We start from the raw sequence: 72,089 nt of genomic DNA on the forward strand, positions 1-72,089 counted from the left end.
GGTGCATCGCCGCCATGGCCGATTCATCTCGAGGTCTTCAGATAGGAGCCACAGGTTCTTTTCTCTGCTCAAAAAGAGGAAACAGTTTTGCATGGACCCCAGAATGCCAACAAGCATTGGAAGAACTAAAGCGGTACCTCTCGAGCCCGCCACAGTTTCACACTCCGAAAGTGGGCGAGCAACTCTACTTATACTTAGCGATCTCGAAAATCGCTGTAAGTGGGGTCCTAGTTTGAGAAGAGCAAGGTACGCAATTTCCTGTTTACTGTGTTAGTCGAACTTTGGGTGAGCCCAAGACCCGATACCCACACTTAGAAAAATTGGCGCTTGCCCTAATAAGCGCCTCTAGAAAATTAAAACTGTATTTTCAATGTCACCCAATTTGTGTGGTGACCACTTATCCTCTTCGTAATATTTTGCATAAGCCCGAACTCTCGGGCCGATTGGCCAAATAGGCCGTCGAAATCAGTGGGTACAATATCGAGTATCAACCCCAAACGGCCATCAAGTCCCAAATCTTAGCAGACTTCATGGTCGACTTTACGCCAACGCTCGTACCTGAGGTCGAAAAAGAACTATTATTAAAATTGTGTACAACATCGGGGGTGTGGACCCTAATCACAGACGACGCTTCGAACGTGAAGGGGTCCGGGCTAGGCATCATTTTGAAGTCCCCCACAGGTAATGCAATTAGACAATCTATAAAAACTTCTAAGTTAACTAACAACGAGGCCGAGTATGAGGCCATGATTGTAGGTCTTGAGCTAGCTAAGAGTTTGGGAGCAGTGGTCATCGAAGCCAGATGTGACTCCTTACTTGTGGTAAACCAAGTCAACAGAACCTTCGAGGTTCGAGATGATTGAATGCAGAGATACTTGGATAAATTACAGGTGACACTATATCGGTTTCAAGAATGGACCCTACAGCATATACTTCGAGAGCAAAACAGCGAAGCTGATGCCCTTGCAAATTTGGGGTCATCGATCGAAGACGATGAAATTAGCGCGGGGACTGTCATGAAACTTTCGAGGTCAGTGATCGAAGAAGGCCACGCCGAAGTAAACTCCACAAGTCTGACCTGGGATTGGAGGAATAAATATACCGAGTACCTAAAGAATGGAAGGCTTCCATCGGATCCTAAGGAATCGAGGACTCTACGTACGAAGGCCGCACGATTCACATTGGCCGAAGATGGAACACTATATAGAAGGATGTTCGATGGACCGTTGGCAATATGTTTGGGTCCCGGAGACACCGACTACGTCCTACGGGAAATTCATGAGGGAACTTGAGAAAATCATTCCGGTGTCGAATCATTGGTTCACAAAGTCATCAGAGCAAGATACTACTAGGCCAATATGGAAAAATATATGAAGGAATTCGTTCAAAAGTGCGATAAGTGTCAAAGATATGCGCCGATGATCCACCAACCCGGGGAGCAACTCCATTCGGTCTTATCCCCATGGCCGTTCATGAAATGGGGGATGGATATCGTCGGCCCTCTACCATCGGCCCCAGGTAAAGCTAAATTCATTCTATTTATGGCTGACTATTTCTCTAAATGGGTTGAAGCACAGGCTTTCAAAAACGTCAAGGAAAAAGAAGTTATCGACTTCATCTAGGACCACATTATATGTCGATTCAAAATGCCTACCGAGATCGTATGTGACAATGGAAAGCAATTCATCGGTAGCAAAGTAACAAAGTTTTTTGAAGACCACAAAATCAAAAGGATCTTGTCAACGCCATATCACCCCAGTGGGAACGGACAGGCAGAATCAACGAACAAAACCATCATTCAAAATCTAAAGAAAAGGTTGAACGATGCTAAGGGAAAATGGAGAGAAATGTTGCCCGGGGTCCTTTGGGCGTATCAAACAACGTCAAAATCCAAAATGGGGTCGACACCGTTCTATTTTGTATATGGCGTCGAAGCTCTGATCCCGGTCAAAGTCGGGGAACCTAGCGTCAGGTACTACAACTGAAGAGCCAATTTTCCACATTTTAGAATCGGGGACTTAGTACTGAGAAAAGTCACCCTCAATACTCGAGACCCAAACGAAGGAAAACTCGGCCCAAATTAGGAGGGACTATATCAGATCCTCGATATCGTTGGAAAAGTATCTTACAAACTCGGCACGATGAACGGCGAACAATTGTTAAATAATTGGAACGTGTCACTCCTCAAACGATATTATTGCTAAGTTATGACTTTCGCCGTTTTCATTAAAAATTTATGCTAACCAATTATAGGCGTTATATCGGAGGACCGGAGCATTATTCAACATAAAGCCCTTAGGTCTGAAAGCACGTGTTGTACTCTTTTTTCCTTCGACCGGTTTTTATCCCAAATGGGTTTTTCCGGCGAGGTTTTTAATGAGGCAGCCATTGTTCGTGCTAACTTAGAGCAATTCAACAGTATCCGGGGCTCATTTACAATGAACCTCTAATACTAGGGGCATCACCCTCGGATAGTTACAAGGAAAATACTTCGTGTCGATATGGTCTTGATAGGTAAATTTTGTAGAGGACCAAACGGTCAAATGAACCGTGTCCATGTATATTACTCGAGCCCTAATGGCAAAACATGTACTCATGTATAATCTATTGGAAGAAGTATTTCTTCTTACCATATGCTCCATGCTTTAGAAAAATTTATACTTTACAATTTCATACTTATGATCTATGGTGGAAACTGGCTTAAGGGCCGATCACAACTGAAGTTCAAACAATTTACCCGATACTCGGGGACTGCCGTCCAAATAATTGACACGATCGAATTACAAAACCTCGAAATCGTAAGACATTAAAAAGGCAATCCTCGATTTTATAAGCCACGGCCACCCCACTCTGGGATTGATACTTCGAACAAGTTCGAAGTATAACAGGGGAACAAGCCCAAAAGGCAAATCCCAAGTTAAAGGCTACGGTCAAATTAACATGGTTCGGAGATGTCTGATTTCCGTTATTAAACAGGACTTCAAAATATTTTCACAAACCGGTTAAAAAGGCTACCCTCGGCTAAATTTCTAAGGGTCTCGATAATATCGACCCTCGAAAACCCTAATGGATACAAAGGCATACGAACTCTCGAACAAATCCTTTATTTTATGCTAAGGCATTACGAAACAAAGGGTCTCGATAATATCGACCATGAAAATCCTAATGGGTACGGAACCGTTCGAATGCTCGAGCAAATCCTTTATTTCGTGTTAAGGAAAAACAAAATTTATATGATTAAACGATAAACTTTTCAAGCCGAAAAGGGGGAGAAAGCCATTCTTTTTGCTATGGTCGTATCGGCCTAATTCAAGAGCCTAAATGGCCATTTTATTTTTGAGTTCGAGAAGCCATCCTCACTCAATTAAAACCTAAGTTTCACCCTACTTCGAGTTCGAGCAAGTACTCACTCGATAAAAAAACTACACCAGTCCGGCTTCGATCAGATCGCCTAAGCCTCGAACTTATGAATAAAATTTTTACAAGGCAGAAAATAAAATAAAGACAAGTCGAAAAGGAAAGAGATCTTTACATATATTAGAATATTTACAAGGTCCGATCTAAACACTACAACAAAAGATCAAAAGTGAAAAATCCTAAGGTTTATAATTTTCTCCTGTGGGAGCTTCTTCTCCATCGAAGTCCTCCTCGTTCTCGGACTCGCTCTTGCTGCCATCACCATCGGAAGAGGCCAGCGCTCCGGCTTCATCTTCACGCTCTCTAGCCTTTTCTATCTCGTTGGTAAGATTGAAACCTCGAGCGTGGATATTCTCGAGGGTTTCCCATCGAGATTGGCATTTGGCAAGTTCAACAATCCAATATGCTCGAGTTTGAGCGGTCTCAGTTGCCTCTCTCGCTTAAACTTGAGCAGCTTCGGCATCGTCTCGGTAGATGGCCACGATCGCATCTGCCTCGGCCTTCGCCTTTTCGGTTTTAGATTTGGCCTTGTCAAGTTCGGAAGCCAACCGAGCCCCGAGATCCTCTATTTTCCTTGCCTGAGCCGAGCTCTTCTCCTTCATACCTTGAAGCTAACTTTTGACCGATGATAATTGGGCTCGAGCAGTCTCTTTTTCTATAGCAAAGCGGTCCATACCTTCTTTCCACCCCAAGGACTCCGCCTTTATCGTGTCGGCATCCTCGCGGAACTGCTCGATCCCCTCGATCTTCTGTTACAGCTGTGAGATTGAAATATTAGCCACCATTCTCAAATCGAGCCCATGAGCTTTTAAGATTTTCTTTACCTGCTCGATCAGGTCGGTCAGATCTTTGTGAGCCGTGGCCAGTTCAGCTCGGAGGTCCTTGATTTATTCTTCTTTTTGCTTACCGAGAAGGTTGAGAGCATTCATCTCCTTGGTAAGCCTTTTAATGTTGGCCTCGTACTGACCCACCTCGGCTCGAGACCAAGAAAATGCTTCCCGATGAAGCGTTGAGGCCTGCGCAGAAAGAAGAAAAGAAGTTAGACACAAAAGGGAAAAATGAACAAAAAGGTAATACCAACAATGGGAGTTAAGACTTACCCTATTCAAAGCTTGCTGCGCTTCATTAAAAAGGCTCGACGCCTCACCCGAGTCCTTCCTCGAGACCTCCAAGTCACTCAGGCCGGTAGCATCTTCAACCCCAGTAAAGTAATCACGGAAGGGGTCCTCCCTTCCGTGGGCTCCTTCGACGGAGAGGGTCTTCAAGGCCCGAGCCTCTTGAATCATCTCCTCATAAAACGAGGGGAGCAGCTGGGAGCCTCCAATTTCTATTGCCCCAAGTGGATCACTTGGGGCGTTCTCCACATCTCGAGGGGCCTCGACAGTCGTACCCACCGTTGGATCAGTATGGTGGGAGGCATCTTCGATCCTCGATGACTCAGGGACTTTGCCCAAGTCTTTTCCCAAGACCCCCTCATCTCGAGAAGAAGTCTCTGCAGCCTTCACCGATTCAGTGGCCTTTGGGCCCTCGGTGCTCATTCTCGCTCGGGCCACCAGCCCAGAGTCGTCTTCTTCCTCTTCTTCGTCCTCCTCCCTTAGACGCCGAATAGACTCTCCGGTCAGGAGGATGATGTTCTACCTCGGCTTACGAGCCTTCTTCTTCTTAGGTTCTGAATCCTCGGAGGGTGAGGTCTTTTTCCTCTTTTTGTCCTTTGCCGATTTCGGTGCCGGGATCGAAGTCTCCCCCTCACCAGATAGGGGCCTCATAACAACATCTTTGCCAAGGCCGGTATGAAAGGAAGTTAAGTAAGAAATGCTTTGATAAAATCGTTAAAGACATGGAAAAGGGGCTTACCATGAGTTTTGGCTTTCCATCGACCCTTTGATAAGTCACGCCATGAACGCTCGGCATACGTAGAGGTCGAGACCAGGTCCCGAACCCAGCTCTTGAGGTTAGGGATTGCATCGGGTATCCTAGCGACCGCTACATCACGGAAAAATATATCAATAAGAAGAAGCAAAGGAGCAAACAGATTAATAGGATCTAACAAGGGGATTGTACTTATGCTTCATATTCTATTTCTTGGGAAATAGCATCTTCTCGGCCGAGATTAGGTCGGAAGTCATCACTCGAATGAACCATCCCATCCAGCCTCGGTCCTTATCCTTGTCAATGCTCGAGAACAACACTTTGGTAGCCCGGTGTTGGAGTTTTATTAACCCTCCTCGATAGAGGCGGGGGCTGTATAACCTGATGAGGTGGTCGAGGGTGAAAGGCATCCCCTCGACTTTGCTCACGAAGAATCAGAGCAGAATCACAATTCGCCAAAAGGAAGGATGGATTTGGCCTAGGGTTATTTGATACTGACGGCAAAAATCTACGACGACGGGGTCGAGAGGGCCCATCGCGAAAGAGTAAGTGTAAAAACTTAGAAACCCTTCCACGTGGGTGGTGATGTCCTCTTCGAGGGACGGAATCACTACCTCTTTGCCCTCCCAGTTGCAATCTTTCTTTACCTGCTTAAGGTGTACCTAAGTTATCGAGCATATATACATCGATGCTGGCTCGCATCGAGCGGGAACCGATGAGGCTTTATCGGTCTTAAAATCGGAAGTGAGGACCCCTCCCCCCGGGAACACACTCCTCGGGACGCGGCTCCGCCGGTGTCTTGTCGTCGGCCGGCCGCGATGAAGAAGCGTTTTCCTTTTGAGGAATAGTTTTTGATGTTTTTGCCATTTTTGTATGGATTTGAAGTTAAAAATAGATGGAGATAATAAGATTTGGTGTTTTGAGAAGAGGTTAGCAGTAAAAATCGTAGATTTGCAGATGAAGAAATCAGAAGATATAGAAAGCTTTGGAGATTGGAGATCTAAAAGTGAAAGTTCAAAATGGTGGAGAGAGGGGCTATTTAAAAATTTCACAACGACGGTTCAATATTGCCGGTGGCCGACCATCGACTGACATGCATTTAATTCCTTGGCAACTGTACATACTGGACGTTTCAGTCACTTTCGTCGCTTACATCATAAAGATGACATCATGACAGGTCGAGATAGAAAATCGAAGGCTCAATTCGTTTCTTCTCATTACATTCCAAAAAACGAGGGGACTATTTGTATATGGTTAAAATTGGGCCCACCCGATTTTACTATTTGACCGAGACCGGGAGTTTGCATCGAAGGATGGCCTCGTAACGGAATAGGCCATATCACGAGGATAAGGTACCGAGTTCAGAACCGAGGTACATGTCAAGATCAAGGCTTGTAGCGATCGAATCCAAACAGGACAGACATCAAGCAAGATCGAAGATAGCACAATAACATAAAGGCGAGATATCCGTGACTGGTCGAGGATCACGGCGTAAATCTCGGTAACTGGTCGAGGATCATGACGTAAATCTCGAAACGGATCAAATCAGAAATGGTTAATTAGTTAATCATGGGGTTTCCTTCTATAATTAGAGTTATCCCATAAGTAGAACTACTCTACTATATAAAGGGGAATGTTAATCATTTGTAACAGATAGTTCTCGCGACAAAAAGCAATATAATTTTCTTTCTCATTCACGTTCTTGTTCTTCACCTTATTGTATTTTTATTGTCCTTGCATCAACCAGTTCGAGGGTACTCTAAGTCAAGGGTTGAGTTCTATTCAAACACTGGTTTGATTTGCCTTATTGTTAAATTCTGTCATTAATCTTCATATTTATCAATTGGTACTAAGTATAATTATGTATCCTTAAATTCACATTATAAGTTTAATTGTTATCCAATTTTAAGGGTAAACATTTTCAAAGTAAATAAATGGGACTCGTGAATCCACTTGTCAAGTAATAAAAGGCCTCGCGTAAGTATGACGTGGAATGTGAGACACAAAATGAAATTTATGTTCATTTTTCCTGCGCATGTGGTTGTGGAGGCATGTTCTTATTTCACTGCACAAATTTAACTTTATCTTTGCTACTTTAGGAGAGATCGATAGTTCTTTTTGTGCTGAGGTGTCCCATTAAAAAGTACTCCTAGTAAATATTAGAGAGCTTTTTACACGTTCTTGTTCTTCACCTTATTGTATTTTTATTGTCCTTGCATCAACCAGTTCGAGGGTACTCTAAGTCAAGGGTTGAGTTCTATTCAAACACTGGTTTGATTTGCCTTATTGTTAAATTCTGTCATTAATCTTCATATTTATCAATTGGTACTAAGTATAATTATGTATCCTTAAATTCACATTATAAGTTTAATTGTTATCCAATTTTAAGGGTAAACATTTTCAAAGTAAATAAATGGGACTCGTGAATCCACTTGTCAAGTAATAAAAGGCCTCGCGTAAGTATGACGTGGAATGTGAGACACAAAATGAAATTTATGTTCATTTTTCCTGCGCATGTGGTTGTGGAGGCATGTTCTTATTTCACTGCACAAATTTAACTTTATCTTTGCTACTTTAGGAGAGATCGATAGTTCTTTTTGTGCTGAGGTGTCCCATTAAAAAGTACTCCTAGTAAATATTAGAGAGCTTTTTACTCCACTGAAAATTGGTCTACATTGTAAGTTATATGAAGAAAATATTTTTAAAAGCTAAACTCTTTTTATAGTTTACATGATCGAGAGCTATACATCTTTGTTTTAGGTTAGGTATTTTCAGAGTCTATTACTCAAATTGTCACTAAACTATCCGAAATTACTAATTAAAGTCATCTTTCTTTCGTTTGTAACAACAAAGTCACCCAAATATGCATATATCACTCGGAAGGTCACTCAACTAGATTTTTCAAACTTTTGATTATCAAATGCCTATTTTACCCTCTAAATTATCAAATTTTATCTTTTATTATTATTATTTTTTAAACTTTTCAATATTATAATTTTTTTAATTTTATATTATGGACTTACTTATAGAATAAATAAGTTTTATTTATAAATTAAAAAAAATAGTGTTTAGGCATATATAATGTTAGAATAATAAAATATTGAGCATAGTAAAAAATTTAATTACAATAATTTGCCGGTAATAATAATTTTGATATTAACAACAAAAAATCAAAAAATAAATTATTTACACAATTGAGAATGAAAGAAAATAAAAGCTTTATACTATATATTCCATGCACGTAATAAAAAAATAATTATTTAAAATAAATGTATTTTTATAATATACATTGTATATTCTTGAAAATTATGCTCAATTCTATTATTATTCCAACATTATATATGCTAGAAAAATAATTTTTTATTTTTTATTTTATAGATAAAATTTCTTTGTTCTATAGTTAAGTCCATAATATCAAACACCTATTTTACATCAAAAGTTTGAGAAATCTGATTGATTGATCTTTTGAGTGTTATATACATAGTTAAGTGATTTTTCTGTTACAAACGAAAAAAAAATGACTTTCTCGGTATTTTCAAGTGTCTTGCATAAATGGGGAATTGAACTTGATCTCTCAAATTGTAATTTCTTTGTGAAGGATGGGATTAAGTCCATTTTATTTAGAAATCACAGCAATTGCAACTTAAGTCTTTGTAAATTCCATGATTTGAACAAGTATCATTAGTATATTCGAGGTTACTTAGAATTTTTATTAGCTTGAGTAGTCGTAACTTATATATCGTGTCAGTACTAAATTGAAAAAATAAATGAGAGCTTCATAAGGCCTCTAGTTTATTACTGGTCTACTTAATTAATATTCTGTATTCATTTCAATCAATGAGTTAGACCGACAGCTGATAATAGCAAATGTTTACTCATAGAAATAGCCGGACTTATAATCATTGGATGAACCCAATGCTTTGAAGTCGGACGTTCATTTATATGGGTGCAAAAATAACTGTATGTAGATTTATATGGCCCCTCTCTTCGAGCAAAATACCTACTTCTAATCTGGCCGATTCCTTCATTTTCCTCTCATTGCTGTCTTAAGTTTAAGCATAGTTAATCTAAAAACATTCAAGTTTTTATGTTATGAATCCCTTAGCTCCAGGTGATTATGTTTCAAAATCTCCACTGCCTGATTACGGCGAAAAGCCGACAACTGGAATCCCTACGGTAGCAGCGAGCTATCCTCTTAGGCGAACAGGTCTATGGCTACACCAGAGAAGATTTGAGGGTCGGATTTTTGTTCGTCTCTATTTTTAGTTTTAATACAATATATACGGTATTTTACTTGGCCGGAAAACGCCATCTCCGACTAACTTTCTTCTTTTCTTTGCTATTTAGTCACATACAATGATACAAATATATTGTATTATGTACAAATACACTCAAATATATTGTATTTTTTTATAAATATATTATTTTTCGCCTGTATTTATGTATTCCCAAGATCTGTATTTTTTTTTAATACAGTCGAATATCACCATATTTTATGATTTTTTGTTGTTTGAATACAATCAAATTGAATACGGTGAATTGAATTCAATGTATAATAGTGATATATGTGAATTAAATACAATGTATACAGTCAAATTGAATAGAACGATATACATCGTATTTTCTTGATTTTTCTGTTGTTTGAATACAACTGATCAATTCAATATAGTGAAATTGAATACAATTTAATATTGTGCTTTCCGTTATTAAACACCCGTAATCACTATTTTTTTAGGCAGATTAGCTCACTGTATTTATAAATGCATTCGCGCGAATACATAGAATACATAATTAAACATCTGTAATCCTTGTATTTTACCTCATTGTATTTATAAATATAGTCACGCGAATGCATGGAATACAATAAAAATAACAGCGAAATTCATGTAGAATTGATTTTGTTGAATTAAATTAGGAGTGATACACGCTAATTGATCTTTTTTTCGTTATTAAATAGCTAGACTCCCCTATTTTTTAGGCGAATTTCGCTACTGTATTCATGAATACAGTAGCGCGAATACAGTGAATACAGTCGCGTACAGCTGGACTCCCCTGCTTTTTAGGTAATTTTTGCTACTGTATTCATGAATAAAATAGCGCGAATATATCGAATACACTCGTGTAACAACTGAATAGTAGCTATTGAAAATAATTATGTATATGATAGGTATAGGAAGTTAATAACCACTAAACAATAATAGTTTCTGAAATTCCTCATTATTCTATTCTATTCTAGTGTGCAATGAAGTAATTAACTACAAATAGTCTAATGAGCCTGCATGATTTTAACGAAGTGAAATTTCTGTATTTCTTTCATTGAATTAGGTAAAAAGATAAAGACTCGTCGCGTACAAGATATGTATAAATATTCAAAATGAAATGTCAATCATATTCATGGCTAAGTTCTCCAACATCAGATATTCCACTTGATCTCCTAAGCAATTCATCTTACTGGTTCCATTCCCTGCATTTTCAAACTCACAACATTAGAATAATGCTATACTAAATCTACAAGGTTAACGTCTAATTCTCCTCCTTCCATTGCCATTGGATTAATCAAACTTAATAGGACGTTTGGAAAAAAGCTTGTCCTCATTTTAAGCTAAATTTTGTTTACAGGACTTAGCTTATATAATTGTCAGTGTAAGAACATTATACTATTAGCGTGATTTAATCTACTAATATATTGTAACATATTATTTATTGTACTTCTCCAGTGACTAATTCAACTTATTATACACATTTACAAGTAATTATTTTTGGGTAACATAATAGTATATATAAAAATCGTTTTAAACTGAAACAAGAAGAGACGCATACCGTAAAAAGAATTTGGAATGGTTTGGTTGAAGGTTGGATATTTGGCAAACTTCTTGAGAGGGCAAGAGGAAAGTGGAAGAATTGGTATATTTTGGCAATTGCAAATCTCAATCATGTTGCCATCTGGGTCGTGGAAGAAGAGTTGATCCACAGTGACTCCACCTTCTTTCACCGTTGCCGTTACATACTCAATCTTCAACTCTTCCAATCTCTCAATTATGAGGTCCATATCCGAACATTGGAATGAAATGTGATTGTCTTTTGGATTTATCCTTTCCTTCTTTGGCTGTGCATCTTCTTTTCCTAGCAAATGTATTCCAATTCCGTGGTTGAACAACCTGCAAAAATCAACCCAAAATATCAGAGATTTATTTTCATTGTCTCAACCTGAATCGATGTTTATAAATTAGATTTTACCTTATATGTACGGATAATGCTAAATAATTTTACACATGCACTTGTGATATCATTTCCAAATACTGGCACAAATGCATGTAAAATATATATATGTGTGTGTGTTGGAGAATATTATATTGGTCATACCAAGCTCCTTCGAAGTCGAAGGAAGAAGGCCTCTGGATTAGAACAAAACCAAGAACTAACAAAGGCATCCTTGTAATTTCTTCATGATCATATATTGAGAATGATGTCGTTGACGATCGCCAGTTGAAGTTTGTCTCCTCGCCTAATTCTGCTTTCACAATCACTTTTCCCATTCTTTCTCCTAAGGAATTCAATTCCTCCCTTTATAATGAGTAAATTAATGATAATATATCTTGGAATAAATAAATAAATAGATGGAAGAATGAATACACCTTAAATTTCTGTGAGAAACTTTACATACAAGTGCACACATATACAAGCAAATGAGAAGGGAGCTTGGTTTTTGTAGGTACTCACTCTTTCACTTGTACGGAGGATTGGGTTGGGTTCTAAGGTGTGGACGAGGGGTAAACCAATCCCCTCTTTAACTTCTTTTGAAATTAATTATTCATATGTCAAGGGTTTACCCGATATATAATCACGTCTTCGGCAGTGTTCAGGATCAAATTCTGTATATAATTAAGTAGTGCTAAAAATAATTATGTCTATTTCAAAATTTATATGGTCTAAATTATGAATCCATCATCGAGTTGGATCAATAGCTACACCGCATATGTGTTCTTTATTTTAACTCTTTCACGTAATCATGATTAATTAACTTGATCTTACTTTTATTTAAAATTAAAATTATTTAATTTGGTACAAATAAACAAAATAAATAAGTGTTATTTGTACATCATGTCCCTTTATAATTTTAAATTTAAGAAAATGATATTTTTAGATCTTTTATGTGTGAAAAAATATATCTTTTACATATAAAAATAAATCTTTTATGTGTAAAAAAAGAGATAACGTTATAAAACTAAAAATAAGATTGCAAAGAGCCAAAAAAACTAATTGACCTGTACATTTTTTTTCTTTTCTTTTTATCCAAATTCTCCTAAGACTTTGTCAAAGCACATGACTCAGTAGTCAAGACTCACCTGCTTAAATCTGTTCTATACATTTCAGAGTGACGTGTCACTCTTAATCTTACTCGGTTTCACTTATTGCTCTTTATTTATTTTCTCTTCCCCCAGATGTTTTAACAAATCTTTGTTTGTTTGTTTTATTTATTTATTGTCCAGAACTTCACTTTTATTAAAAGGCACCCTGATCTAGCCTGAAGCTTATGTGTTTTCATAAACTTAATAATTTTTGTTCAAATTCTATATTTTTATTAAAAAATTTATTAAATATTTATAAATATTTGATTATAAATTTATTTATTATTGTATATATAACTCGAAGTTGTTGTAACCTCATAAACTTTAAAATTGTGACTATATACATTATGTCACACGCGGTAGGCCTCTTGGAAAGCTACCAAGTGCTATTTTGCTGCACAACTAAAAAACATTTAGAACATAAATGCGTCTAGTCTTCAATAGTTTAAACTTTGTCACAAGTCATAACGTCTTGTAAGAATATCTAAATGAAGAACGGTTTGAAGCGTTGGAAACTAAACTCAAAGGGATTTAATTTGATAGGTAATATACCATATAACTCTTCATATCAAGAGAGTGACTTGTAAAAATAATTAAAACTAATAAATAAGTAAGGTGTATGTAAAAAGTGGCAAGAATTTAAATAAATCTATTAATTTTAGTAATATTTGGTCAATTTCCTCTCTCACGAAAATAGCCGTTATGCCAAATTATATTTTAAACTAGAATAAAATAAATCACATTACTATATACCTTTATATCATAAAAAAAACTCGCTCGATCAGCTGTTTGCACCAATCACAATGTATAAGGAATAGTGTAGTTGACTAGTTGTCACCAATTTAATTCTATCAAAACTTAGCTAGTGTGTGATATATACAACAACAACAAACTCAGTATGTTTCCACCAAGTGGGGTCTGGGGATGGTAGTCTGTACGCAGACCTTACCCCTACCTAAAAGGTAGAGAGACTGTTTTCAATAGACCCTCGGCTCAGGAAGGTAATAAGAAGAAGTGGATAGCAAGAAAGGAAGAAAGAGGGAAGAGAAAAGAAAAAGGGAGATATAAAGGATAATTAGTACCAAATACTAGCAACAATGGGATACAATACCTTAAGCGAACAAAATCACATAACGTAATAAAAATCTAAGAATGTGAAGGGACACGCGTACTACTAAGACTATCAGTGAGCAACTAAAAACTACCCACTAACCTTCTACCTTAATCATCGACATCCACACCCTCCTATCAAGAATCATGTCCACAGTAAGCTGGAGCAGCGCCATGTCCTGTCTAATCACCTCTGCCCAGTACTTCTTAGGCCTACCTCGACTCCCGCATCTTGTCCTTCCACGGAGGCTACTCCCACTTTGTCTCGGATAACTTCATTCTTAATCTTATCTCTCCTGGTATGCCCACACATCCATCTCAACATCCTCATCTCTACTACTTTTATCTTCTGGATGTAGGAGTTCTTGACTTGCCAACACTCAGCTCCATACAGCATAACCAGTCGAACCACCACTCTATAAAACTTGCATTTAAGTCTTAGCGGCACGTTCTTATCACATAAAACACCGGAAATGAACCTTCACTTCATCCAACCTGCTCCGATGCGATGTGCGACATCTTCGTCAATCTCCCTGTTACCTTGGATAATAGACCCGAGACACTTAAAACTCGCTCTCTTAGGGATAACTTGAGTATCAAGCTTTACCTCTATGTCTCCTTCATGGGTCCCATCACAGAATTTGCACTCCAAGTATTCTATTTTGGTTCTACTCTATTTGAAATATTTAGACTCCAAGGTCTGTCTCCAAACCTCCAACCTCGCATTAACTCCACTTAGCGTCTCGTCAATCAACACTATATCATCGGCAAATAGCATGATCCAAGGCACCTCCCCTTGGATGTTTCGCGACAGTACATCCATCGCTAAGGCAAATAAAAACGGGCTAAGAGCTGATCTCTGGTGCAACCCCATCACCACAGGGAAATGCTCCGAGTCCCCACCCACAGTCCTCACTCGAGTCTTAGCATCATCACACATATTCTTAATCACCCTAATGTTTCTCAAGGTCAATAAATACCATATGCAAGTCCTTCCTCCTCTCTCTATACTGTTCCACTAATCCCCTTACCAGATGAATCGCTTCCGTAGTCGAACGCCCCGGCATGAATCCAAACTGATTCTCAAAAATAAACACACACCTCCTCACCCTGGCTTCCACCACCCTCTTCCAAACCTTCATAGTGTGACTCAACAGCTTGATACCCCTATAATTATTGCAATTTTGAATATCATTCTTGTTCTTGTAAAGCTGAACCATCGTGTCCTATTATTAAATGTGTCTAGTCTTCAATAGTTTAAACTTGTCACAATTTAAAATGACATAAAAGGAAACGGAAATCTTGGTTGAAAGTTTCACTATTATTAAATATTTATCGAACAATTTCTTTTATATGTTTGGCAAAGAGTCCATCCCACACGCATGACTATAGCATGAGAGGACTTGTAAAAATAATTAAAACTAATCTATATTATTATAAAAGCATGAATACAATGTCGGTTTATAAAAATAATCTTATAATATTAAGCATAATAACTCACAATAAAAGGACATAACCGGAAATCTAGATATTAGCCTTATAATCCTATTAGTTTTAGGACATATACCACACTTTAGGAATCCTACGTGATTACCTTTAGGAGTCCCTATTAGTATAATTACGTTCGGGCATAGACATATAATATTACATGTTAGCATGCTAACATAATACTTTTATGAACACGTTAGGTTTTCTTTTAGTATAATCACTTTCGGGGTAGAGACATATTTTTAGTCATGTAATCCTATTACTTTTAGGATATACTTTTTAAAAATTCATATTACTAATTTAATTTGAAAATGTACTATAATGTCCTATTACTAATTTAATTTTAGAATGTATTATATTGTTCAAATCCATTTAGAAAAAGGAAAGCATATATTGTTATAAAAGTATGAATACAATATTGATAGATCGAAATAGCCCTAAAACATTAAACAGAAGAACTCATAGGGAAATGCCATAACTGTAATAACTTATTTTTTGGACTACAATACCTTCTATGCTCATTTTTTAATTTTTAAGATTTTAACATTAATAAAATTTTGTCTACTAAATTCTTATTAATAATATGTAGGAAGGTTTAATAAAATCAATTTCATAAGAATCCTCTGTAGTGGAAATATATTACCACTCCATAATGTCCAATACCAAGAAAAAATAAAAGTAATGTTAAATGGAATTCATAAAGCGTTGAAATTAAGAGAAAAAATATCCCCACGATAATATATTTTTATATCTATATTTGAATTATTTTCCTACTCAAATAAAAAATATTTATCAATTTTTCATGTAATATTGAAAATATACCCAATTATTAAACAAAAACTAAGAAAATGAAAATATGTGAGAAAGAGAAAGAAATATGGCTGGTAAGAGTCAATGCCAGTAATGATTCTGCGAGCATAAAGATCTAAAATTAAAATGTCAGATCGATCTTTTTATTCTTTGAAAATAAAATCTATGGTGGATAAAATTATAATTAAGATTAAATATTCAAAACAAGAGATGAACTAATATTAAGATCCGAATCAACATAAAATAAATTATTTTTTATGTTAAAATCAAATAATTAAATTTTCAATTAATTGTTTTACAAGAGAATCTAATTCAATTATTTTTTAGCATCAAATGAGTAAAATTATTAATTTTCAAGATAAGAAAAATCTTAGGGTACATAAAATTTTTTCATAAAAAGAGCGATAGATATTAAAAAAATTAGAACACAAAGTAAAAAAAGTTAGTATAATATTAAAAATCAAAATGCCATACAAGTGTTTGAGAAAACATAATCAAAGCTAAATGCTGAACAAGAACATGCTTTCAAGATTATATTATAAAGAGTCGACTCTGGTATAGCGAGATTATGCTTTGTAAATGCCTCCGGCGGAATCGAAATAATATTTTTATCATGCATGACTTGCAAATTATGTTAGATCAAGAAGCATGATATTGTAAGCAATAATAACAAGTGGTGTACCAGCAATAATTTTATTATGAGGCCACTCACTTTAGATTTGATGAAAATCTTCAAACAACTGAAATAACCATCATAAATATATCAAAGTAGAGCAATAATGCTAAATTTATAAGGAAATCAAAATTGATAATATGGGATGAAGCGTTATGGCTTAGTGTCAAACGATCGAAACAATTTTCCAGAGTTCTAAAGATATATTACATTTCAATGAACCGTTTGGTGGAAAATTAATGGTTTGGGAGATGATTTCTGTCAAGTACTACAAGTAGTTCCAAAAATGACAAAAGTAGAGACTGTAAAAGCTATAAAAAAAGATTCAACTGATAAGAAATATAAAGTAAGAACATATCCAGTATTCAGTGACTTATTTATTCGTGTAGGAAACGAAAAAAGTATCCAATAAAGATGCTTTGGTTCTTCTAGAATATTTGGTTACCAACCCTAACGAAAATAGTAGTGCCTTTTATAAAAGAAATATTTCTATCATTAGATTAAAACATAATTTGTAAATTGTATAATAGAAATTAAAAAGCTATCTTCGCTAGCAGAAATGAATATGTTGATCAAATAAATGGTTGATAGCAAATTTTATGGTATAAACAAAATATTTTTCAGTTTTTGACTCATCCGAAGGTGATACCAATAATTACTGCCAAAAAGAATACTTAAATACTGTAATACCAAATGACCTTCTACCATACAAGTTTGTTGTCAAGTTTATTATTACTTACGTTCAATGTATATGTAATATACCCGTCATCCTACCGAAAAACTTAGATCCACCGAATAGCTAATGTAATTACACACATATAGTATATACAAGTTTTGACAATAACATCATACATGCAAAAATTATGATACTGGTCAATGTGCTTCTAAGTATATTTTTATCCCTAAATTCAACTTTTATCTTCCGAAACAAAAGAATATCTCTTTAAATTTGTGCGAAAATAATTTTCAGTATGTTTATGTATTGCAATTATAATAAATAATCATAATAGTTTCAAATCTTAAGGGAATTCTCTCCCCCCCCTCCCCCCTCCCCCAACAAAGTTAGGCAAGCCACTTAGCTCGAGTCAAGCTCAATTAATCGGTCACAATGCCTTTCCCACGAATATCCGGCTCTGAATAGCCTAAATCTAGCCAAAAGCAATTATACAACGTAAATATAACTACAAGTAACTAATTTAACTAATTAATTCGAAGCTAAAACATGAAATTAGGAAAAACGCCCAAAAGTAACATCCTATTTCTTGAGGGGTACCTTGAAGTGAGCAAGTAGCCGTGAGAATGAAACCATAGGGTATGGCATGCGTTTTGGTGCCAGTTAGAACCCAATCAAGAAGCTGGATGATAAAACCAGGTCAATTGATCTGCCTCCCACTATTCAAGCATTCCATAAGGGCCAGGTCCATGAAGGTGGAAATGTGCCTTCTTTCCTTCCCGGACAACACAACATTGTTAACAAATTCAAACAGCATTTTGTGAGCATGCCTCATCTCACTTTTGTAAACAGCCTTGGGCTGAAGCTCTTCCTCATTGTCAGCAAACTTCCTTGTAATGGCAAGTGAAGTGGGGAGGTTTTCTAGGCTTGGCCATTTTAACTTTTTGTAATCATTGAACCCTTCATCAGGTACTCCCAGAATCTCTCCCAATTCCTTATCATCAAAGCTCACAGACACCCGCTTCACCACACTGGTGACTCTGCCATTTTTTATCTCACAATTTTCCATGAACTCCACAATCTCAGTTCTGGCAAGCTTTCCATCCATAAGAAGGACTATTTCCTTCCAACCCTACAGTTGTAGTTTTTCCAATAGCATCATCATGTCTGCTTCCTCCAAGTCCCTGAGGAGTCTACCCTTCAAGATGGTTCTTTTCCCAAACTTAACCATCTTGTTCACCTCTTCATCAGATTTCTCTTCTTCTTCACTTTTTTCTTTCTCCACTACTTTCACTTTTCTAGATTTCATGGCAAACCCGGTTCTTTTTGCCAAGGTAGAAGGCTTTGCAGACTTTGTCTTTGAATGAGACTTCTTTTTGGAAGTCTTTTTTTCTTTGCTTTTAGAGTCACAACCTCCACCTCTTCTGCCTCCTCTTTATCATGAAGGACCAAGTCCATCTCCTCAATTTCAACTGCCTCAACAGGCTCACTCACTTTCTTCTTTCCCTTTGCAACAACTTTTCTTTGACTCTTTTCCAAGGCCTTTTCAAGTTAAGCCTCACTCTGCTTCTTCTGACTCCTTCTACTATTTCCTCTTGTAGGAGGAGTGTCTAAAGGGATAGAAGAAGCAACCTTTCTCTTCTTGTTTGCCCTAGCAGTTCCAGGGATTTTAACTCCTGAACTCTTCTTTCTTTTTGGATTGTATTTGTCAGACACTCGTTTCAACATATCTTCGAGGGGTTCCTGCATAGATGAAACATGTTCTTGGAAGCTCTTCCTTAACCTAATCAACCCTTCAGCAGCATTTGCATCTCCAGACCCACTACCCTCTTTATCTCTCAAATTTTCTTCCCCCCCACAACAGCATCCTCACGCCACAATACCATAGGTCCAGTCTCCTCAGTCAATTGAGCAGGAGTAGGTAAAGATTTAACCACTCCTTCTTTTCCCTTTCCCCTCACATCACCTTGAGCACCCTCACTCTCTTTTTCTTTTTTTCTTCTTATCTTTACCACTAAATTTCCCAGATTCAGCGGTTTCAACCCCAACCATAGTTCCTACCAAACCAAACCTATTCTCTAGATTATCAGCAACCTCAGAAATTTTCTCAGATGTAATCTTAGAACCAGATGTTATCTGCTCTGTTTCATATGAAACCTGTTTCAGATGAAACAATTTCTTCCCCCTCAGTTGCAGACTTAAATGATTCTTTAGATTTCTGTAGTTCTTCTGCCTGACTTGCTTTTAACTGCTCATTAATTTTCTTGATTTGTTCTGTCACGACCCCAATTCACCCTCCGTAGGATGTCGTGATGGCACCTAGTCTCTAATACTAGGTAAGCCTAACAAATTGCAGAATAACATAATAAGAGTCTGAAACTCAAACCTCAATAGCTATAATTAATGGAAACTACAAGTCAAAGAACTAAAATCTCCCAAAACCTGGTAGAAACAAGTCACAAGCTTCTAAGAGAAATACTAATTGTCTCTATATATTTGAGTCAACTAAAGTAAGGAGAACAACATGATAAGGATAGAGGGGGACTCCGAGGTATGCGGATGCTGGCAGATATACCTTGAAGTCTCCGCACACAGGTAGCTCACTGATATCCGGGCTGGTAAACGGTACCCGGTTCTATACAAAATGATGTATAGAAGAGAAGCATGAGTACACCACAGCGGTACCCAGTAAGTGCCAAGCCTAACCTCGGTAGAGTAGTGACGAGGTCAGGTCAGACCCTACTAGAAATAATAGAAAAATATGACAGAGGATATAATAGTATAATGAAATGACTGAAGAGAGAACAACACAACAAAAAGACGTAAACAACAGGGGCGCTCTCGAGATACCGTCTCGTAGTCCCAAAAGTAAATGCTCAACAGGGGATCTCCCGAGATACCATCTTGTAGTCCCAAAAGTAAATATGCAAGAAGATCTCCCGAGGTACCATCTCGTAGTCCCAAAAGTAAATATGCAGTACAGGGGGATCTCCCGAGAAACTGCCTCGTAGTCCCAAAATAAATATGCAGTATAGGGGGATCTCCCGAGGAATCGCCTCGTAGTCCCAAAGTAAATATGCAGCAGGTAGTCGGAGGAACAATAAATTTTCAGCAAAAATCTTACAGTTAAAGATTTATATCAAATCAAAGAAAGCAGGTAATTCAGTTAAGCATGTTGCACATATTGCAAGTAAGAGTTAAGGCACGTAGACATGTGATACTAGGCTAAACATGATCACTACATATACTAAAGCAACTCAATTAAAGAATTTAAAAGAAGACTACTCAGCAATAACCGATATTTCCAAATTTAGCCCGTGTACGCACTCGCCACCTCGCGTACACGGCGCTCACATATCACAAAATGTTATAACAGTATCAAACCCTAAGGGGATTTTCCCCACACAGGGTTAGACAAGCCACTTACCTCGAATCACGCTCAATCAGTCAAGTAGAATGCCTTTCCCTCAATTTTCCGACTCCGATCTGCTCGAATCTAGTCATAATTAATTCGATTCAGTCAATACAAATTATAGGAATAAATTCCATATGAAACTACAAATTTTCCAAAAAAATCCAAAATTTAACTCAAAAATCGCTCGTGGGGTCCACATCCCGGAACTCGATAAAAGTTATAAAATATGAACTCCCATTCAACTATGAGTCCAACCATACCAAAATTATCCAAATCCGATATCAACTCGGCCTCCAAATCATCAAATCTTATTTCCAAATTCCTAGGCCCAAATCCCCGATTTACACCTCAACAACACGTAATCTAGTCGGATTATTCGATGATAATTCAATATTATGGAGTAGAAATGATCATAAATGACTTACCTCAAGAATTTCCATGAAAACCTCGCTCAAAATCGCCTAGCCCGCGCTTGAAATGCCCAAAAATGGCAAAAACTCGAAAACCCTCTGTTTTTGTACTGTCCAGGGGTTTCCGCTTCTGCAAGATTTTTAGCCGCATCTGCGGTCTCGCAGATGCGATAATTCCTTCGCTTCTACGGCTTCATCTCTTCTGCGAAGCCGCCTGGCCCCCCCTTATTTTTGCTTCTGCGATGGAATCTTCGCATGTGCGACGCCGTTTCTGCGGACCACCCGTCCGCACCTGCGACCACTGCCTCACCAGCCCCTCGTTTGCTTTTGTGCTTGGCATGCTCGCTTCTGCGAGCTCGCACCTATGAGCCAATTTCTGCAGGTGCGATTGCATCAGATGGCAGAAACTTTCAGATTTTCTTCTAAGTCCGAATTCGATCCGTTAACCATCCGAAACTCACCCGAGGCCCTCGGGACTTCAACCAAATACACCAACAAGTCCTAAAACATCATACGAACTTAGTCGACCTTCAAATCACATCAAACAATGTTAAAACCATGAATCATACCCCAATTCAAGCCTAATGAACTTTGAAATTTCAAATTTCTACAAACGACGCCGGAACCTATCAAATAACGTCCGATTGATCTCAAATTTTGCACACAAGTCATAAATGACATAACGAACCTATTCAAATTTTAAGAATCGAATTCCGACCCCGATATCAAAAAGTCAACCCCCGGTCAAACTTCCCAAAAATTTAACTTTCGCCATTTCAAGCCTAATTCCACTACGGACCTCAAAATAATTTTTCGGACACGCTCCTAAGTCCAAAATCACCTTTCAGAACTATTGGAATCATCAAAACTTTATTTCGGGGTCGTTTACATATAGGTCGACATCCGGTGACTATTTCAACTTAAGCTTTAAACCTTGGAACTAAGTGTTTCAATTCATTCCAAAATCTCACCGGACCCGAACCAATTACCCCGACGAGTCACATAACAACTGTAAAGCATAAATAGAGTAGTAAATGGGGGAACGAGGTTGTAATACTCAAAACGACCGGCCGAGTCGTTACATTCTCCCCTCTTAAACAAACGTTCATCCTCAAACGGGTTTATAATTATACCTGGAGTGATGAAAAGATGAGGATACTGACTGCGCATATCATACTCGGTCTCCCAAGTCGCCTCCTCGACCGGATGACCCCTCCACTGTACTTTTACTAAAGCAATGCTCTTCGACCTCAACTTTCTTACCTGTCTTCCCAAAATAGCCACTGGTTCCTCAACATAAGATAGATCCTTGTCCAACCGGACTGAGCTTAAGTCTCACACATGAGACGGATCGTCGCGATACTTCCGAAGCATGGAAACATGGAACACTGGATGAACTACAGTGAGATTGGGTGGAAATGCAAGTATGTAAGCCATCTCCCCAACTCTCTCAAGGATCTCAAAAGGCTCGATATACCTTGGGCTCAACTTGCCCTTCTTCCCAAATCTCATAACACCCTTCATGGGAGAAACCCGAAGCAAGACCCGCTCACCAACCATGAATGCAACCTCACAAACCTTCCGGTCTGCATAACTCTTTTGTCTAGATTGGGCTGTACGAAGTCGATCCTCAATCAATTTAACCTTTTCCAAAGCATCTTGAACAAAGTGCGTACCTAATAGCCTAGCTTCATCCGGCTCGAACCAACCCACTGAAGACCGGCACCGCCTACCATATAAGGCCTCATACGGTCCCATCTGAATGCTCGACTGATAACTGTTGGTGTAAGCAAACTCCGCAAGTGGCAAGAACTGATACCAAGCACCCCCAAAATCTATCACACACGCGCGAAGCATATCCTCCAATATCTGAATAGTGCGCTCGGACTGTCCGTCCGTCTGAGGGTGAAATACTGTACTCAACTCTACCCGAGTACCCAACTCACGTTGTACGGCCCTCCAGAACTGTGACGTAAATTGCGTACCCCGGTCAGAGATGATAGATACCGGTACGTCATGAAGCCTGATGATCTCGCGAATATAAACCTAAACCAGCTGCTCCGAAGAGTAAGTAATAACCACAGGAATGAAATGAGCTGACTTGGTCAATCTATCCACAATTACCCAAACTGCATCGAACTTCCTCTGAGTCCGTGGGAGCCCAACAATGAAATCCATAGTGATCCGCTCCCATTTCCATTCTGGAATCTCTAGCTTCTGAAGCAATCCACCCGGTCGATGGTGCTCATACTTAACCTGCTGGAAATTTAGGCATTAAGCTACATATTCCACTATGTCTTTCTTCATCCGCCTCCACCAATAGTGTTGTCTCAAGTCCTGATACATCTTTGTAGCACCTGGATGAATGGAGTACCGCGAACTGTGAGCCTCCTGGAGAATCAACTCACGCAAATCATCTACATTGGGCACACATAGCATGCCCTGTATCCGTAATACACCGTCATCTCCAATAGTGACTTCCTTGGCATCACCGTGCTGAACTGTGTCCATTAAGGACAAGCAGATGGGGGTCATCATACTGACGGTCTCTGATACGATCATAAAGAGAAGACTAAGAAACCACACAAGCCAAAGCTCGACTCGGCTCGGAAACATCCAATCTAACAAACTGGTTAGTCAAGGTCTGAACATCCAAGGCTAAAGGCCTTTCTGCTACTGGTAAGTATGCTAAGCTGCCCAAACTCTCCGCTTTATGACTCAAGGCATCGGCCAACATATTGGCCTTCCCGGGATGATAGAGAATGGTGATATCATAATCCTTAAGCAACTTCAACCATCTCCGCTACCATAAATTAAGATCCTTCTGTTTAAACAGATGCTGTAGACTGCGGTGATATGTATAAACCTCACAATGGACACCGTACAAATAATGCCGCCAAATATTTAAGGCATGAACAATAGCTGCTAACCCAAGATCGTGGACCAGATAATTCTTCTCATGTACCTTTAACTGTCTAGACGCATAGGAAATCACCCTACTGTCTTGCATCAACACTGCGCCGAGACCAATACGTGATACATCACAATACACAGTATAAGATCCTGAACCTGTAGGCAACACTAATACTGGGGCTGTAGTAAAAGCTATCTTGAGCTTTTGAAAGCTCTCATCACATTCCTCGGTCCATCTGAACAGAGCACCCTTCTGGGTCAATTTGGTCATAGGTGCAGAAATAGAAGAGAAAACCTCTACAAATCAGCAATAATACCCTGCCAAACCAAGGAAACTCCGGATCTCAGTACAGTTAAAGATTTAAATCAAATCAAAGAAAAGAGGTAATTCAGCTAAGCATGTTACACATATTGCAAGTAAGAGTTAAGGCACGTAGACATGTGATACTAGGCTAAACATGATCACTACATATACTAAAGCAACTCAATTAAAGAATTTAAAAGAAGACTACTCAGCAATAACCGATATTTCCAAATTTAGACCATGTACGCACTCGTCACCTCGCGTACACGGAGCTCACATATCACAAAATGTTATAACAATATCAAATCCTAAGGGTATTTCCCCCACACAAGGTTAGACAAGCCACTTACTTCGAATAACGCTCAATCAGTCAAGTAGAATGACTTTCCCTCGATTTTCCGACTCCGATCGGCTCGAATCTAGTCATATTTAATTCAATTCAGTCCATACAAATTATAGGAATAAATTCCATATGAAAATACAAATTTTCCAATAAAATCCAAAATTTAACTCAAAATTCGCCTGTGGGGCCCACACCTCGGAACTCGACAAAAGTTACAAAATATGAACGACCATTCAACTACGAGTCCAACCATACCAAAATGATCAAAAACCAATATCAACTCGACCTCCAAATCATCAAATCTTATTTCCAAATCTCTAGGCCCAAATCCCTGATTTACACCTAAAGAACACGTAATCTAGTCGGGTTATTCGATGATAATTCAATATTATAGAGTAGAAATGATCACAAGTGACTTACCTCAAGAATTCCTGTGAAAACCTCGCTCAAGATCGCCCAGCCTGAGCTTGAATTGCCCAAAAATGGCAAAAACTCGGAATCCCTCTGTTTTTGTACTGTCCAGGGGTTTCCTTCGCTACTACGACTTCATAACTTCTGCGGACAAGAAGTTCGCTTCTGCGGACTCTCTTCTGCGAAGCCGCCTGGCCCCCTCATTCCCGTTTCTGCGATCGAACCTTCACAGGTGCGACGCCGCTTCTGCGGACCACCCGTCGGCACCTGCGACCACTGACTCATCAGCCCCACGTCCGCTTCTACGTTTTCCATGCTCGCTTATGTGAGCTCGCACATGCAAGCCAATTTCCGCAGGTGTGATTACATCAGATGGCAGAAACTTTTAGATTTTCTTCTAAGTCCGAATTCGATCCGTTAACCATATAAAACTCACCCGAGGCCCCTGGGACTTCAACCAAATACACAAACAAGTCCTAAAATATCATATAAACTTAGTCGAGCCTTCAAATCACATCAAACAATGCTAAAACCGCGAATCATACCCCAATTCAAGCCTAATGAACTTTGAAATTTCAAATTTCTGCAAACGACGCCGGAATCTATCAAATCACGTCCGATTGACCTCATATTTTGCACACAAGTCATAAATGACATAACGGGCCTATTCAAATTTCCAAAATCGGATTCTGACCCCGATATCAAAAAGTCAACTCCCCGGTCAAACTTCCCAAAAATTTAACTTTTGGCATTTCAAGCTTATTCCACTACAAACCTCTAAATAATTTTTCGGACACGCTCCTAAGTCCAAAATCACCATACGGAGCTATTGGAATTGTCAACTGGAATGACTCTAGAAGGATCTCCAATAAACTTGCGGAGCATAGACACGTGAAAAACTGGATGTATGGACTCCAAGTTGGAAGGCAAGTCTAACTCATATGCTACCTGGCCTACTCTGTGTATGATCTTATAAGGTCCAATGTACCGAGGGATAAGCTTTACTTTCTTACCGAATCTAATAATGCCTTTCATCGGTGACACCTGTAGGAATACCAAGTCATCTACCTGAAACTCCAAGTCTTGTCGTCGATTATCTGCATAGGACTTCTGACGACTCTGAGTTGCTAATAGCCTTTCGCTTATAAGCTTAATCTTCTCAACTGCCTGCTGTACCAACTCTGGTCCTACTAACTTAGTTTCCCCAATCTAGAACCATCCGATAGGAGACCTACACTTTCGTCCGTAAAGTGCTATAGAGCCATCTAAATGCTAGAATGATAACTATTATTATATGCGAACTCAATAAGCGGAAGATGATCATCCCAGCTACCCCTGAAGTCCATCACACTAGACCGTAGCATATGCTTCAGTGTTTGAATAGTACGTTCAGCCTGACCGTCTATCGGGGGGATGAAATATTGTACTAAGACTTACCTGAGTTTCGAATCCTTTTTGGAAGGACCTCCAAAAATTAGCTGCAAACTGAGCACCTCTATTTGAGATAATAGATATAGGGACACCATGAAGTCGTACTATCTCCTTAATGTAAAGCCTTTCATAATCCTCTACTGAATACGTAGTCCTAACAGGTAGAAAATGGGCTGATTTTATAAGTCTATCAACAATAACCCATATAGAATCGAACTTACACTGGGTACGAGGTAAGACTATGATGAAATCCATATTAATCATTTCCCATTTCCAAGTCGGAATCTCTATAGCCTGCAATAATCCACCGGGTTTCTGATGCTCAATCTTAACCTGCTAACAATTAGGGCACTGAGCAACAAACTCTCCTATATCCTTCTTTATTTTGTCCCACCAGTATATTTCCCTGATATCATGATACATTTTCGTCGCTCTGGATGAACACAATAACGAGAATAGTGAGTTTCTCCTATAACCTGCTGGCGCAGCACTGCCACATTAGGAATACATAATCGACCTCGATATCTGAGGACTCCATCTCCTATAATCTCAAATGGTATATTCTCATTTTGAGGGGTTGTATCTTTATAGTGAGCTAGCACATGATCTTCATACTGGCATTCCTTCACTTCAGTTACTAGAGAGGATGTTGTCGTGTCCTGAATAGTAACTCCGGTACCACCTGAATCTAGTAATTGAACCCCAATATTAGCTAGCTCATGTAACTGACGAGCTATCTCACTTTTCTCTGGCTGTAAATATGATAGGCTATTCATAGATCTACGGCTGAGGGCATCGGCTACTACATTCTCCTTCCCCGGATGGTATAAAATATCAACATCATAGTCTTTCAGTAGCTCAAACCATCTCCTTTGGCATAAATTCAATTCCTTTTGCTTGAAGATATATTGAAGGCTTTTATGATCCGTATAGATATCAACATGAATGCCATACAAATAGTGCCTCCATATCTTTAGTGCATGAATCACAGCGGCTAACTCTAAATCGTGGGTCGGGTAATTCTTCTCGTGCTTTCTTAGTTGTCTAGAAGCATAAGCTACAACCTTACCATGCTGCATCAGTGCACAACCCAATCCAATGCTCGAAGCGTCACAATAGATAACATAACCATCGGTACCCTCTAGGAGTGTCAGAGCCGGTGCTGAAGTCAATCTGTCCTTCAATGCTCGGAAACTCCGCTCATAAGTATCAGTCCACTGAAACTTAGTTGCCTTCTGAGTCAACTTTGTTAATGGTGCTGAAAGAGAAGAAAATCCCTCTACAAACCTACTGTAATAACCTTCCAAACCCAAGAAGCTACAAACCTCCGTCGGTGTCGTGGGTCTAGGCCAAGTCTCCATTGCCTCAATCTTTTGTGTATCAACCCGGATACCCTCACCTGAAATAATATGACCAAGGAAGGCTACAAATTTCAACCAGAATTCACATTTAGAGAATTTTGCATACAACATCCTTTATTGTAGAACTCTGAGTACGGTACGTAAATGATCTGCATGATCAGCCTCTAAATGGGAGTAAACCAAAATATCATCTATAAATACAATCACGAACTAATCTAGAAAGGGTCTGGACACACGGTTCATAGTGCCCATATCTGGTCAACCCGAACGACATAACTCGAAATTCATAGTGCCCATATCTGGTCCTAAATGTTGTCTTCAGAATATCTTTCTCTTTAACCCTTTCCTGATAGTACCCAGACCTCAAGATTATCTTCGAGAAACACCTGGCACCCTGCAACTGATCAAATAAATCATCAATCCTCGGGAGCGGGTACTTATTCTTAATTATATCCTTATTCAATTGCCTGTAATCAATACACATCCGCAGGAACCATCTTTCTTTCTCACAAATAACACAAGTGCTCCCCATGGTGATGTACTGGGTCTGATAAAGCCTTTTTAAGCATATTCCTCAATTGTTCTTTCAACTCTCTCAGCTCTGCATGTGTCATTCTATATAGAGGAATAGATATCGGCAGGGTATCTAGTAATGTGTCAATAGCAAACTCAATCTCCCGCTCTAGCGAAAGGCTTGGAAGCTCATCGGGAAACTCATTAACCATCGTGATAGACTGAAGGGTTGGTGAGTCTTATTTCACATCATGTACCCGAACTAAGTGATAAATATATCCCTTTCTAATCATTTTCTTTGCCTTGAGATAGGAAATAAACCTACCTCTCGGCAATGCAGTATTACCTTTCTACTCTAGAACTGGCTCCCTAGGAAACCGGAACCGAACCATCTTTGATCTACAATCAATGTTAGCATAACAAGAAGCCAACCAATTCATACCCATTATAACATCAAATTCTACCATATATAGCTCAATCAGGTCTGCTACTGTAGAATGACTATGGACTACTACTATACAATCTTTATATACCCGTCTAGGTATCACTGGATCTCCAACAGGTGTAGACACCTCAAAAGGTTTAATCAACTTAGGTTCAATCCCAAACTTGCTAGCGACCAACGGAGTGACATACGATAAGGTGGAACCTGGATCAATCAATCCATATACATCATATAATGAGACTGGTAATATACATGTAACAACATCAGGTGACGACTCATGATCCTGTCGACCCGCTAATGCATAAATGCGGTTCTGAGGATCGCTCGAGCTAGATGCTCCACTTCTGCCTCTACCACGAGCGGTTGGTGCCTGTGAACCTTGCCTAGGGAGGCGTACTGATGATGACGAACCAGCTACAGATCCCGCTGGTTGAACTATACCTGCACCACCTCTCGTCGGACAATCTCTCATGACGTGGCCTGGATAACCACAAGTATAACAAAGACCCAACCCCACGAGGCACTGCCCGGCATGTTTCTTATCATACTGAACACATCGTGGCAAGGGTGGCCTCATCTGACTTGACTCACCCCTATACTGAGAACTAGAGGCCCTGAATATGTGGAATGATCAAATCTCCTATCGGCAAACTGAGGGGGTGCACTAGCCAATGGTTGGGCTGGATACCTCGAGTATTGTTGTCGCTGACCACCTCAAAACTCACTAGAAGGACCTGAAGATCTTGTTCTCTTACTCTGGCCCCTATCATGCTCATGATCGGCCCTCTGCTTCTTCTTACGCTCCTTTACACCCTGAGCGTATACCTGAATACGAGAAATATCTATGCCTGGCTAAAGTGAAACTGACATACAATCATTAAGCAGGTGCGGCTCCAACCCCATCACGAACCGGTGAACACGATCTTCCATCTTAGCTACAATAGTGGGAGCATACCTAGCCAAAGAATCAAACTGAAGGTTGTACTCCCGAACACTCATATTACCCTGCCGAAGGGTTAGGAACCTATCAACTCTAGCCCGTCTAAGCTCTGGTGGAAAATAATGACAAAGGAAAACCTCTATAAACTCTTGCCATACTGTTGGAAGGGCATCCTCACCTCTAGACAACTCCCAAGACTCGTACCAATTAACTGCAATATTCCAAAGTCTATAGGAAACTAGCTCAACTGACTCAGTCGCAGTGGCCTTCATTACCCTAAAAGTCCCCTGCATCCTATCGATAAATACCTGAGGGTCCTCGTTTGGATCTGCTCCAGTGAATATCGGAGGGTCCAAATTAATGAAATTACGAACCCTCGCACTGATGGCCCTATCTGCATGACCAATACCTACCTCCTAGCGTCGATCCTGTGCGGCCACTAATCGAGTCAATAGCTGAATAGCATCTCTCATCTTTTGACCTAGTGCATCTGGCTGAGGAGCTGGGGGTACTGGAGCTAGCGCTGGAGCTGGTGCCCCTCGGATCTCCTCCAGAGAGGGTAAGGTATATGAAGTCTGAGATGGAGTCTCACTATATGACTCTCCCCGAGCCCTGGTAACTCGTGGCGCTCGACTTGTAGTCTCATCATCCACGGACTTGCCCTTCTGAGCGGTTGTATCCTTCTTGGGCATCACTGAAAACATAACATAACGTTAGGAAAATGAATTCTTATAGCGCACGATCTAGGATAAGAAGGGAGGGTAACATCTTATATGTCATGCAGCCTCCTGTTTATAAGTGTGGTGCACAACACACTCATAAACAAGACTCTACTAGACACGGTCTGTAGACAACCCTAGGATGGAACTGCTCTGATACAACTTTTGTCACGACCCAAACCGATGGGCCGTGACGACTGCCCGAGTTCTACCTATCGAACACCCCTAAGCATATGTCTAAGCTACAAACATGAAATATGTTTAGGTCATGCATAACGTCTGGAAATAAACTATTGATTCATATGAACAACATACGTGGGAAAACATGCAAAATATGGTAGGGCGAGCCGACAAGGCTGCTATAGACAACTATATATCCAAAACTAGAAGCCGACAAGGCCACATACTATCCAACTATACATGACTATTTACAGACCTCTAATAGAGTGTACAACTGTATGAAGGATGGGACTGGGCCCCGTCATACCCATATGTATACAAAAGTATCGTACCAAAACTCAACAGTAGCTCCGGATCAAATGGAGCACACCAACTCTCGATGAGCAAGGATCCTAAGATGGGGGGTCGTTAGCCTATCTACATGCGCCTACGAGCATGAAACACAGACCCCCGGGCAATAGGGGAGTCAGTACGAATAATGTATCGAGTATGTAAGGCATAAAAATCAGTATATAAAAGACATGAAAGAAACATGGAGTAAAGGACTCAACACGTAAGTCTGAATAGCTCTGTGAATCATCAAACAATTATAATGTCATGTATATACGAATAAATGTCATATCATGAATATGTATATGCGTACATAACATCATCAAGCCTCTAAGGGCATCCCATCATCTCATCTCAACCACTGTGGGCGAAATCATCAATGTATACCAGCTGATCAGGTGGTGGTGCGTATATAACACTATAACCTTTTTCCATACCCCATATACATATACTATACGCATATATAACGCCATCTGGTCATGGGTCAGTATACATGCATAAATGGATACAATGCATAATGAAGTAAGTCAATAAGATCTCTCGGAATGTCATGATACCCATGAACAGACGATATGAAAGTAGGACATATGGGGTATCCAGAACATAGGCAACCCTAGTACTTCTAAGAATAAAATCATTTATGAACGTTGTGTGCTTGCTCGTTTCGTTTGTATCATATGGATCATGCCAAAAGGAAAGAAGGGATATCCTTAACATACCTCAAGTCATCAATGCAACTCAACAACAAGCTTATGACAACTAGCGCGCCAACCCTATAACAAAGAAATACGTGTACAACTTAGATGGCGGTGGTATATCACGTATCTCAAATGATAATTCGATTCTAAAATAAAACGGGTTGTATTTCCCCTGATTTTGCTACTCCCTCAAGCCTACTATAGGCTAGATACAAACACAATACAATCAGCAACTCAAAAATAACCCAACTACAATTTGGGACCTTCAATACAACAAAACTCCCAAATATACCATAACACACCCAATCAATAAGTTATCAATTAACCTGAAATTGCAACGACGAGCAACCAGCCTACTATCCTACCACATGTGATATTTTTCCACGCCCTTCATCATTCCAAACTCCATAAATAATCAGCACAATAGGCCAACACGAGTGGACTACAAAATAGTCCACTAAAAGTGAAATAAATCGAACTCACGGCTTCCGATCACCGTCCCGTGAGTTCTAAATATTAGGAAATGAATTTATCAACCTTCCTTGATATTTAAAAGCATAAATATAGAAAGTAGGAATTTTCTTAACTATTAAATACATTCCAAAACTCAAACTACAAAGAAAAAGAGAAACGATATAGCGATACTTACGTCGTAGGGATCGTTTTAATGTTATCGCTTCTCGATTTCGTGCCCGGGATAATAATCTTATTTGAAGCCCTTGTAGAGAGCTTAAGGGTAAGGTTAGGGGTGTTACTTGTTCGTGATCTCTATAAAATGGAGAAAGAGACGAGATAAGGGATGTAAATATCCCGTTTTGTTTAAAGTCAAAAAGGTGCTACTTGGCACCCTCGCATAGGCCCTTCTTCAGACGCTTACATTCTTTAATCTGGATGTCGGTTAAGAGCGTTGGAAACTAAATTCCAAGACCTTCAAATTTTTATATAATATGTCCCAGAAAGACCCCATATAGAACTCGAAATGTATTGCTCAAAAAGCTTTGTTACAAGGCAAATCCTTAGTCGGTTTTTCCGCAACTTTAATCCGATTTTTTCCAAACTTTATATTTTCTATCCAAACATCATATATATCCATATTATGACTTTAAACTCATTTAAATTATGATTAACAAGTATCATATTCATTACTTCACCTTGGGACGCACATGTGTAACAAGAGGTAACTCTCTCAAATCTGAAAAGTTTTGGTTGTGTTGCTTATGTGCATGTAAACTCTAATGATAGAGATAAGCTTGATCCTAAAGCCAGAAAATATTTCTTTATTGGCTATGGTGATGATAATTTTGGTTATCGATTTAGGGATGATCAAAATAGAAAGATCCTAAGACACATGAATGTCACATTTAATGAAAATGTGATGTACAAAGACAAGTTTGAAGTAGAACCAACCAGCACCAGCAGACAGACATCTGAAACAGTTGAGTTAGAAGAAATCTCAGAAAATGAAGTGGCTAGAAAGACTACAACTGGATCTGAAATTGAAGATGCCGAACCAAAATCCGAATCTAGATCAGAATCAGAACCAGAACCAGAGATAGAATCAGATGGAGAACCAGATCTGGAGTCAGGACTTGAATCAAATTCGGGATCAGTTAATCCTGAACCTACATTAAGGAGATCTAAAAGAGTCACGAATGCTCCAGATAGGTTAACTCTCTCTCTCTCCACTATTTACTTCTGACTGATGTTGGAGAACCAGAGCATTTTGTTGAAGCAATGCAGGTGATAAGCTCTGATAAGTGGAAGCTAGCCATGAAAGAAGAGATGAATTCTCTTCAAAAGAATAAAACATGGATACTTACAGAGTTACCAAAAGGAAAGAAGGCATTGCAAAACAAGTGGGTGTACAGGGTCAAGGAAGAGCATGATGGTAAGAAGAGATACAAAGCACGATTAGTAGTAAAAGGCTTTCAGCAGAAGGAAGAGATTGACTAAACCGAGATCTTCTTTCATGTAGTCAAATTAACTACTATCAGGTTGGTGCTAAGTATCGTAGCTGCAAAAAAATTGCATTTGGAGTAGCTAGATGTTAAAACTGCTTTCTTGCATAGTGACCTTGAAGAAGACATCTAAATGAAGCAACCTAAAGGTTTTCAAGTTTCTAGTAAGAAAAACCTTATGTGTAAGTTGAAGAAGAGTTTGTATGGTTTGAAACAAGCAACCCGACAATGGTACAAGAAATTTGATGGATTCATGCATAATAATGGTTTCACACGATGTGAGATGAACCATTGTTGTTATATCAAAAATCTTGATAAATCCTATATTATTTTACTGTTGTACGTTGATGATATGCTAATTGCAAGATCTAGCATAAATGAGATCAACAGGGTTAAGCAACAACTGGCGAAGGAGTTTGAAATGAAAGACTTAGGACCAGCTAAGCAAATGCCTGGGATGGGGATTAGCAGAAACATGTCTGAAGGAACATTAAAATTGTCTCAAGAAAAGTACATACAGAAGGTACTAAGCAGGTTCAGTCTTCATGATGCAAAGACCAGAAGCACTCCACTCGGAAGCCATCTTAATTTGTCGAAGGATCAATCACCTAGATTAAGGATGGAAGTACATATCCAAAGTTCCATATGCTTCAGCAGTAGGAAGTTTGATGTATATTATGGTTTGCACTACACCTGACATAGCCCATGCAGTTGGAGTTGTCAGTAGATACATGTCAGATCCAGGAAAGGAGCATTGGGAAGGTGTAAAATAGATATTGCGATATCTCAAAGGCACCTCAGGTATGACACTTTGTTTTAAAAGCAACAATATTATCTTACAAGGTTTTGCTGATGCAAATTTAGGCAGCGATCTCGATAGTCGAAAAAGCACTACCGGCTACATGTTCACCTTGGGTGGTACTGCTGTTAGCTGGATGTCCAGACTTTAGAAAAGTGTTGCTCTATCTACCACTGAAGTAGAGTACATGGCAACCTCAGAAGCTGAAAAATAGATGATTTGGCTCAAGAATTTTCTTAAAGAGCTAGGTAAAGAGCAGGACAATTGTGAGCTTTTCAGTGATAGCCAGAGTGCAATTCATCTTGCCAAGAATCTAGTGTTTCATGCAAGATCGAAGCATATCCAGTTGAGGTATCATCATATCCGAGAGTTGATAAGTGAAGAAACTCTTTTCCTGCAAAAGATACCAGGATCAAAGAACCTGTCAGACATGTTGACCAAAGTTGTCGGTGTGGACAAACTGAGGATGTACACTGCCTCAGTTAGCCTTCAAGACTGATAGCGTGAAGGCGCCACCAGAGAATAGAAAATCTTTTTTTAATTTCTTTCTTGATGTAACATAGGTTTGAGGGGGGATTGATAGTAGCAAACTTGTTGTTGTATGTGAAAGAAAGAAAAGTAGACAAAAAAAAAAGTAAAAAAGAGATGAACTTATGATGTAAGCGCTTATATCGACATTTGTATGATGTAAGCGCTTACATCGGCATTCCTATGATGTAAGCGCTTACGCCGGCAGGGCATTCAAATGCCTATAAAAGGGGTTTGCATTTTTTATTTACATATCATCGCTCAACTTCTTCTTTCCCTCTTCAATTAATAAAGAGTTATTCTTTGTGTGGCCGTGGAGTAGGCAAAAATTGCCGTAAATCTTCTCGTCTTGTGCAATTTATTATTTTTCTCTTTCAAATATTTTTTTCCTTCTATTAGCCTTGCACGTTTCCCAACAAGAGACAGATACAAACAAGAAGATACCTCAGAATGTGCTGTGTTTAGAAAGATTCAAGACAGGAGAAAACTGCAGGTTGCTGACAAATTGCAACCACAGTTTCCATGTCAAATGCATTGATTCATGGTTGATACAGACACCTTATTGTCCAATCTGTCGAACATTGCCATGAAACAGTCCTGCTAAGATTGGTTGCTTGTTCTTGGAAGCAAGATTGAGGAACCTCTTCACATTCTCAAAAAAAAAAATCATAAGCTAATGAAAATTGGATCTTTGGCGAACGAAAAGACTGCTTTTTCGAAAGTGTATCCTTTACCTCATGAAAGTTGCCTTAGGGAAAAGAGTACACTTGTTTAAGCCACCTCGGATAAGATAAAGGCCACATTTTTTGATAGTTTTTCAAGTGTGGTTAAAGGTCTAATATGTTGTAGTGTAGTAAAAATTTCAGGCCAACCAATCTCATTTGCTGCTCCTTGGCAACCTTCTATTCAGAAATGCACACTCATTTTTAACATTTCTAGCTTTCTTTTGCATTGACTTAGATCAAGCTCGTTAGATATCCTTTACCTCATGAAAGTTGCCTTAGGGAAAAGTCGTTCTACCTACACCTTCACAAACTGTCTCTATTGTGTATTTTTATGCAGTAGATATGCTTTCAGATGAAGTGAAGTAAGAGTAGCTGTCGTCTGACCATATGAGGTCAGGGTTCAAGCTAAGAAACAACCTCTTGCATGAATGCAAGGTACGGCTGTGCACAATAGCCCCAATATGGTCCGTTCTGCCCTAGATCCAGACATTAACATGAGCTTAGTGTACCGGACTGTCTTTTAGACATGCTTTCACCTTCTTCCGGTACTTTCCCCGATCACCACTTTCTCACAAAAGTAATCTTCAAGTATTGGAGAAGAACAGGAATCCAGTTGATAAAATAATCAGCTTTGGTAGGGAGTCTGTGGATAGTGGAAGTTCATATGTGTAATTCCTAGGCGCTTTATGAAGGTTTGTAATTGTATACCTGGGTTGTAAAGCCAATAGTTAGATCAGCTACAAGGACTTGATGAGTTTTCAACCTTGTTAGGGCCTCCAAAATGAACTCAGAGAATGGCGAAAACAATTCTTTTTGATAGTTATACTAATAGGAGAAACAGATAACTATGGTTCAACATGAATATTCATGATTTATCAGCTACTTCAAGACTACTCCTTGGTTGAGTAGGGCTGATACATCTCCAAAAGAAACCTAAACAACTACCCATTAAATTCATTACAATAGCTGAAGTTGCAGCAGGTAGTGCAACTGCCGGTGAAGAAAAATGGGAGGTTGCTAAAACCACAGCCAAGGCGGAATTTTGCATGCCCACCTGCAAGAAAAGTACAGAAAGTTGAACATCATTGGCTGCATTTATTATTGAGAAGGGATAGAGAGGGAGAAGCTCCTTTTCTGATTAAGGCTCAATTTGGCTGCGACTGACCATTAGTTGAAGATGACTTAAGTTTCACAAGATTTGAAATAATTATCTAACTTTCCCGAATTCAGTTGAATTTGTACAAGGTTGTAGCAAGGGAAATAGTATAATGAGGCGATCTTCCTATCCGTTGAGTAAAATGTTTTTGCAACAAAAGGAATATCTGAACACAAGTAATTAGAACTAATGAAAGCGGGAAACATATCCGAGAATATAGTCATCCTCCCGAAGGAGCTGAAGGTCAGTAGGTTCTCTTCTCCTCCCCCATTTAATAGGTAAATTCGTGTCATCCATGAGAAATATGGGTCATTCAGAAGTGATAAAAAACAGACACTGATTAGAAAATGTCTTGGGCTACTAAGAACAAAATAGAAACTTGTTACCAACGTGATCTTTCCATGCTTGGCTAGAATTTACCCAAGCAGTAAGCCTACGTGTCTTAAGCCAATCAGGAACGTACCTCAATGGATACAGCCCGTCTTTGAGGTTCACCAAAACCAGCCAAAGCAGCAGACAGATACCTGATGAAGATCTCATCAGATGACATATTGCATGGATGCTAAATCAGGACAATAGAGTGTAACAACGAAATAAGGATAATCTTACCCAACAAAGAAACCAGCAAAATGAAGCAATGCTACAGAGACCACAACAAGCCCAAATTCACTAGTTAGCACATTCTGAGCACGATTGAGCAGAGGCAAATTGGAAGAGAATGATATGCCAACCACAGAAGATCTCAGACGCCCAACATTTTCGGAGAATATACTGAGCAAAAAAGGAAACAAAAAATAAAATGAGAAAGGAATGAAGCAGGAAAGGACAGTTAAGTGAACAATCACCACAGAGGAAATGATTCAGAATCAACAACTAAACCTGGAAGCAACAAGAGAAGTAGCTAAGACTGCTAGAAGGGGAGCAAAAGGTGTAAAAAGTTTCACCGCCTTCGGAAATTTGTGCTGCATATAAGAACCTACAAGAAGTGGAGCAACCACAACCTAAAAATGAAGCAATACAAGAAAAAATAAATTATTAAAATCAGGGAACATAAACTCCATATAGGTAATTTGATGAATCAAAAGTATCAATATATTTACAGAACAAAGTGAAGTGACATAACCTGAAGCGTGCTGATGGAAAGCTTAAGAGCATCCACAGGAACATAAGTTCCTGCTAGAATCTTCGTCAAGGAGGGAGTGAGAAGCACTGCACCAATTGTGGTGCATGCTGTCATCACAATTGATAAAGGAACATCTCCTTGTGCAATTAAGGTTACCTGTAACACAATTGGGAAGCAAAAAGGAAAGTTTGTAGTGAGCTTTATGGTCTAAGCCAATATATATTCATGATATCAATTAGTTAATATCATACTACAAGAGCGTGCATTCAATAAAAAGCAAAGTTCTCCCCCGATGCCTAAAAAATGAGTTTGTTAAACGCTTATGTTCCAATCAGAAGAAAGAAAGTGGCAGACAGGAAACATCGTAACAGAAGTGGACTTCTTGTCACAAGGAAAGGATACAGAGAACTAACCAATTTTGCATGCTTGCTAAATGTGTGGTGTGAGAATTGACACCTTTTCGTAAAGCATGATAATGTGATTTTAAGGGATTGTTTTCAACATATATAGACGACTATTTGCTCCTCATGATACCATACCTCGTGACATGTCACTCTAAAATGTATAAAGAAAGACAACAATATCTTCAACTCTCATGGTAGTTACCCCTTCTTTGCTCCAGGCTTCCTTCTTAGTGCTAAAACAGAATTCACACTAACCGAGCATCAAGAATTCAAAATAAAATTTTGATTTTCTAAAATAAAGTGGAGAGATGCAACGTCCAATCATAGAGTATAATCAACAAGGCAACTGAAAATAGTATTAGTAGCTAACATCAGCACTACATCACTGAACTATATGCGGGTGCAGTATAAAAGATAATTCGTCACTGCATATAGTAGCGCAGCAGGTTGTAAGTCAAGATAAGCACATCGATGCACATAATAAATCAACTTTGGCCATCAAGAACCATTTTTCAATTACAATTATGCACAGCAGTGAACTATCCAGGGAGTCGGGAGATGGGGAGATCGACGGAGATGTTACGCACCGTATTGGGGTGGGGTGGATGAAATGGAGGTTCGCGACTGGAGTCCTGTGTGACAAGAATGTGCCACCGAAACTTAAAGTTAAGTTCTATAGAGCGGTGGTTAGACCGGCCATGTTGTATGGGGCTGAGTGTTGGCCAGTCAAGAATTCACATATCCAGAAGATGAAAGTAGCAGAAATAAGGATGTTGAGCGGGCACACTAGGCTGGATAAGATTAGGAATGAAGATATTCGGGAGAGGGTGGGAGTGGCTCCGATGGACGACAAGATGCGGAAAGCGAGGCTTAGTTGGTTCGGGCACGTGCGGAGGAGAAGCCTAAATGCCCCGGTTAGGAGGTGTAAGCGGTTGGCTTTGGCAGGTACGAGAAGAGGTAGAGGGCAGCCTAAGAAGTATTGGCGCGAGGTGATCAGGCAGGACATGGCGCGACTCCAGATTTCCGAGGACATGGCTGTTGATAGGAAGGTGTGGAGGTCGAGCATTAGGTTGTAGGTTAAGGGATAGTCGAGCATTTTTCCTCTTTGTACCGGCTAGTCCGATAGTGTTTTGTCTAGGACTGCTAGCGGTTTATTTTGTGTTTCACACTTTTGCATAGTATTTGTGTTATTGCTCTTCCATTTATTTGTTGTCTCTCACGTTGCTGATACGATTTCTCTAGTTTCTGTTGTTGTTTTGGATCTATTGTCTCTGAACCGAGGGTCTCCCGGAAACAGCCTCTCTACCCCTATGGGTAAGGTCTACATACGCTCTACCCTCCCCAGACCCCACTGGTGGGATTCTACTGGGTTGTTGGTGGTGGTGGTGGTGGTCTAGATCCAATTATTGGGTAACATAAGCTATAAAACTAGAAACTCATGTAAGAAGTTTGAGACAAAGGAAAAGAAGGAAAATGGTCAACTTTAAAAGATTTCCTTTTCCAAATGAAGATGCTGCTGGTACAAGGCAGCCTTAATGAGTGATAAATTGGAGCATTTCAGAAAAAGTTCATCACCATCCGATCAGATTAGCCAACCTGAAGGTAAATAAAGTCAAGGAAGGTAGACAAGTATCAGAGAAATATATTCTATTTTTGAAGTTATTGACGACTTCTCGTGGTTGTAGCTCTCAGCTCACTGGATTCTTCCCTGATTTATCAAACCTTATTGGATTTCTTGTGATACAGTTTTAAACTGCACATAACAATTTGAAATGAAATCTACCTTTAGCTCTAATTCTCAATGTCAATTCTTAATTGTATATTCATACAATGCAATGGATTAGGAGGTGAGTTCCCTTAATTATTAATAAGGGAAATAGTTCTCAAGTCTCAACAGAACAAGTCGGCCAAAATTTATCAAAAGCAGAACAATGAAATGATTTTGAAATCTAAAAATGAAGACCGTAAATGACATATAACTTGGGACCACAAAAACACCAAAAGATGCAACTTAAAACTCAGTGGAGAAAACCATAAAGAATAGCAAACATACTGTGGATTCACATCATTACTGAAACGTTGCATATATGCAACGACTGGACATCTACAACCTAAACATGTTCATTCGGAAGTTAAGCTTGACTTGTTAGATCCATTAAGGAGAAAATTACAGAAGAAAGTCACCTTACCACGTTGGACGCTGTACCTCCAGGGCTACAAGCAAGCAATATTAGACCAACTGAAATTGAAGGAGAGAGACCCAAAATTTTGCTGAGAATCATTCCCAAGGCTGGCATAATTGTATATTGAGCAGCACAACCAAATAGAATCTAGAAATATGAGGAAAAACCAAAGAGTTTCAGCCTATAGAAATTTCCCTATATGCAAAGATATAGTCTGATTAAAGTTTAAGAAACAAAATTAAAGTACTTGTTCTCTTCATTAAATCAAGAAATCACCAGGCACCATGTCCTTAAACCAAATGATGGACCAAGCGGAAATGTCTAAAGTTCTTTCTTTGAAAGCTTAATTTGAATGTTCTAAGGTGTGAATGCCACATATTTGTAGTCCAAATATCAGACCAAGTGGATATGTCTATATTTCTTTGTTTGAAAACTTAAATTAAATGTTACAAAGTGCGAGTACCACGTAATTGTAGTCATACATTCCAAGTTGGTACTATCACATTGCCAACTATTATTCACTCGAAAACATGTTAACATGAGAGTTGTTCCAAATAGGGGGAAAACGGAAAGTTATATTAGTAGTGAGTAACTCACATGTGACCCGTCCTATTAATTGAATTTTAATGAAGTGGCTCCTGAGCCAAGGGTCTATCCGCGTACACACTATCCTTCCCAGGCCCCATGCCCCATTTGTGGTAAAAACTCTTTTGAAAAAATTAGAGAACAAAACGAATCTGTGAGTAATTAGCACAAATTATGACCTGCCCCGTGATAGCATTCATAAAGAAGATAACAAAATTTTCTGAATTAGATTAAATTATACTTGTAGCTCATAAACAACAACACAGCGCCTCATTCCTAAGTAAGTTGGATTCGTCTATCCTCTCTATCCATGCCATTCCATTTAAGCCCGTCTCAGTCCAATACTATGAAAATTTCAGTTTCTCCAGCGCTAGAAGTTCTCTACATTTTCTATCGGCATATAGAAAATCTCTAACAAGCGTAAAAGACTTCTAGCAAATATCGGACCTAAAGTAAACCCACTTATAACTCATTAAGGAAAATCCACGACAAGCAAAATGTGGCATCTAACAAAAAGTGTTTCACAGGGTGAGGCTTCAATCAAGATTGTAAGAATTCGTAAAATTCACTAGGACATTTATATCAAGAACCAAAAGAAAGCAAAAACGAGTCACACTCTACAACTAATTAAAGAAGTGGGTAATAAAATTCACAAGTGAGTAAATGGAGTGAAACACTAAAACAAGAGTGTACTCACAGAAAGAGGCCTTTGCAACAACAAGTTGATTAACTCTTTGACCTCCAATGTAAGACCCATTGCAAGCATAATAAACCAAAGAGCCAAACTATATGAAGTAGGGCCAGAATTCACAAACCATGAAAAAGTTGATGGCTTTAAGCAGGCAACAATCCCACCAACCGTTACATAGACAGGGAAAAGGTTGGCTGCAGTTAACAACCAATTTTCCCATCTGGGTTTTGCTGAAATCACAGCAAGATTCTGAGAATTTTCAGGAACACATTTAATTATTGTCTTAAGATTTGGGCTTAGAATCTTTGGACTTGTTAGAGTAATGGGGTTGATGGGTTTATAAAGGGGGATTCTTGGATGGTGTTTTGGGTTGGAAGTGAGTGGAGTGAAGCAAAGAGATATCGCCATAGCTGTGAATTGAAAACACTTCTGACGTAAGAAAAGTTCCGAGCTTTATTGAATTTGGAAGTTGATGTTAGATTATTGTGATATTGATACTATTAGTAACTTGATCAGGCATATACCTGAGAACTTTCGATGTCGCTGTACTTATTCCACTTATGAGAATAGTTTGACTAGTTATACTTTGGCTAAGCTTATATAAGTTGTACTAATTGATTGTCAATGCTCCATTTATGGAAATAAATTAATTCTGCTCTATTTTTTTATTTCTTTCATATTCAACGTTATTCTTCTGGAAATAAATTTATGTACATTAAAAATTTTGTAATTAATTATATGATGAATTTATAAAAGAGTTGGAATTTGATTCTTTAACCAATAAGTTGATTCAAACACTTATTTTGTTAAATTAGTTCAAAACTTAATCATTTATTCTCAACATTAGAGGAAATAATTTTTCTTGATTCAAATTCTTAGTGTTAGTTCATTCCTAGTTTTTAATGTTTAACTATAACAATATTTTCATCAAATAAATATTCTAAGTTCAAAGGACAAAAGAATGATATGATATTTCATTTAGAAAATTTTAATTAATTTTAAAGTTCTAAATATTATAAAGATTATTAAATTATAAATTTTTATCAATATAAAATTTATTTTCAACAGATAAAGATTGACCAACATGGCATTATTATAAATTCTAAAATTTAATTTTTTACCACTTTATTAGAGTGTAAAAATATAAATCCCTCGATATGTCTAAGTAAAATGTCAAACTTAAAATTGTTAGTACTTTGTAATAATTAGGATTCATATTAGATGCCTACAAATATGTATATTATTCTATTTAATTTTATGAGTATAAAATTTTAATAAATTATATTAATATTGTAATGACCCGGCTGGTCGTTTTTAGAATGTAAGTTCCGTCCGGCGGCATAAGGCCCTGAGCAGCTTCGTATTATATGTATGGACTTACGTGCGTGGTTGAATTTAGTTACCGGATGATTCGGAGTGATTTGGGACACTTGGTCCCTAAAATGGAAGTTTAAGTCTTAAGATTTTGACCGTAGTCGGAACTGTGTGAAGACGACTCCGGAATGGAGTTACGTCGGTTCTGTTAGCACCGTTGGGTGATTTTGGACTTAGGAGCGTGTCCAGACTGTGAATCTGAGGTCTGTAGCTGATTTAGGCTTGAAATGACGAAAGTCAAATTTTTAGAGATTTGGACCCGAAGTGGAATTTTTGATATCGGGGTCGGAATGCGATTCCGAGAGTTGGAACAACTCCGTTATGTTATTTGAGACTTGCCTGCAAAATTTGACGATATTCCAGGTTGATTTGATAGGTTTCGGCACGTGTTTTAGAAATTGGAAGATTTAAAAGTTTATAAGTTCGATTCATGGTGTGATTCGTAGTTTCGCCGTTGTTTGATGTGATTTGAGACCTCGAGCGAATCCGTGTTAGGTTATGGAACTTGTTTGTGTGTTTAGACGGGGTCTCGAGGGCCTCAGGTGTGTTTCGGATGGGCCACGGGTCATTTCCTCCTATTTTGAACTGTTGTTTTCTGTCATCTGATGTTCTTCTTCGCGATCGCAAAGTGCCTTTTGCATTCGCGTAGTGTTCTGCTGGCCCGCCAAATATTTCTTCCTAGGCATTCACGTTCAAGCTCTCGCGTTCGCGAAGGTTAGCCTTTTTCCTTCTTCGCGTTCGCATCCTTCCTTCCGCGTAGTAGGAACTAGGTCCCGAGCGCTGGTGATCATTTACTCTTCGCGTTCGCGTGTCCTCTTTGCATTCGCATAGGTTCCTGTCCTTTCTGCTTCGCGTTCGCGACCCTTTTCTTGCGTTCGCGAAGGGTCTTCTGGCAGCCTTCACTTTTCTTCTTCGCGAACGCGAAACTTTCTCCGCGTTCGCGATGCTTAAAGACCTAGGCAGACTTATATCGTTTCCAAAAAATGGGGATGTTGCCATTTTATCAAAAACTTGAGTTGGAAGCTCGGGTTTGGATGAGATTTTGAGGGAGTTTCAGAGATATCGATTGGGTAATAATTCTATACTCCATTTTGGTTATATTCCACTAATCTATCATTAATTTCCTCTTTAATTTCAGATTTTTGGGGTTAAAATTGGGAAAAATTGGAAGAACTTCTTTAATAAAGATTTCGAGTTTTGAAAAAGGATTTGTGGTCGGATTTGAGTAATTCTTATATGGTTAGACTCGTGAGTGAATGGGTGTTCGTATTTTGTGATTTTTACCCGAATCTGAGACGTGGGCCCGAGTCGACTTTTTTAGGGCGGATTTCGAAATTTTTATTAAAGTATTGATTTTATTAATTAGACGAGTCTATTATGGTTTTATTCATGATATGCAATTGTGTTTGGCTAGATTTGGGCCATTCGGAGTCGGATAATTGAGAAAAGGGCATTCTTACGGATTGATTGAGCTTGGTTCGAGGTAAGTATCTTGCCTAACTTCGTGTGGGGGAACTACCCCTTAGGATTTGAGTCTTCTATGTTGATTGCAGTCCATGTACGCGAGGTGACGAGTGCGTACTCGGACTTATTTGTGGAAAGTTAGCCTTTTAGGGTGCCTAGGTCCTTATATTCACTCAGTATGAAGTTGTTCTTGATATGATTAAGTTCCTATTTACTAGTTTCACCTCTACATGCTTTAATTTGAATTAATTGCTTCAGGATTCACTCTTATTTGACTTAACTGAAGATTTTACCTTTTCTATTGTCATGCTATCTTTTTATATCTGCTTATCTTTATTTGGAATCATTATTATCTCATCCTATAATTGTTCAGTCTTAATTGAGGTTATGATTATCTTTACGTTGCTTATCCTGAATTGAATTGTTGAATACCCTTCGTAATTTCTCAACCTTAAATGAAGTTTAGATATCCTATATTATTTGACTCGTGTTAGCTTCCCTGTTGTTGAAATACATATTGTGAGATCGTTGCTACACATTAGTTTTTCCTTGTTGAGCTGTTCTCTTTACGCCTAATATTCTTTACTGTGGTTATTCCTTGTGAATTGGTTCTACCGTTTCTTGTGATTTAAAAGTTCTTGAGTTGATTTACTTGTCGTACTTTGTATTATTATCATTGTTGTTGTCGTACTTGTTGTGGTGATGCACGAGGTTTCTGCCGTGCGGTTGTTGTTATGGGGTTGCACGAGGTTTCTGCCGTGCTATTGTTACTATTGATATTTGCACATGCGGCGTGACAAGTTAGTTTCCCTGTTGTTGAAATGAATATTGTGGGATCGTTGATACACATTAGTTTCCCTTTGTTGAGTTGTTCTCTTTACACCTAGCATTCTTTACTGTGGTTATTCCTTGTGATTTGGTCTCATATTTTCCTGTGATTTAAAAGTTCTTGAGTTGATTTACTTGTCATACTATGTATTATTGCCATTGTTGTTGTTGTATTTGTTGTGGTGATGCATGAGGTTTCTGCCGTGCGATTGTTATTATTGTGATGCACGAGGTTTCTGCCATGCGGTTGTTGTTATGGGGTTGCACGAGGTTTCTGTCGTGCTATTGTTACTATTGATATTTGCACATGCGGCGTGACAAGGCGAGATATATATATATATATATATATATGTGGGTTGCGCATGTGGCGAGACAAGTGCCCTTTGTTGACATCTCTTTGTTATGGGGTTGCACGAGGTTTCTGTCGTGCTATTGTTACTATTGATATTTGCACATGCGGCGTGACAAGGCGAGATATATATATATATATATATATATGTGGGTTGCGCATATATATATATATATATATATATGTGTGTGTGTGTGTGTGTGTGTGTGTGTGTGTGTGTGTGTGTGTGTGTGTGTGTGTGTGTGTGTGTGTGTGTGTGTGTGTGTGTGTGTGTGTGTGTGTGTGTGTGTGTGTGTGTGTGTTGTCACGACCCAAAATCCAAAAGGTCGTGATGGCGCCGGACACCACTGTCAGGCAAGCCAGCCATAATTAATTAACTTAATTACCCATTTTAGTATTTTTGAAATAAAAATTTCTTTAATAAAATTGTAGAGATAAAAACTCATAGAGTAAATGATAAATATTTTTGCAGCTAAATTTCTAAACAATTCACAACCATTCCCAAAACTCGGTGTCACAAGTGCATGAGCATTTACTAGAGAATTAAAATAAAATACAGCATCTGTCCAGAATACAAATTAGACAGGAAAATATAATAACTCTGAAGGAGATTCTGTTAGCTGCGGATCGTAATATAGAATGCAGCTCACCTATGTCCCCACAATTTTTATAACACCTCTGCGCCCACAAAGCCGCTATACATATATGTACCTGCACAATAAAATGTGCAGCAAGTGCAGTATGAGTACGAAAATAACGTGTACCCAGTAAGTATCAAGCCTAATCTCGAAGAGGTAGAGACGAGATGGACGACTATGACACTCACTATGGGTCAATAATATTAAATAATCATGAAAATAGAAATATTTATATCAACGATGATTCACATAATTAACAATAATTTATTGAACCAGTAGAAGTAATTAAATTCCTTCAATTCCAATAATTCTCAGTATAATAATTAAATTCCTTCATTTCAAATAATTTTTAATCTATTAAGTAAATCCTTCAATTTCAATAAAAATTCCAGTTTATCAAATAGTTTTACAAGCTACAATTTAATTTCAATAAATTTTCAATTTATCAAATAACTTTACAAGCTGTAATGAACTGTCCAAGTATCGTGTAATTATTATTATTATTATTAAGTATGATTTCTGCCGAGGACGTATGGCCCGATCCAGAGTGTCGTGTACACTGTCGAGGGACGTGCGGCGCGATCCATAGATGCATCTATCCTGCCGAGGCGTTCGGCCCGCTCCACAAGAAAGGAGGATATTTTCTTATGTGCCTTCGGAAGGACAGTATGTTTATTATAAGATAAATTTGGGAGGAGAACAATTTCTTTTTAACAATTAATTGATTTAAACAAAAATTAAGCATATGAGATTTCCATCCTTTAATATTTTTATCTAACAATTCACAATATATTCATATAGATATCAATTAATATAAATAAATCAAAGAATACAATCTATACAAGTAAGGCATGCTTTGAGTCCTAAATTACCCGGACTTTAGCATTTAATAGTAGCTACGCACGGACTCTCGTCACCTCGTGTGTACGTAGCCCCCCCCCACAATTAGCAATAATTATTTAATTTTTAATCACCTAGGAGATAATTTCCCCCTCACAAGATTAGACAAAAGACTTACCTCGTCTTGCTCCAATTTAATCCACTATAAGGCCTTTTCCACGATAATCCAACTCTACCTGGCTCGAATCTAGCCAAAATAATTTGATACAATCACTAAAAATTATAGAAATTAATTCTATAAGAAAATACTACATTTTTAATAAAAATTCCGAAATTAATAAAAATTCATCCGTGGGGCCCACATCTCGGAATCCGGTGAAAGTTATGAAATCCGACAACCCATTCAATTACGAGTCCAACCATACCAGTTTCACTCAAACCCGACTCCGAATCGATACCGAAATCTCAAAAATTCGTTTCTATGAGATTTCTAAAAATTTTCAAATTTCAATCTCAAAACACTAATTAAATGGTGAAAACAGTGATATATTTGTGTATATAGACCAAATCCGAGTTGGAATCACTTACCTCAAATGTCTTTCCTTGAAACATCTCCCAAACGTCGCTTCTGGTCAAGCTTAAGTTTGTCAAAAATGGCAAATGGGTCGAATGCCTCTGTTTTTATAACATACAGATCTGCCCAGTTCGATCTTGGGAGCTCGATCTCTGGAGCTCGATCTCGGGGAGCTCGATCTCGGAAGCTCGATCTCGGGAGCTCGATCTCGGGAGCTCGATCTTGGGAGCTCGAGCTTGGGCCTCGATTTTGGGCCTCGATCTTGGGCTCGATCATAGCCCAGAATTTCCAGCAGAAGAGAAAAAAATTGCAGCAGCTGTTTAAGTACAATTTGTGATCCGTTAACCATCTGAAACTCACCCGAGGTCTTCGGGACCTCAACCAAATATACCAACAAGTCCTAAAACATCATACGAACTTAGTCGAACCTCTAAATCACATCAAACAACGCTAAAACTACGAATCATACCCCAATTCAAGCTTAAGGAAACTAAGAATTTTCAACTTCTACATTCGATGTCGAAACCTATCAAATCAACTCCGATTGTCCTCAAATTTTGCACACAAGTCATAAATGACATAACGGAGCTATAAAAATTTTCGGAACTGTATTCCGACTCCGGTATCAAAAAGTCAACTCCCCGGTCAAACTTCCAAACTTAAATTCTTGTTTTAGCCATTTCAAGTCTAATTTCACTACAGACTTCCAAATAAAATCCCGATCACGCTCCTAAGTCCAAAATCACCATACGGAGCTGTTGGAATCATCAAAATTCTATTCCGGGGTCATTTTCACATAATTCGACATCCGGTCACTATTTGAAGTTAAATTTTATTTTTAATCAAAATTCCATATCTCGGGCTAGGGACCTCGGAATTTGATTCCGGGCATACGCCCAAGACCCAAATTACGATACGGACCTACCGAAACTGTCAAAATACTGATCTGAGTCTGTTTTCTCAAAAAGTTGACCAAAGTCAAACTTGGCCTTTTAAAGCCAACTTAAGGAAACAATTGTTCCGATTTCAACCCAAACACTTTCAAATTCCGAACCAAACATCCCACAAGTCATAAATTATCTAAAGCACATACGGGAAGTTTTATTTAGGGGAACAGGGTTCTAAAAGTCAAAACGACCGATTGGGTCGTTACATTCTCTCCCACTTAAATATACGTTCGTCCTCGAACGTGCTAAGGAGTGTTCCGGAGTTATCCAAAATTACTGTTGAACACCTCGTGCACCTACCCGTACTACCACACCCAGTTGTGTACATTAACTCAAGCCAATCTTAAAATTCTCCCATTTATTTAGGCAAATAAGCCTCAGAGCCCAATTCTAACATCCAGAATTCTCCACCATGCCTGTCTCCAACCTATGAATGTCGTAACAATCACTACACGATGCACTAATACAGGATTGCATACCTTTGTTGAATTTAGACCATGCACCGCATCATTCACATGACTATAATAACATCCTCCGATAACAATAGCCAAAATTCCATGAATCTGATGTTCACAACACACCTCATGATACATATAAGTCTTGTTCCAACTCTTGAAATGCTTCCACGATGGAAGAAATGTGTAGAAATTCATAATCAACTAGCGAGTCAACAATTATTGAGTTTCTCCTTCTGACAAGAACCATTGCCTCATTATAACCAAATAATGGTATTTGCTATTTATTACACTTCATATAATCCGATCGCACTGATCCTGAATCCAATAACCTCGTCTCACCAAGTATAAGCTGCTCAGGCAATAAACCACCTCAGACGCGATCAAAAAGCCTCATATGTCGCCATAATGAGCTAATAAGCTACAGAATCGATTACAATACATAAGAAAAATGAACTCTGTAAAGGATTTCTCAACCCACGTGACTAATTAGACAACTGAAAAGGTGTCATGAACCTTTCTTAGAAAAAGGGACACAAACACACAAAATAGAATATAGGAGACTGTACTCAACATCACATTATTGCGACGTGCAATCCGATCCACACATGATATCGTTGCTGCGTGCAACCCGATCCAAACAACATACCCATGGCGGCGTGCCACCCGATCCGCACAAAAAGAATCTATAAGAAAATACTTACCGAGCTAAAATGCTCATTACTACTAAATATCCGAATATCGGACACAAGCACGCTCAGTGCATAATATCATCCCTGGAAGGACCGACAGCTCCATACGCTACAAAACTCAAGTACAACTAAGGTACGATATATGATCTGAATCTCGAGAGCCATCCTGCTCACATAACACCATCGCTATGCGGAACCTCATCACATAAGAAATTTATCAATCCATTTCATAACTCACACGGCACAATATAGTATTACATGAAATAACCGACGACAAAACGACATCCCACGTCCGAATACTCCAACATAGGGAGCTTTTATGCTGAAATGAACACATCCGGCCTGATATAGAGACACATGTCACTCTGATATAGGGAGTTTTCATACTTGGTTTCAATCTTCACTCAATCAAGTGACTACATGTCACTCTTACACAATATTTTCGTGAGACACGCTCCCACGACCTTTCGCACCAGGTAACAAGTCTGCACTTCCATGTTACCGGTTACATTAATGTTGTAAAGCATATCAAAAATCCACAAATCAATACACAAGGTCTCTTACACCTGACATCGACCTTAGATGATGCCAAAAACAATACCATCTTACTTTAAACATCTAAATCCCTTTCCTGTTCATCCGAGCTCATGACATCCTTGTCAATACCGAACCGAAATCTTAAATCCTCAACTTTCGAATCCCATGCTACTTAGTGCACTTAACCACGCCAATGCGCAGGAGTACAAGAATTCCATCATAACTCCCGAACCACTAATAGAGTAAACACTTCATCATATAGAAACCTTCTTCTTAACTCATTTCAAGAGAACCATTGCAACACATGACTGAATTCCCATATCCGTAGAAAATACCGACCTCAAGTAGTGGTCTAAGCCACCATAACTTTTTCGGGATCCCTCTACACATAACATGCCATAATACTTGAATTCCTCCAGATAAAATCAATTACGGCGGCCGCCAAGCCTCGCACGTACCGCCACAAATTACATGCATAACTCTATGCGCTGAAGGAACTGGTCATTGCCACCATCATGCCGATTCAACCGTTGTTAGACAACCCATCTTTTTCTCAATTTATTCTCAACTTGCCTTAGAAATAATAATAGCTTCATTCATTACATCACGAACTTAAATCCGCACTCATCCCAAGTGACCTTATTTCACGAGACCACGCTGTTTCAAGATCCACAAATCATCTCATACCCCTCCTTGTGCGCACTTTTTCATCTTCAACTGTTACACTCATTCTGATACTTCTTTTATGAATCCGAAGTTATTTTCTTCTGTTTCTCAAATGCTACACCACAACCTAAAGATAACGCAGAGTACTCCAAGCCCTGTTTCATAATATGCTGTAAAAGCTCGATACTCAACCATACTACGAACTCGAGATCCTTAGACACCGCACTTTAAATTTTTGAACCCGCTAAGACCGTTATTGAGAGTCACTTGCTCTGACCTATTCCCAAACATGATCAATTCCAAGGCCCTGCTAGCACATGGGCACTTTATCAAGGAAACATCCGACTGTCTCACTTTCCTGTGCATTATATCTACACGAAGCATAAACTCTGAGCCTTCCAAAAACCTGAATATGAATTGATAAGGCCAAATATGGCACACATTGCCCAAATCCTTTGCTCAAATTACCACTGATATTTTCTTTCCTTAGTTGCAATGACCCACCAATACACCGATAACCAGAAACCGCACAACTTGACACTACGCAATCCAATCATAGACGATGGGGCTCTCCCACTTAGCTTGAAGCTACAATTACAAAATTTTGGAATCCACCGAGATTCTTTCTTTATCGTTGACATGATCCTGCACACGCAACTCGCCAAATTTTCTCGAAATCCTTTTATTAACCTTTAATAAACATTCTGAACCACTAGCCATATTTACATATTAAATCTCTTACCAGGTAGGCAGTAGAATTCTTCGCAGAAGCTTCGTCAACACCACGCGACTGCTAACCTACTCACAGGAGATAACCGACCTGTGAAAATTACATGCTGACATATTCCAACGTCGCTGCACTGGGTGCAATTACTATAAAATCAGTAGATCATCCTGAGTCCGAGCTCATTCACCAGCTGCACCAGTCCGTTCACTCCTCATTGACGTCAACTAAAGGTGCGACAATACATTCCAATCCAAAGTCATGTTGTATCCTTCTTCATATCAAGCAACTCCCTCCTGTTTTATCCAATCTTCCTCAATATAGCAGCCAATATTCTAAATTAAGTCCGTAGACCTAGTCACTGTCCATTTTACATCCCAAATCACTCAAAATGTTCCTCAAGACATGTAATCATCCTACCACGTAACCCATGTGCTACCTTGCCACTCTCCCACTTTAGTCAACCATCTCCTTTAAGCAACTACTCTGCTTCTGTTTTCTTACACTTGGCCTTTTCGGAACCTAACCACCGCAGGACATGCCAGCTTTAAACCTTTCTGACGATCATCCTTCTCGAGACATCAATACTAGAAATGCTACTTCGATCCTGAATTACTGCACACCGTGATCTCTAATGATTGCTTCCCCTATACCAATACCTAACACCCCGTCGTGAAGGCGAGTTGAAGAAAATCATAACACTGGCGAACCTTAATGCATTTTACAAGGCGATAACACCACATCAAAATTGAGAACTCTACCACAGTCGAAAATATCAAGCTTCGTTACTCCATCAACTCCCAACATGAACATTCATAGTCCGGTTGCCTTTTCTCTGCTGGAATTAAAACATGGAACCTCTGAATCATGTACTGAGAAAACCTTCTTTCTAGTCGTTTACTGCCCTGACACATAGACATGCATTTTTCCATTTCATAAACACTGTGCGATAACAACACACGAATCGTCATAACAATCAATGCCAAATCTCAAACCTTAGGTAGTACTGATATTTAATTTGAAATGACAGAGCGGCCTTTCGCAAGGCGATGACAATAGCCCAATTAATTACACAAGGAGAAGTATCTTGTACTACATCTGTAGTACCATTAAAATTTTCCTCGATCCTCAATGTATAACAAGCGCTTCACGTCGCATAAGATTGAATAGAAAGGAAATGTAGGCATAAGCCTCAAAGGAATTGAATCACACGATGAAGAATCAAAAAGGGAAGTATTCCTAACATCCATGTAGCCTCTCGAAGATAAGCACAGAAGTCTCTGTACCGATCCGCAAGACTCTACTAGACTTGCTCATGACTCGTGAGACCTAAGTGAACCTAGTGCTCTGATACCATGTTGTCACGACCTAAAATCCAAAAGGTCGTAATAGTGCCGGACACCACTGTCAGGCAAGCCAACCATAATCAATTAACTTAATTACCCATTTTAGTATTTTTGAAATAAAATTTTCTTTAATAAAATTGTAGAGATAAAAACTCATAGAGTAAATGATAAATATTTTTGCAGCTAAATTTCTAAACAATTCACAACCATTCCCAAAACCCGGTGTCACAAGTGCATGAACATTTACTAGGGAATTAAAATAAAATACAGTATCTGTCCAGAATACAAATTAGACAGGAAAATATAATAACTCTGAAGGAGATTCTGTTAGCTGCGGATCGTAATATAGAATGCAGCTCACCTATGTCCCCACAATTTTTATAACACCTCTGCGCCCACAAGGCCGCTATATATATATGTACCTGTACAATAAAATGTGCAGCAAGTGCAGTATGAGTACGAAAATAATGTGTACCCAGTAAGTATCAAGCCTAATCTCGAAGAGGTAGAGACGAGATGGCCGACTATGACACTCACTATGGGTCAATAATATTAAATAATCAGGAAAATAGAAATATTTATATCAACGATGATTCACATAATTAACAATAATTTATTGAACCAGTAGAAGTAATTAAATTCCTTCAATTCCAATAATTCTCAGTATAATAATTAAATTCCTTCATTTCAAATAATTCCTAATCTATTAAGTAAATCCTTCAATTTCAATAAAAATTCTAGTTTATCAAATAGTATTACAAGCTACAATTTAATTTCAATAAATTTCCAATTTATCAAATAACTTTACAAGCTGTAATGAACTGTCCAAGTATCGTGTAATTATTATTATTATTAAGCACGATTTCTGCCGAGGACGTACAGCCCGATCCAGAGTGTCGTGTACACTGCCGAGGGACGTGCGGCGCGATCCATAGATGCATCTATCCTGCCGAGACGTTCGGCCCGCTCCACAAGAAAGGAGGACATTTTCTTATGTGCCTTCGGAAGGACAGTATGTTTATTATAAGATAAATTTGGGAGGAGAATAATTTCTTTTTAACAATTAATTGATTTAAACAAAAATTAAGCATATGAGATTTCCATCCTTTAATATCTTTATCTAACAATTCACAATATATTCATATAAATATCAATTAATATAAATAAATCAAAGAATACAATCTACACAAGTAAGGCATGCTTTGAGTCCTAAATTATCCGGACTTTAGCATTTAATAGTAGCTACGCACGGACTCTCGTCACCTCGTGCGTACGTAGCCCCCCCACAATTAGCAATAATTATTTAATTTTTAATCACCTAGGAGGTAATTTTTTCCTCACAAGATTAGACAAAAGGCTTACCCCGTCTTGCTCCAATTTAATCCACTATAAGGCCTTTTCCACGATAATCCAACTCTACCTGGCTCGAATCTAGCCAAAATAATTTGATACAATCACTAAAAATTATAGGAATTAATTCTATAAGAAAATACTACATTTTTAATAAAAATTCCGAAATTAATAAAAATTCATCCGTGGGGCCCACATCTCGAAATTCGGCAAAAGTTATGAAATCCGACAACCCATTTAATTACGAGTCCAACCATACCAGTTTCACTCAAATCCGACTCCGAATCGATACCTAAATCTCAAAAATTTGTTTCTATGAGATTTCTAAATTTTTTCAAATTTCAATCTCAAAACACTAATTAAATGGTGAAAACAATGATATATTTGTGTATATAGACCAAATCCGAGTTGGAATCACTTACCTCAAATGTCTTTCCTTGAAACATCTTCCAAACGTCGCTTCTGGTCAAGCTCAAGTTTGTCAAAAATGGTAAATGGGTCGAATGCCTCTGTTTTTATAACTTACAGATCTACCCAGTTCGATCTTGGGAGCTCGATCTCGGGGAGCTTGATCTCGAGAGCTCGATCTCGTGAGCTCGATCTCGTGAGCTCGATCTCGGGAGCTCGATCTCGTGAGCTCGATCTCGGGAGCTCTATCTCGGGAGCTCTATCTCGGGAGCTCGATCTTGGGAGCTCGATCTTGGGCCTCGATTTTGGGCTCGATCATAGCCCAGAATTTCCAGCAGAAGACAAAAAAAATTACAGCAGCTGTTTAAGTCCAATTTGTGATCCGTTAATCATCCGAAACTCACCCGAGGCCCTCGGGACCTCAACCAAATATACTAACTAATCCTAAAACATCATACGAACTTAGTCGAACCTCTAAATCATATCAAACAATGCTAAAATCATGAATCATACCCCAATTCAAGCTTAAGGAAACTAAGAATTTTTAACTTCTACATTCGATGTCGAAACCTATCAAATCAACTCCGATTGTCCTCAAATTTTGCATACAAGTCATAAATGACAGAACTGTATTCCGTCTCCGGTATCAAAAAGTCAATTCCCCGGTCAAACTTCCAAACTTAAATTCTTGTTTTAGCCATTTCAAGCCTAATTTCACTACGGACTTCCAAATAAAATCTCGATCACGCTCCTAAGTCCAAAATCACCATACAGAGCTATTGGAATCATCAAAATTCTATTCCGGGGTCGTTTTCACATAATTTGACATCCGGTCACTATTTGAAGTTAAATTTTATTTTTAATCAAAATTCCATATCTCGGGCTAGGGACCTCGGAATTTGATTCCGGGCATACGCCTAAGTCCCAAATCACGATACGGACCTACTAAAATTGTCAAAATACTGATCTGAGTCTATTTGCTCAAAAAGTTGACCAAAGTCAAACTTGGCCTTTTAAAGCCAACTTAAGGAAACAATTATTCCGATTTCAACCCAAACACTTTCAAATCCCGAACCAACCATCCCACAAGTCATAAATCATTTAAAGCACATACGAGAAGTTTTATTTAGGGGAACGGGGTTCTAAAAATCAAAATGACTGATTGGGTCGTTATAATTATTACACACGTGGCGAGACAAGGTGGGCTGTGTCAGAGATTGATTTTTGATGACTTGTGGCCTGGGGGCATTCTTGTTGTTGATATTTGTATAGTGGTATACGTACCTTTGTGAGCTTTATCTTGTGAAAGTTGTGAGACAATATTCTACGTGATGTCCATTCTTTTTCCTTATACTTATTTGCTGATATGGACTATGGTAGGACACTTGCACAAGCATACACGTAGTTAAGCACTCTTATCGGATACGAAGTTCTTGATCTTGTTGAGCATAGATGCTCAACCTTGTTTACTTGCCTTCTATGTGAGAATAACTCTATTTGAACATGAGTCGTCAGTGCGGTTATGAGGTGTTATGAGGGCACATGATGCCAAGTGTTAGGGTTCAGGTATTGAGACCCGTGAGTTGTGATTTGTCCGAGGTTTGGTACCTCATGGAGTTGTTGGCTAAAACATGATGTAAAAGCGGTTGTAGTTGCTGAGTTATTACTTGTCCTTATTGTATTTGTGATTCCGGATTTGGGTTGTGTTTCATTCACTTCGTCTGTGTCATTTTCATGATATTTCGCTGATACTTGTTGTTTCCTTCCTTAATGACGTTACTGTATTGTGAGCCATATTGCATAGTCCTTATGTAGACATCATACTCCTGTTGTTCATATACTTGTATCTATTTAGTTTATTAGACCAGTGGGTGTCTTGACTATTCCTCATCACTACTCCACCGAGATTAGTCTTGATACTTACTGAGCACCGATGTAGTGTGCTCATGCTACTCTTCTGCACAATTTTTGTGCAGATCCAGGTATTTGTTCGTTAGTTAGCTGTGTGGACTATTGCTGTGGAGACTCAAGGTAAACCTGCCGCTGCGTTCGCAGGCTTCGGAGTCACCTTCAAGTTTTTATTTTGCACTGTTTATTCTTATTTCTGGACAGTTGTGTTTAGAAGTTTTCTAGCAAACACTCTGTAGAGCTTATGACTTGTACTACCGGTTTTGGGAATTGTAAGAGATTTCTATTAACTTGTTAGATGTTATTTAAATAATATTGTTTCAATTAATGTTAGGCTTACGTAGTCCCTAAGACTAGGTGCCATCACGATACCAAACGGAGGAAAAATTGAGTCGTAACAAATATTATCTCATCCATACCAATTTATTTTTTGATTTGGGACTTTGAATAATTTTGATATAGGATTTTAATTTTGGGAGTGAGGCAACTATCTTTTCTAGTAATGACATGCTTAACGGTATATATTACGAGAAAAAAAGGAGCTAATTATTTTTCTGCTGCTCCCTCTTATATCAAATAAATTTTAATGCCTTCAAATATTAAAAAATACATTTTCATCAACCAAAAATAGACCGCTTAAACTAAATTAATTTTGCTAGTAAACTTTGTGAGTTCGTTATTAGTGCAATTTCAGTGCTAATAAGTTTGTAATTGTAGTCGTCCATCATTATTTATCAATGATGTGATTTCTGATATTGAGCAATTATTTCTTTAGTTGGAGTTCTTGTTATTAAACTGAATGTTTCATATAACTAATGAATTCACCATCTTTTTTACCTATTCAAAGGCTCGCGATTATTAATAAATATAAATTAATTCCGTCATATTTATTGTATATTGGCTTATTCACTTTTAGAATGATCAATAGTATTGGACCCAAAAATAGAAAGAAGATTAAATAGTAGTAGTTCTTTTAGTCCAAAAATAAAAAAATTAGTAGTTCTTTATTTTTCCCCCCTTTAATGACTTAAATTCAAATCTAATGCTTAGTGGCGAGACATTAAAACCTAGAAATTTGAATTCCTGAAAAGTAATTCAAATATTAGGAACTAGTAATTTGTCCGTGCTCCGCGCAATGGTTAAAGAAATATATATAATGAGAAGATAATATATATAATGAGAATATATATTCAGTTACCAATTAGTTTCTCATATTTAAAATAAACGAATGAGATATATGAAATCAATACAGAAAAGAAAATACAAAACATATAAATCAGCACCTTTTTGGCTATTTGGCATTAACAATAACTGGCATTTAAAACGATTTATTTTGTAATAATGTCATTCAAAAGTCGTCAATGCAATAAAATAGTAATTGTACATGCCCAAATATATTTGTAATCATTTTGTGCATGAATTATCTGGTAGAATAGAATTCCTTTATATATTTCGCTTCTCCATTATACTTGTTCATTTCTTAAATATTCAATCCGTATTTGTATGCTTTTTATATGCATCACATCTATGGAAACTTGAGAATATTTAGTATTGCATCTTTCAGAAAAAAGAAATATAATGTTAATAGTTAAAAAGTACAGCAATATATTGTTAATTGTAAAATAAATAGTTTATTGTGACAATTATTCAAAAAAAGTTTGGTGTGCATGATCTATAACCTTTTTTATCCATTGAAAAAATCATGTATTATAACAGACGATGAGTCATTAGACATCTTGACTTCAGTCTACGGAAATTTAGTAAAATGATTCATGAACAATAATAAACTCACCGATATTGTTGCTTTCATCTCCTGGAAGAGCGAGAAAGCTTTTAATTTGTTTCTTAGACCTCATCATCTAATTTTCAAAGAACCCCATGTAAGAATGAAATTATTTTATATTCTATTCAAGATTAATTCACTCTCACAAAGTGAGCAATATAATAACTAAAAGATGCAAAGTTGATTAATTGCTGCAACAACCTAAAATCAAGCAGAAAATCGAGAATAGGGAATATAGAGATACACTACACGATACACCAACCACACATGAAAGAGAACAAAAACAATTCAAAAACGGAAAGAGGAGATTTACCTTAGTAGACTGGGAGAAAGAAAAAAAAGAGGAGAAGTGCAAGAAAGAAGAGGAAGGACATGATAATTAGAGGCTGGGTTTTAAAAAAGAAAGAGGGGATTTACTGTGGCGTAGAAGACATAACTGGAAAACATGGGCGTGATCAAGCAATGAACCCAAGGCATCCAATGACACAAAAGTGATATTTACTCCTTGAAAGCCCACATTTGATCATACTACTTCCGTAGGACTTAGTAACCCAATTTTACCACAATTCCTGTCAATCTTATTACTCCAATATGCATAGTTAGCAACATGGAAAACGTCGTTGGAACAATATTTATCAAAACACACAAGTTATAATGTTAATAATAAGTTGAGAATTTTCCTTATTCAGTAGATAAATTAGCATTTGGACTACCAAATAAATCATAGAGAACACTGCCCACTGGTCTGCAATGGAAATATAGAGCAAGGATTCTTGATGGCCCAAAATATCAGAAAGTAGCACATCCAAATGAACCCAATGGATGATCGGCGGAAAAAATCGTACATACATTTCTGCAACACCATTCCATTCAAACAATGGCATTGAATAGTAACTTATCCTTAGTACTATCAATTGGTTGAAGCGTTTAGGAGACTTATCTGAAGAAATGGAAAACCAGACGATGAGTCGAGAGAGAGATTATCATTTTTACCATCATCTTAAGAATAAACACTGTATTGTTTTAGATGGACGTCAAAAACCAAATAAGAGACGTGCCTTTTGAAGCGACTACGCTGCGAACGAAAGTAGTTTTAAAAGACGGAACAGTTTTTTTCACTATTTTTCTTAGTTTGTAAAGACAAAGAAGTAAGAAAATAGATAAATGAAAACCCTGTCACAGGAGATGTGCCACGTCATACTGATATGCCCCTGATTTATATAATTATATAGATATAGATTAAATTATACATGTAATTTTTTTGTTAATATTAATATCCTAAATATTAGGGTTTCTATATAATAGTTCAAAAATGAAAGTTTTAGTTGAATTCAATATCTAAAATACTTTAAAAATTAATTAAATGACTATTTTATTCGACGTGAACTCTATATTTAAAGGATAAAAAGACGAACAATATGTCATTAAGGGTCTTCGTTGCACATATTCTTTTAAAGATCACATACATATTATCAAAGAATATATTTGAGTTATAAAAATAATTAATAAAAAAATTTAATTCCAGAAAATGATGAATGCGATTTAACTAACTCGGTAAATGAAGAAATCTTACATCAATAAACTCCCCAAATGCCTTATTGAATTATTCACATATTGTTGAATTTCACTAAAACGATATGACTACCACTTTTTTAATTAATTGTCAATTTTCATGCATCACACAAATAAGTTGGGTAGACTGTATAAAATTTTTTCTTATTTTCATTCTAAGTTTTGCTTATCATTATTTTCACTCCAATATTAAATATTTTGTTATTAAATTAGTATGTATATATATAGTTTGCAATATATATATAGAGAGAGATTCAAACCCTCATATCCTCTTATAAACTGGTTTGATTAATCTATGAAGTAACTATCAATAGTACAATGAGCCTCTATTATCTTAACAAGTGAAATTTGTGTATTTATTTCATTGAACTAGGCAACAACATCAAGAATTCCCGTACAAGATATGCATAATATTCAGAATGAAATGTCAATCATGTTCATTGCTAAGTTCTCCATCATCAGATATTCCATTTCTCCTAAGCAATTCATTTTACTGGTTCCATTCCCTGCATTTTCAAACACACAAAAATTAGAATAATGTTACTAAAACTACAAGGTTAACGTCTAATTCCCCTCCTTCCATTGCTGTTGAATTAATCAAACTTAATAGGCCGTTTGGGTAAAAAGCTTGTCCTCGTTTTAAAACAACCTTTTTAAAAAAAATAATTTAATTGATATACAGACTGATACAGTAGCATAAAGAAATTCTACACAATTAGTGAATTTCAATATGTTCTACCATGTTACTTAATTGTCGTACTATTTTTTCAGTGACTAATTCAACTTATTATAATAGCGTATATGTATACAAATTACTTTGCGTATATTAGTTAATTAAAGTCATTTTAGGAGAAAGATAATGAAACAAGACAAGACACGCATACCGTAAAAAGAATTTGGCATGGTTTGTTTGAAGGTTGGATATTTGTTGAACTTCTTGAGAGGGCAAGAAGAAAGTGGAAGAATTGGAATATTTTGGCAATTGCAAATCTCAATCATGTTTCCATCTGGGTCGTGGAAGAAGAGTTGATCTACAGTGACTCTACCTTCTTTCACAGTTGCTGTTACATACTCAATCTTCAACTCTTCCAATCTCTCAATTATGAGGTCCATATCCGAGCATTGGAATGAAATGTGATTGTCTTTTGGGTTTATCTTTCCCTTCTTTGACGCTGCATCTTCTTTTCCTAATAAATGTATTCCAATTCCATGGTTGAACAACCTGAAAAAATAACAAATAAACAAATTAATTATTCTATGTTTTTTAAAGTTTATTGTGATAAATGTTTAGAAAGAATTTCAAGAGGGTAGAAATCGGATGTGTGTGTGTGTGTTGGAGAAGGGCGTATATATATACCAAGCTCCATCAAAGTCAAAGGAAGAGGGCCTCTGGATGAGGACAAATCCAAAAACTTGCTCATAGAATTGAACACTTTTGGAAACAGACTTGCAAACAAACGAAACATGATTTAATGCTAACAAAGGCATCCTTGTAATTTCCTCATCAGGTGAGGATGATGTCGTAGATGATGAATCTGATGACCAGTTGAAGGCAGTGATCTCCTCAGCTTTCACTATCTCTTTTCCCATTATATATATCTTTCTCTTATAAGAATTCCTCTCTTTAATTCACACTCTAATTACTGAGTTAATGATAATTTTGGAATCAATAATAAGTAGTAGATGAATGAAATACTCCTTAAATTTCTGTTAGGAACTTTACATAGAAGTGCACATATATATATATAAGCACACAAAGGAGAGAAGGTGCTTGGTTTTCTAGGGTACTCTTTCACTTGTACGGAGGGTCAGGTTGGGTTATGTTAGGTGGGGGTGAGGGCTAAACTAACCTCGCTTTAACTTCATTTGAAAATTAATAATTCATATTAGGGGTTTACGCGATTTAGATCCAACCACTTATTTAATACAATACCGTGTTTCTGAAATGACTCCTGCATATAGTAAAAAAAACAAGCATAAATAGAACTAATATACTAATTTCAAAACCCAAAATGTCTTACTTGAAATTCGTCACTCGACTAGATCAATAACTAGATGCATGGCACATGGTGTTTATATTAACTCTTAAACTCCCTCTGTTCTTTTTTACTAGTCCATTGTATTAAAAATAACTTTTATTTTTACTTGCCCTTTTAGCAAATGAAAATAGATTTATTATTTTCTACCCTTAGTATTAAGTACCCACAATCCCCAAATTTATTGGAGTCATAACTTTAATAATTATTATCAAGGATAATTTAGTAACTATAATATTAGTTAGAACAAATTAACTTTTAATTTGTTAATTTTAAAGTTAGATTAATTGAGTAGGTGCAAATGAAATAAATATTCTCCTATTCATCAACTGAATTTTGATGCCCTCCGACTCCTGCAATAGCACGTTTTTCTTTTCTTTTTGTCCAAATTAAATTCTCGCAAGACTTGTCAAAGCACATGACTTAAGATCTAGTCAAGACTCATGACCAGCACTTCAGTGTTGACGTGTCAGTCATATTCTTACTCGGTTTCACTAGCTCTTTAGGCATAATAGCCTAATAGACTCCTTTACTTTTTCAGGTTTAAATCCCTATATTTCATGAAGTTTCATTCAAACGCTTGTGCTCGATCAAAATGAATATTTTAAACCTCTCTAACCGTTAACCAAACTTATGTGGCATTGCTGAGTAGTATGAATTGGATAGTATGCACGCGCAAAGAGAGCGTGAACTTATAACGTAATTTTTTTAAAACGCAAAAGTCAAATATAATAAATAAAAAAGAAAAAGAAAAATAGAACAAATAAAAGTAAAAGGGAAAATAACCCATAAAGTTACGCTACCCATCACCCCCCACCCGCTGCCTTCTACCTCGTACCTCTCCTCCATCAAGACTACCACCATATTTCATATGAAGGACGTAAATGAGAACTGCAGTGGATATAACAATTAGGGCTTTTTCCCTCTTCTTTAAATTGGGAGTTTACTTGAAGGAAATACAAATTTTAACGAGTCATAAAGAAATTCGAAAATAAAGAATTTGTGGATTGAATCATTGAACGACTGACGTTGAGAGCTAAGAGGCATTGGCTCTGACGGATGAGTTTGCGGAGAACGGCGATTAAGTCATTCGTGAGCAAACGTCTGATTTTGCTTGTAAACACTTGCTCCGACGAAAGTCAAGATGACAATGATGATAGCAATCAGATTGTATCTCTTTGGATGAAAAAAACTATGGTTTGAGAAAAAAGGTTGGGATCTTTGGTGCCTTATTGTTTCTGCAACCATTTCCTTAAACAGAAAAATTAAATCTAATAGTTTCACAAGCAATAATTATGGTGAGAAAAAGAGAGAAGAAGACGTTGAAGCAAATGAATTTTTTGGTGAATTTCGTGGAGAATTTCGTGGAGGTTCTGAAAATAGAGAGAATATTTGAAAGTACTAAATGGGCGTGGAGGAGAAAGATAATTTAGTTGCAAAGAAGAAGATGATGATATGGATATATGCATCTGACATGGATCTGATGTGTTATGTCAGGGCTGAGACTCACGTATATAAGGAGGGGTTTAAACTATTCATTTTGATCGAGTATAAGTGTTCGAATGAAATTTCATGAAATACATGGATCGAGATGACAAACCGAAATAAGTATAAGGGTTTACTAGGCTATTCTGCCCTTTATTTTTTTCCCATATGTTTTAACAAATCTTTGTTTTATGTTTTATTTTTTTGAATTGTCTAAGAACTTCTCTTTTGATTTTGTTTAGGACTTCTCTTTTTATAATCTTTTAAAGGAGTAACTGAGCTTGGTATAGGGGCAAATTTTTGACTATATTTTATGTCACAAGTAAGCCACACGGTAGTCCGCTTGGATCAAGTGTTATTTTGTTGCAGAAACAAATAAACAAATAGTAGAAATTTAAAATTTAAAATAATACAAATGAAGTGTCACTATTAATAATTATCAAAAGTTGTGTTTACATGTTTTGTAAAGAGTGATCAATCCCACGCATGTGTGTAACGTGAAAGGAGGCGTTGTATAAATAAATAAATAATTAATAGACAAGTATGTCTATATTTTTCTCTATTAACACCCTAAGAGGTCGTTTGGTAGAGTGTGTTAGAGAAAATAATGCATGCATTACCTTTGTGTATTAGTAATGCTTTGTTTGGTACACATTTTCAACCTATGTATAATTAATACAAACATTAGTTATACACTCTATTTGGTATTATCATATGCATAGCTAATGCATAGAAAATCATGGCATTAGCAATATAAAGGCTATTAATGCATGCATTAGCATGGTTAAAGACAAAATTATCCTTAAAGTCCCTCAAGTTAAAGAATATGCATGGCATTTTTGTAAACAATTAAATTTCTTAAAAATTATGCAATGCATTTTAATTTTTAATACACCACACCAAATAATGCATAAGAAATAATCTCTGTATAACTAATACTTGCATTACTAACTCATGCATTACTAACCCCTGCATTACTAATGCACCTTATTTAGCATTATTCTTATATAACATTATTCTTATACGCCCTACCAAACGATCCCTAAGTTTATAGATGAGATGTAGTACAATTGGTACTACTTTCAACTATGTATTTTAACTGTCTTATATTGCTTTCTAAATTCTAATAAGTGTTATTCTCGTCGGAAGCATATGATAAAATTAAAATGATAGATTAGTTGAAGTCGTGCATTTTATGTCTTCCCAGACTCGCTTTACTTCTTTGTCTTTTTCTTGAAATAGAAAGAGCAAAGTATCATTTTCAGGAATTGCCAGCAAACTATGAAATTTGTGATTTGAGTTTTTATATGTATCCCAAGATGTGCAAAATTTAGATTTGGTCAATTTCCTCCTCGTGAAAACAGTCGTTGCTAAATTATATTTTATATAGGAATAAACCTAAACCACTAATTCTTCCTATACACACCATATCAGAATAAACTAAACCACTAATCCTTCCTATACACACCAAATCACAATGTGCAAGGACCTCTAAACCGACAACTTCAATCCCAATAGGCCAATAGCATTCCTCAACCTCAAGGTATTGAAAATTGCTTCATCTGATTAGAAAAACGCCCACCATTTTAGCTATCAAATCTCTAGCCAGTAATTCAGCAATTATATATAGCTGCAAGCTAGGTGTGTTACATATAGTAATTAAGAAGCAATGTTACTTCTATGATTAGGGTGGGCATTCGTTATTTCGGTTCGGTATTTAAAAATTTCGGTTCGGTATTCGGTTTATCAGTTGTGTATACCAAATACCGTACCAAATTATTTCGATACGGTTCGGTATTTTTTATTTTGGTTCGGTACGGTTTCGATTTAATAATCGCTAAATAAGCTTATGACGCCCGACAACTTACAACACAATGAATTCACAATTCACTGACAGCCTTCTCCTAGCGGTTTGTCTCCTTTACCAAGAACATGAAGCAGGATGTTAACTGCATGAAAATCGGGTGAAAATTCATTTCGATCCATTTCATCTAACAATCTATGAAATTGATTCAGTGGTTCACAATGAATTCACAATTCAGTTTAAAACCATAAACACAACATTCAAAGATCTTTGATGCCACACATTGACGATCGACTTTGATGTCAAGTGCAGAACCATAAATACAACATTTAAGACAGATTTAAGACATGCAAAACCATAAACACAGAACCATAAATACAGTCAAGAAAAGAAAGCAGCATACTAATTTAAGACACTACATGCATAAGCTTAGAGAACACAACAGTAACAGCAGACTCTAACAGTAGCATCAGAATCAAACATAGTGCAACAAAAAAACAGAGAGGGCATCCCTCAATTCAAGTTTACACTAATAGTCTCGAATCAACTTAGTCTTAATTCTTAAATATGGATTCCAGGAAGACGCTCAAGACAACACCTAATATGCTTCCTTAAACTATATGTGCCATCCCTCTTTGGATGAACATTATAGACTCGACCACAATGTTTGCACTCTACTTTGCGAACTTCTCCATTGTCTTCTTTCACCTCAAAATGTTTCCAAATATGATAGCGTACTTAAGGAGCACGGGGCATGATTGCACTTGAACCTAAAAAAAAGAAAGATAAATCATAAGTTAGAATATTAGTTTTTGATGATAATAAAACAAAACTACAAAAGTATATCACCAAACAAATAGAGTATTAAACTTACCACTCAAGTTGCAAGTTGCAACTATACATCAAACAATGCTAGTAGTACTTCTATTATTTTTCATATCTAAACATAATTCGACCAAATATGTCATACAAATAAACAAGTATGATATATTATTTTGAACTAAAATACACACAAAATATTAAAGCTTACCAAGCTCGAGTTCCTCAAGATACTCCAAGTCTTCTTCAACACTAATAGGATTCTTCTCTTCTCTAAGCCAATCTTGAACACAAACAAGAGCTTGCACATATTTAGGAGTCAATGAACTCCTAAATGAATCAAGAATACGGCCACCGGTGCTAAACGCACATTCCGACGCCACACTAGAAATTGGAATGGCCAACATATCACGAGCCAACTCCGAAAGAATAGAAAATCTAGGAGCATGTGTTTTTCACCAACTTAAGATATCAAATTCTTCACTAAAAGGCTCTTGTTCTTTACTAATGTATTTATCCAACTCCGATTTAGCACCCCCACTTCCATTGTCTTCCTTTTGTTTCTTCAAGTGAAGCTTTGTCCTTATTAATGATGCAGTTATAACACTCCCACTAGATGTATTAGATGCGTTATTAGATGAAGTAGAACTAGATAGAGATTAAGGGCAAGATCCAGTTGAATACTTTTTTAGATACTCTTCAAACAAAGAATTCATATAAGCATACACCTCAACATTTATTATCTTCCCTTTTTCCTCCCCAAAAAGCTCTTCAAGTGCAAGGCTAACATATTCAAATTTGTTACGTGGATCCAAGACGGAAGCAATAAAAATTATTTTATTCATCTTTTCAGACTCACCCCAATACTTCTTGAACTTTTCTTGCATCCTCTCAGCTATTTTTTTCAAATGCTCATCCTCACTAATTAAACATATTTTTAAATGACAATAAAGTTCAGATACATCCTCAAAATGAGAATTACAAGTGACATAACGTGAACCTGAAACTTTTTTGGTGAGCTCATGAAATCTTGCAAGAAACACTATCACAATCCTCACATTCACCCAATCATCAGATTCAAGAGGACCTGCACTACTACCATCTTCACAAAGATGAAAACATTGATAAGCAGAAAATCCATCATCAAAAAGATGAAACTTATTAAAGGCTTTTTCAAAGTTTTGTGCCGTATCCAACATCAAATAGGTGGAATTCCACCTAGTAGGAACATCCAAACACAATATTTTGGTACATTCTACCTTTACATGTGTACAACACTGTTTAAACTTTAAGGTCCTTGCAGGCAAATATCTTACATACCTCACAATATTTCTAGCATGTATGATAGAAGCATCAATTTCTTTCAAACCATCTTGCGCAATTAGATTTAGTATATGAGCCATGCATCTCACATGAAGATGTTTATCACTCATCGTATTAGTTTTTCACATATCTAACTTTTTAGACAATTCTTTGACTGTGACATCATTTGAAGAAGCATTGTCCACGGTAATAATGAACACATTGTCTAATTTTCATTCAAGCAAACAATTAGAAATAGCTTTAGCCATCTCTTCACCCTTATGACTAGTGATAGGGCAAACATTTAGTATTCTTTTATACAACTTCCAATCCCTATCAATGAAGTGGGCTGTCAAACACATATAATTTATTCTTTGCAATGAAGTCCATGTGTCTGTTGTGAGGCAAATTTTTGGTTGTGCTTCTCTAAAAGACCTTCTTAGATTTTGCTTCAATTCACCGTAAACTTCATAACAATCCCTTGTTATTGTTCTACGAGAAGGAAGACGAAATAGTGGTTGAGTTATTCTCATAAACTTCATAAAGCCTTCCTTTTCTACAAAGCTAAATGGTAGTTCATCAATAACTATCATCTCAATTAAGGCCCTCCTAACCACTTCTTGATCAAATTTTCAAAGTGATCCTCCATCATTTTGGCAAGATTGAAAATTTATCTTTGTTTGACTATTATCTTTATCAATGTTAAGTGGGTATTCTTTGCATCTAGTCAAATGATTTTTCAATCCTATTGTTCCATTCCTAGATGAATTAGCAGCATAAGCTTGCTTACAATATCTACACCTTGCTTTACCAACCCCATTTACCTCAAATTTATCAAAATAATTCCGAACATCGGATCTAGGTTGCATGGCTTTTTTTTTCTTAGAATCTTGAGTATCAATTGTGTTGGTGTTGCTATCTTCAGTAATAGGTAAAATTTCAGTTGAACCGGCATCACTTACTCTACTTTCATCTGCCATCTATACAAAATTAAAACAAATATAAACACAAATTAAGACTTATATTTCATAACTTCATTCGAGTTGCTACTAGTTGCTATTGCTTAAATGAATCTCTAATATCCTTAATAGATTTTTTTCTACAATGTTGGAAATGAAATGATAAGATAAAAGAATTTAAGTCTTGTACATTGGTAAGCCGTGTAAAATAATTATATAATCAAATTAAATTTGTCTTTATAGCATACTTGATATTGTAACATGAAAATAGAGTGATAGTTTGTTATATCCAAATTAATTATAATAATTATATATTAAAAAGTTAACACCAAAGTAGGCAGTATATGTAACTTAGTCCTAAATAAAAAGAAAATCTAAGAGAGAGATGAAGCCTTCATTAGTGGATATTTTACAAAAAAAAAAATTGAAACTTAACTTCAGTAATTAAGAAAGGACTTCAGAATGGGTCTAATGAAACTAATAATCCATTCATTCCCCAATCAAGCAAACCAAGATTATTCGATAAAACACTTTAAGATTCAGAATTCGTTGATCACTTTAAGTATAAACAAGTAAAAAGAAAATCAATGTATACGACTCAAATGCCCAAAATATCAAACCTATTCAAGATTCAAGCCAAGATGCAAATTGGATATGACAATCAAATTGGATATTCAGAGACAGAAAAAAAAATCAAAGGAATGGATGGAGAGAATGCTTTTCGATTTGGTTAACGTCAGAAACTTTTATTTAACGTCGGAGGAGATTAAGGTCACCACCGGAGATTAAGGTCACCGCCGAAAATTTATTAATAAAAACATGATACCTTTGAAGAAACTAGAAATATACCTTTGATTCTTTGAAGTCACAGTAGCCGATCTCTTAGTATTCTCACAACAACCGTTCTCTTTGAAGTTTGAAGTCTTCGTTCTGGCTGAAAGGCTGAAACTATCGTCGTTTGCCGTTTCTGACTTTCTGAAACTATCCCCTTTTCTAAATTCCCTAATCCCTAATTGAATGAAAGACTAGAGATAAGGGTTGGGCTAGGGCGCTGGGCCTTATTGGGTTGGGCTGGGATTCTGGGCAGTATGTATAGATATAGGTCCAATTTAAAGGTCTTTAAAAATTCGGTATTTCGCTATGCCGAAATTTCAAGATCCTAATACCGATGACCGTACCGTTATACCGAAATATCGAAAAATGTAATACCGAATTAGACCGAAATACCTAAAAAATCGAAACCGAAATACCGAATTAATTCGGTCCGGTTCGGAATTTAGTTTTTCGGATTTTATGCCCACCCCTATCTATGATCAATTTATCTTGTGATTTTTTTTATGCTAGCTGTATGTTGTGATTATTAAGTGTACAACAAAACTTAAATAAAAGCCACCAAGGTGCATCTTTATTAATTGAAAAGGACAAGAGATAAAGAGTGAGACAGTATATCCATCGTACAAAAAAATTTCTATTTTATTTACCGGATCAATTTAGCTCACATGAAAAGAAAAACGTATATTAAGTCTACGAAAATTAAATTAAATTAAAACCACTATGGTGGCCATTTTTATAAATCGAAAAAAGCAAAGAGACAAAGGGTGGTGAGACACATCTATATTCAACCTAACCAAATCTTATTTTATTTGTGTGATCATTCCTTTTTTTTCTTTTATTTTTTTGGCCTAATTCCTTCATACTATATTATCCTTCAACAGTAACAATATAGCATGGTGGCTAAATTCTCCTGAATTCTAATTGAGTTATAACCCTAATAGTCAACTTTCAAGGGCTTGATCAAGATTGTTAGGTTTGAGATAAACAGAATTGATGGGAACCGCGTAGAAAATGCCAGCCACACAGCTAAAGTGATTTTTTCAAAAATATGAAAATGCTTGTCGCATAGCTTTGTCCTACTGTAGAGAAACTGGTATTTCCATTTTAAAACAAAAAGTGGCAAATAGCGGGAATTGAGAACGGTAAAGGGCCAAATATACCCTTATACTTTCGAAAAAGATTTATATATACTATTCGTTATACTATGAGTTCAAATATACTTATACCGCTATATTTTGGGTTCCAATATACTCCTTATTTAAACGGAGGGACACGTGCCATCGTCCTGTTGGTCAATTCTAAATATCTCCTAATTAATTAAAAAGACACATACTCATACCCGAAATATTGTAAAAATTGCTTTAAAAAAATTGAAACTGAAAAATATTTTTTTATAAAAACTGGAAAAACACATTCAACAAAATATTTTCGTTTTTTTAAAACTAATGCACATGTAGTCCACTGCTTTAGGAAAGTCTTTTTTTCAGTTTTTTAAAAAAAGTATTTTTCAGTTTTTTTTAAAGCAATTTTTTTTTGTAAAAACTGAAAAAAATTATTTTAAAAACTGAAAAAAGACTTTCCTAAAGCAGTGGACTACAAGTGCATTAGTTTTAAAAAAATAAAAATATTTTGTTGATTTTTTTCCAGTTTTTACAAAAACAATTATTTTCAGTTTTTTTTAAAGCAATTATTTTTTGTAAAAAACTGGAAAAAAAGATTTTATTTTAAAAACTGAAAAAAAATACTTTCCTAAAGCATTGGACTATAGATGCATTAGTTTTTAAAAAACGATATTTTGTTGATTTGTTTTTCTTCAGTTTTTTTTTAAAAATATTTTTCAGTTTTTTTAAAGCAATTTTTACAAATATTTCGGGTAGGGGTATGTGTTTTTTTAATTAATTAGGAGATATTTAGAATTGACCAACAGGACGATGACATGCGTCCCTCCGTTTAAATGAGGGGTATATTTGAACCGAAAGTATAGCGGTAGGGATATATTTAGACACGTAGTATAACGAAAGGTATATTTAAACCTTTTTCGAAAGTACATGGGTATATTTGGCCTTTTACCAAATTGAGAATGATTGGAGTTGATTCCTTTTTACATTAACATATGTACATATATATTCTCCTTCATCATTTATCATGTAGACACTACTAGAAAACTGTCAAAATTCGTCTACAGAATACCGAACGAAATCGGTCGAAAAAAAACCCAACCGAAATCAGTCGAAAATTAAGTAAATTGGTCGCAAAAGTCAAAGAAAATATTTTTGTCAAAGACAATAGTAGTCCCACAATAGATATATAACAATTCCAACCGATTTCGGTCGGAAATTGATCAATATTTAACCAAGACCTGGTCATACTTGTATATTATTTATAAAAATAATTTTTAAATAAAATTTTTCAAATATACCGACCGATTTCGGTCGGTAAAT

At 37.2% G+C, this 72,089-nt stretch overlaps 4 protein-coding genes across 4 annotated transcripts; all 4 read right to left on the reverse strand.

Moving 5' to 3' along the window:
• Positions 1-10,519: 10,519 nt before the first annotated feature.
• On the reverse strand, positions 10,520-12,006 carry LOC142173859 (glyoxylase I 4-like). The gene is made up of 3 exons (XM_075239741.1): positions 11,650-12,006; positions 11,107-11,444; positions 10,520-10,750 (listed from the first exon to the last, which is right to left on the reverse strand). The coding sequence occupies exons 1-3, from the start codon at positions 11,820-11,822 to the stop codon at positions 10,656-10,658; spliced, it is 606 nt and encodes a 201-aa protein (XP_075095842.1). The 5' UTR covers positions 11,823-12,006; the 3' UTR covers positions 10,520-10,655.
• A 24,588-nt stretch (positions 12,007-36,594) lies between these two features.
• Positions 36,595-42,504, reverse strand: LOC107789989 (putative sodium/metabolite cotransporter BASS2, chloroplastic). The gene is made up of 7 exons (XM_016611871.2): positions 41,961-42,504; positions 40,685-40,825; positions 38,092-38,247; positions 37,848-37,969; positions 37,578-37,739; positions 37,432-37,492; positions 36,595-36,866 (listed from the first exon to the last, which is right to left on the reverse strand). The coding sequence occupies exons 1-7, from the start codon at positions 42,360-42,362 to the stop codon at positions 36,678-36,680; spliced, it is 1,233 nt and encodes a 410-aa protein (XP_016467357.1). The 5' UTR covers positions 42,363-42,504; the 3' UTR covers positions 36,595-36,677.
• Positions 42,505-60,738: 18,234 nt separating this feature from the next.
• Positions 60,739-62,134, reverse strand: LOC107758958 (glyoxylase I 4-like). Its single transcript, XM_016576805.2, has 3 exons — positions 61,767-62,134; positions 61,294-61,631; positions 60,739-60,915 (listed from the first exon to the last, which is right to left on the reverse strand). The coding sequence occupies exons 1-3, from the start codon at positions 61,997-61,999 to the stop codon at positions 60,824-60,826; spliced, it is 663 nt and encodes a 220-aa protein (XP_016432291.1). The 5' UTR covers positions 62,000-62,134; the 3' UTR covers positions 60,739-60,823.
• Positions 62,135-66,267: 4,133 nt separating this feature from the next.
• LOC107758956 (uncharacterized) lies at positions 66,268-70,379 on the reverse strand. The gene is made up of 5 exons (XM_075239367.1): positions 70,365-70,379; positions 69,664-69,839; positions 66,765-66,937; positions 66,609-66,674; positions 66,268-66,504 (listed from the first exon to the last, which is right to left on the reverse strand). The coding sequence occupies exons 1-4, from the start codon at positions 70,377-70,379 to the stop codon at positions 66,637-66,639; spliced, it is 402 nt and encodes a 133-aa protein (XP_075095468.1). The 3' UTR covers positions 66,268-66,504; positions 66,609-66,636.
• Between the last annotated feature and the right edge of the window lie 1,710 nt (positions 70,380-72,089).

Source organism: Nicotiana tabacum, chromosome 19, assembly GCF_000715075.1.
Source record: "Nicotiana tabacum cultivar K326 chromosome 19, ASM71507v2, whole genome shotgun sequence".
NCBI classification, from domain to species: Eukaryota; Viridiplantae; Streptophyta; class Magnoliopsida; order Solanales; family Solanaceae; genus Nicotiana; species Nicotiana tabacum.

What these genes read in the sequence shown, in the direction of transcription:
- LOC142173859 (XM_075239741.1), bottom strand. Translation starts at nt 11,822, where the DNA reads ATGGGAAAAGTGATTGTGAAAGCAGAATTAGGCGAGGAGACAAACTTC. An exon ending in TTCGACTTCGAAGGAGCTTG is followed by an intron (nt 11,445 to 11,649) that starts GTATGACCAATA and finishes TGATTTTTGCAG; the next exon opens with GTTGTTCAACCACGGAATTG. An exon ending in CATTCCAAATTCTTTTTACG is followed by an intron (nt 10,751 to 11,106) that starts GTATGCGTCTCT and finishes TTGAAAATGCAG; the next exon opens with GGAATGGAACCAGTAAGATG.
- LOC107789989 (XM_016611871.2), bottom strand. Translation starts at nt 42,362, where the DNA reads ATGGCGATATCTCTTTGCTTCACTCCACTCACTTCCAACCCAAAACAC. An exon ending in TTTCCATCAGCACGCTTCAG is followed by an intron (nt 37,970 to 38,091) that starts GTTATGTCACTT and finishes CTTCATTTTTAG; the next exon opens with GTTGTGGTTGCTCCACTTCT. An exon ending in ACTTCTCTTGTTGCTTCCAG is followed by an intron (nt 37,740 to 37,847) that starts GTTTAGTTGTTG and finishes TTTTTTGCTCAG; the next exon opens with TATATTCTCCGAAAATGTTG.
- LOC107758958 (XM_016576805.2), bottom strand. Translation starts at nt 61,999, where the DNA reads ATGGGAAAAGAGATAGTGAAAGCTGAGGAGATCACTGCCTTCAACTGG. An exon ending in TTTGACTTTGATGGAGCTTG is followed by an intron (nt 61,632 to 61,766) that starts GTATATATATAC and finishes TTATTTTTTCAG; the next exon opens with GTTGTTCAACCATGGAATTG. An exon ending in CATGCCAAATTCTTTTTACG is followed by an intron (nt 60,916 to 61,293) that starts GTATGCGTGTCT and finishes TTGAAAATGCAG; the next exon opens with GGAATGGAACCAGTAAAATG.
- LOC107758956 (XM_075239367.1), bottom strand. An exon ending in GTGACTTCAAAGAATCAAAG is followed by an intron (nt 66,938 to 69,663) that starts GTATATTTCTAG and finishes TCCAATTTCTAG; the next exon opens with TGTGGCGTCGGAATGTGCGT. An exon ending in TCTTGAGGAACTCGAGCTTG is followed by an intron (nt 66,675 to 66,764) that starts GTAAGCTTTAAT and finishes AATTATGTTTAG; the next exon opens with ATATGAAAAATAATAGAAGT.